The sequence below is a fragment of the Cololabis saira genome, chromosome 20 (assembly GCF_033807715.1).
Source record: "Cololabis saira isolate AMF1-May2022 chromosome 20, fColSai1.1, whole genome shotgun sequence".
Lineage (NCBI taxonomy): Eukaryota > Metazoa > Chordata > Actinopteri > Beloniformes > Belonidae > Cololabis > Cololabis saira.
In genome coordinates, this window is record NC_084606.1 from 6,876,488 (window position 1) to 6,941,487 (window position 65,000).

At 42.1% G+C, this 65,000-nt stretch overlaps 3 protein-coding genes across 3 annotated transcripts in view; all 3 read right to left on the reverse strand.

Annotated features, from left to right (window-relative positions):
• The window catches only part of rbm46 (RNA binding motif protein 46), a 24,416-nt gene extending 3,504 nt beyond the window's left edge, over positions 1-20,912 (reverse strand). Inside the window, exons 1-7 of the mRNA XM_061710826.1 lie at positions 20,828-20,912; positions 17,666-17,846; positions 15,266-15,422; positions 13,814-13,943; positions 12,573-12,670; positions 10,785-11,190; positions 7,281-7,483 (exon numbers count right to left, since the gene is read on the reverse strand). Coding sequence (XP_061566810.1) covers positions 7,281-7,483; positions 10,785-11,190; positions 12,573-12,670; positions 13,814-13,943; positions 15,266-15,422; positions 17,666-17,846; positions 20,828-20,912 — 1,260 coding nt within the window. The remainder of the gene's footprint in view (positions 1-7,280; positions 7,484-10,784; positions 11,191-12,572; positions 12,671-13,813; positions 13,944-15,265; positions 15,423-17,665; positions 17,847-20,827) is intronic.
• A 9,132-nt stretch (positions 20,913-30,044) lies between these two features.
• LOC133420394 (lecithin retinol acyltransferase-like) lies at positions 30,045-38,402 on the reverse strand. Its single transcript, XM_061710083.1, has 5 exons — positions 38,188-38,402; positions 37,988-38,093; positions 36,877-36,951; positions 36,570-36,722; positions 30,045-30,509 (listed from the first exon to the last, which is right to left on the reverse strand). The coding sequence occupies exons 1-5, from the start codon at positions 38,400-38,402 to the stop codon at positions 30,354-30,356; spliced, it is 705 nt and encodes a 234-aa protein (XP_061566067.1). The 3' UTR covers positions 30,045-30,353.
• A 3,101-nt stretch (positions 38,403-41,503) lies between these two features.
• Positions 41,504-46,811, reverse strand: LOC133420393 (lecithin retinol acyltransferase-like). Its single transcript, XM_061710082.1, has 2 exons — positions 46,245-46,811; positions 41,504-42,327 (listed from the first exon to the last, which is right to left on the reverse strand). Exons 1-2 carry the CDS (start codon positions 46,797-46,799, stop codon positions 42,175-42,177), a joined length of 708 nt encoding a protein of 235 aa, XP_061566066.1. The 5' UTR covers positions 46,800-46,811; the 3' UTR covers positions 41,504-42,174.
• Between the last annotated feature and the right edge of the window lie 18,189 nt (positions 46,812-65,000).

The following is a 65,000-nucleotide window of genomic DNA, read 5'->3' on the forward strand; positions in this document are numbered from 1 at the left end:
GAGATGAAAAATGTAATGGCGGTCTGATCATTTTTTTTTTTTTTACACAATAAAGATGTGTAAATAAACATTTCCTTTGTAAAATTTTAAATCAAAAACTGTAATTTTAATGAATAAATAAATGCAGGCTATTCAAAATGCACGTCTGTAACACCCGCCAATGTAATAATGCCCATGAACGTAATAAACCACAAACGTAATAAAAATATGCAGCTTTTAATGTAATAATCCTGCAAATGTAATACATTTCCCACAAACGTAATAGTCGCTGCCTACTACAAACGTAACACGCGATTTCCCACAAATGTAATAACTATTACGTTTGTAGAGATTTATTACGTTTGTGGGGAAGTGAAAATCTTCAACTTTCAATGTTGTAATAACTTCCCACAAATGTAATAATGCAATGAATAATGGTTGTTGTTGTTTGATTGTTGTTGTTTCTAGCCGGTGAATGTGTAAATTATAATAAAACCCATCCGCACTCTCGCAGCCTGCCCTGCATAATTAATGCTGTGGATGTGTCAGACCCCACACTTTTTCGGGGAGTGTAACGTTAGGCCATTCAACTGAACTGTAGGCTATTCTGTAGTAACTGGACTCTATCTACCAAAAGAATTATGTTTGCTTAGTTTGTTTTGGTTTCATCAATTTATGCAAATGGAGGAGGAGGAGAGACCTCATCTCATCATGTGCTTCGGGTTTGCGCGATTCTGGTTTAGGAGCTTCACCTTCCATGAGAGAGACGCAACAACTGTTTGTCTGTTGAGGTGCAAAGAGAAGAATAGATATTTCCTCACAAAGACTGTTACACTGGATATTTGCGAGTACATTACCCAGACCTATAAAGCAGGTGATGTGCCCAAATTCAGAGCGCACTCCACATGCGCTTTGCCACCTCGGTGCCAATGACATGATCTGTAGTTTGCATTATTCGTTTTGCAGAAAATGCAGAAAACGGCCTGATGGTTTTATTATAAAACCATCAGGCCAACCTTAAGCCAAATAGTCGCCTCAGTGGCAAGTTTCTTTCTGCAAGGAGCAGTCAATCACTCGATTCTTTCTCTCTCTCTTCCTCTCTTCTTTTTTTTCTACCTCTCCATAAAGTTACCGTCAATCCAAAACACTTGCGCTCCAGCGCGTGCTCGAGAGGGCGCGCATTGGAGCTGCAGCTCATACTAGTGTGTGTGTCGGGGAGGAGAGGGGGGGGGCGGGTGAAGGAGCAGAGGGGCGCCTATAATGACGTGCTGCTGTTATTAATCATATATTAGACCCTGCAGGAATCCGCGATTCCGCGATCGCGGAAATTTCCGCGGATTTCACGGCTGTCCGTGGATTTACAGACCTTCCGTGGATTTCAATGTCTGGTGCAGAAAAATCACTTTTTTTACATGTAATTTTCATCCCGGCCGCTAGATGTCGCACATACGTAGTAACACTAGCCGGATAAGGAAACAAACAGTCACCAGCATCGGTCCTTGGCTTCCACGGAGACATAAAGTAAAGTTTAAACTATTAACTACATACTGTAGATATGGGGAGACATTACTACATACAGCATAAAGAAAACCTTCAGTTATGGAGCGATTTCTCCGTCCGGTGGCCAGTAAGTCAAATGCCGCGTTCCATTTACCTCGGAAGTCGGAACTGGGAACTGGGAATGGCAGCCATCTTGGAATGGTAACTCGGGGGTGGTGAAGCTTCTCCCACTTTCCCAGTAGGAAATCCCACTTCAAGGGGCGTTCCAGTTGAAAATTCCGACTGGGAACTGGGAAATCCCCACTTCCGAGGACAAATAGTACTGTTCCCTGAACACTGGTTTTCCCAGTGTTCAGGGAACAGTACTATACTGCATTTCACAGACCAAGTGTCAGCATTTTATATTTTTATTTACTGCAAATGGCCTTCTCTTTTCGTTGCAAATAAATATGCCAAAGTGGGACAAAGAAAATGTTGATGTTCATTATTTTATAACCAGTAATAGTATGTTACACACTGTTTTACAGTTTTAGAGTGTTTTGGTAAAAATGTACCTAATTTTTACATTAAAAATATATATTTTTTAATGCCCGCGGAATATTAACTTTCAAGCCGCGGAATCAAGAATTCCTCTCCGCGGAATTTAAACTTTTTCTTTGCAGATTCCTGGAGGGTCTAATATATATTACACACAAACGCTGTTAAATACAGAAAATGCACATTTCAAATCTTTTTCAAACATGAACAACGAGAGGCTCCTCAGTCTCTGTGAGCGTCGTCGCTCTGACGGCTCTGGTCCTGTTGACGACTAAAAAAAGGCTCCACGGAGCAACTTGTAACAGGCAATGCTATCAGAATACGATGCAAACAGTTAATCTTGGATAAAACATCTTTGTCGCAGGAGTCTAAGACTTCAATAATGGACGGGAACTCATGTCCGCCATCCACCCTCCGCTTGATGAGTTGTCTGAAGGCTGATTTATGGTTCCGCGTTACACCAACGCAGAGCCTACAGCGTAGGGTACGCGGCGATGCGCACCCTACGTTGTGCGTCGCTCCGTACCCTACGCTGTAGGCTACGCCGTCGATATAACGCGGAACCATAACTTAGGTTTAACAGCTGTGCCAGCTGTCTCTGTGGGTGGCACTGGCACACCCTGGCACACCTGGCGGGCGTTACACACGTCATCTTAAAGTGAAGCGTAGAAGAAGAAGTTATATTCTTCTACCACTGCATTTGCACCTAGCTTGTGGCCTCTACTTTATTCATTCTCGCATTCGCAAATATGCTCAATTGGCTGAAATCAGGGAAAATATCAGGTGGGACATCTAAAATCAAAGTTAGTGATGAAGGAGAAGAGGAACCAAGACAGAGTGAGGAATCGGAGAAAACAGAGGAGATAATCGCAACGGAGCCGGGAGAAGAAAAAGCGCTAGAATCAGAAAATGATGAGCCGGAGGAAACCGCGAAGGAGGGAAGGAGATGGCAACAAGGCAAAAGAGGTGAAAAGGATGAACACCAGATGGGGAAAAAAAGAAGGAAATATGATGAAAATTATCTGGGTCTGGGCTTCACTTGGATTGGTGATACAGACTGCCCAAAGCCGCAGTGTGTGGTGTGCAGTGAGGTTCTCGCAAACAGCTGCCTGAAGCCTTCTTATCTACGTCGCCATCTTCACACAAAGCATTCTCACTTCATTCAAAAGCCCCTTACATTTTTTAAATCAAAATTGGAGGATTTGCAAAACAGCCAAAAACAACTGCAGTTTCATTCATGTGTCCGTTCTACAAAAGAAGCATTACGGGCATCATATCTTGTCAGCTACAGAATAGCGAGAAAGGGGCTGCCTCACACAATTGCCGAAGACGTGTGCTTGCCAGCTGCCAAAGAGATGGTAGGATGCATGATTGGCGAAAAAGAAGCAAAAAAGTTAGACATGATTCCGGTATCAAATAACACTGTGTCGCGCCGCATCGATACAATGTCTGAAGACATCCTGGCGACATTAGTCGGCCGTATGATAAAAAGCGAGTTTTACTCTCTTCAAGTAGACGAGTCTACAGATGTGGCAAATCTGGCCAATCTTTTGGTGTATGTCCGTTACCTTTTTGAAGGCACGGTACAAGAAGAGTTTTTGTTCTGTCGGCCCCTTGCTACCCGAACAACAGGAGAGGAAATCTTCAATTTAATTGATACGTTTATGAGGACCAACGGGATCGACTGGACACGCTGCGTGGGCATTTGCACTGACGGGGCAAAATCCATGACGGGGAAGCACACAGGGCTTATAGCTCATATCAGGGAAGTGTGTCCATCCATTCACTGGTTACACTGCAGTGTTCACAGGGAGGCATTGGCAGCCAAAAACATGCCAGCTGATCTCCTTGCAGTCCTGAATGATGCTGTGAAACTGGTGAACTTCATTAAAGCTCGCCCGCTAAATGCAAGACTGTTCACGCTGTTATGCAATGAGATGGGCAGCGAACACAAAGCATTGCTGCTGCACACTGAAGTGCGTTGGTTGTCCCGCGGCAAAGTGTTAACGCAGCTTTTTGAACTGCGACACGAGCTTCAGCAATTTTTTGAGGACAATCCATTTTATTTGGCTTCCAGTCTGCATGAGGAAGATTTCCTGAAGAGTCTCGCCTATCTGGCTGACATCTTTTCGGCTCTGAATGAACTGAATCTAAGTCTGCAGGGAGTCAGTGTTACCGTGTTCAACACACAAGACAAGATTGAAGCCATGATAAAGAAGCTACGGTTCTGGGCGATCTGTGTGAGTGGGAACACACTCCTGTGTTTCCCTACGCTGCACGAGTTCTTGGGGGAAAATGACGTGCACCTGGGTGAGCATGTTAAAAGTCTCATAATTGAACACCTCAACCAACTCGCCGAGCAGCTACGGAAATACTTCCCACCCATAGACACATCTCAAGCGTGGATTCGCAACCCATTTGAAGTTTCCCTCCCGGTCCCACAGCTGTCATTTCAGGAGCAGGAACAGCTGATCGAGCTGTCATCTGATGGGGCACTGCAGTTGCAGTTCAAACGGAAGCCACTTGTGGATTTTTGGACTGAGTCAATGTCATCATACACAGTCCTGGCAAAGCAGGCTTTGAGAGTTTTGATGCCCTTCGCAACAACGTATCTATGCGAGGCTGGTTTCTCTGCTCTGACCGCAGTTAAAACAAAACATCGTCAAAGACTGGATGCTGTTGAGAAAGATTTGAGGCTTAAACTGTCTTCAATTGCGCCAAACATCGGAGAACTTTGTGCCAAGATGCAGGCCCACCCGTCGCATTAATATGGGTAAATATTTGGCCAAATGGTATTGATATTATTGCTACAAATATACTGGAAATACTCACACACACCCCCTCTCTGTTTCTCCCTCCCTCTCTCTTTCTTTCTCTCTCCCTGTAGGCTGAGCCACCTACTGTAGATGCGCTGCACTTTTTAATCTGTTCCTGAGCCATGCTCTTTGTTATTAATGTTGTGTGTAACTTTATTGGAATAGAATTAAAATTACTAGCGTTCAAATTTTATTTCCATAACCTGTGTTATGATGACGGGTTGTGTTAGTTTCCACGGTCATTTAAACTTGCTGCAATTTTTGTTCAATGTTCAAAATATTCTAACATTTTCCTCAACTTATCTGCTTTCTGCCACTGAGTCTGAGCATGTCATCCATCCTCTTTGCTCTTAAAAGTGGAAGCCTGCGCATAACTTTGTTTCATTATATTGGAACTGTGTTACAGTGTTTCAGTTTATTTTAAATGCGAGAGCGCATTGTTGTGATTGTGATTATTATGTTACATGTGTGTTCTGGTCATTTTAGCATGAATAAACATGGCGACTCTAATATGACTATAATAAAGCTTGTTCCGTTTTTTTTAAGGGGTGGGGGATCGGGGGTGCGTCAACCGGGTTGAGACATAGAAGGGGGTGCGCGGCTAAAAAAGTTTGGGAACTGCTGCTGTACAGTAAGGTTGGATGGTCCTCCCTCTCTTAGAGGCCAGATTTTCACTTTCATTTATTCATGTATAAGGCTATTATTGGCTTGCTGCCGACTTATGTTTCCTCCCTCTTGCTTGGCCTGCTAGTTCACAACACACTAGATCCACTGACTGGCTTATACAAGTCCCCCGAGTCTTTACTGAGCTTGGTAGATCTGCTTTTAGCTTTTCTGCACCATCCACCTTGAACTCATTACAAAGCACTCTTAAAATCAATTCACTAGTATCTTTTGGTCATTTTAAATCCCTGATCTTAAATCTTTTAAGCACTGTTTGTATCTGTTTTAACTGACTTTATTGTTACATTATTTATTAATTGTAACTTCATAATTGTTTAATTGACTGTTCTTTTGTTGTTTTGTTTTTGTTTTTTGTTTTTTACTTTTGTATTTGCTCGACGTCAGAGACTGCGTTTACATGCATCAATAACCCTTTTAAAACCTGAATATTGGCAATAACCCGAATCTGCACGGCCATGTAAACACCAATAACCCCTTTGAATAACCTGAATTTGCTCATATTGGGGTTTTTAAAAACCCCAATATGAGCCCTGGGTTACTCCTTTTAAAACCTGAATATTGGGTCATGTAAACGCCAAACTGAATATCCCCATCAAACGGAACATGAATTTGTTTTCTGCACATGTTCTGTTCACAAGGAATCCTGGTCTTTTGAGTCCAGGAAGTTCTTATAAACACGGAGAAACCAAGACCAGGAGGAGACTAATCACTTCATAAATGTAATGAAGGATATGAACATTTCTGCATTTGTAGACGGTAGAAAGTACCGGGATAGCGAGATTTACAAGAAGGAGAGAGAAAAGTTGCGCGAAGCAGCATTTGTTTTGAATATGGATACAGGAAGAAGAAGCAGAAATGACGGTAATTGCGTCATCACGTTCTCCGTGCGTCGCTGGTTTGATCCAGATATCCCGAATGACTAATTACTGTGTTTACAGGGATAACCCTGTTTGCTCACGCATGGAAACGGAATATTCCGAATGTTTCAGTAACCGGAATATTAGCAATAACCCGAATTTTGACTGCATGTAAACGTAGTCAGTGTAAATGAGGGCTTCCAATGAAGGAAGGAAGGAAGGAAGGAAGGAAGGAAGGAAGGAAGGAAGGAAGGAAGGAAGGAAGGAAGGAAGGAAGGAAGGAAGGAAGGAAGGAAGGAAGGAAGGAAGGAAGGAAGGAATGAAAGAAGGGAGGAAAAAAGGAAGGAAGGGAAGGAGGATAGAAGGAAGAAAGGGAGAAAATAAGGAAGGAATGGAGGAAAGAAGGAAGGAATGGAGGAAAGAAGGAAGGAAGGGAGGAAAGAAGGAAAGAAGGAAGGAAGGGAGGAAAGAAGGAAGGAAGGAAAGAAGGAAAGAAGGAAAGAAGGAAGGAAGGGAGGAAAGAAGGAAGGAAGGGAGAAAAGAAAGAAGGAAGGAAAGAAGGAAAGAAGGAAGGAAGGAAGGAGGTTTCAGTAACCGGAATATTAGCAATAACCCGAATTTTGACTGCATGTAAACGTAGTCAGTGTAAATGAGGGCTCGCCCTCAATGATTTTCGAGTTTAAATAAAGATATATAAAAAGATGGTGGTCAGAGTTATTTCTGAAGGTAAAGTGGCTGCAGCTGCAGCAAGAGGGGAGGTATGAGGTGGAGATCATGTCAGAGGTCAAAGGTTGGTGAGGTGTGAGCACCAGAACCTGCAGGTGAGCGGGGGGGGTGTAGTTATGGGGGGTGGGTGTAGTTATGGGTGGTGTAGTTATGGGTGGTGTAGTTATGGGTGGTGCAGCACCTTGTACAGCAGCAGCAGGCCTCCGTCCCGTCCCCCGGTGGAGTACAGCTGGTACTCGGGGGGGGACCAGCAGTTCTTGCAGCAGTGGTACTCCAGCAGCGCCACGGCCGAGCCGATCTGGCTCTGCTTCAGGGCCAGCAGGCTGGTGGGGGCCAGGGGGGAGCAGGGGGGCAGCGGCAGCACGCAGGGGTCCGGATCCTCCGCTGCAACACACACGGAACATGAGAGGGACACGCACACTCTGCTGCACTACAACACTGGAAACACTGGGGGGACGGGCAAAAACTGTACTCAAGTAAAAGTACTGATACTTCAGAATAATAGGACTCAAGTAGAAGTAAAAAGTATTCATCCAAATAATTACTTGAGTAAAAGTAAAAAAGTACTTGTGAAAAAACTACTCAAGTACTGAGTAACTGTTGAGTAACGTCTGATTTATTTTTTTAACACAACCATTCAAACAGACAAAAGTACAAAATAATCATCTTCAGGCAAATTAAATCAATAAAATAAATTAGAATTAATAAAAAATAGCTTAAATTAAAATAATCTTAAAGTAAATTCAATTACTTTAATAAATAATAAAATAAATAAAATAATAACAGAATAAAAAAATAAATTAAGCACAAGTAGCACAAAATTTCCAGCCTTTGTACTTTTCTTTTTTAACCAGGCAGAACTAGAACAAACATGAACTCATAGAAACTCTGTGTGTGTTTGAGTCTGTGTAAATGTGACAAAACATGCAAAAACAAACATTTTTCCCAAAGAATCACCCAGTGATGTCATGAGATTGACGCGTACGTGGATAAAAGGGATAAAAGAAAAGTAACAGCTCAACGTAGCCTAATGTAGCGGAGTAAGAGGAACAGTTTCTTCTTCACAAATCTACTCAAGTAAAAGTACAAAGTATAGTGATTCAAAACTACTCCTAAAAGTACAACATTTCCCAAAACTTACTCAAGTAAATGTAACGGAGTAAATGTAACTCGTTACTACCCACCCCTGTGTACGAGGTTCTGCACCGGGAGAACTGGATCACTGAACTGAACTGTTAGAACTAGGGCTGTCAAAGTTAACGCGTTAATAACGCATTAATAATGCGTTTATAACACGTTAACAACGCGTTAACGCACGATTAACCTGCAGGATAAAAAAAAAATGCGCTTTATATAATTTCTGGCGGTCGACGGCACCGTAGCTTGAGGAAAAGTATGGTGAACTACTGCGTGAACTTTGTTGAAAAGCGAGGAAAGATGGAGAATAAAAAGGCACTTTTGAACGGCAAGTTCACTTCCAAAAAGATGCGGATGGTTCGCTGGATAAGACTAAAGTTATTTGCATGTGGATTTAAATGAATTACCATCGAAGCACGTGGAGTCTCAAATACTTGCAGCCAAACACACGACGATACAGAGAGCCCTCCCTCGTCAAAAGCAGACAGCGCTGGATAGCAGCTTGCAAAACAGGCGCCTGGACAATTTATTTTTGGATCTCCCTGTTTTGATCCCATTTAGGAGAATCTTTTTTTTTATTTTCCTCCATATGAGGTGAGACATAATTACATGGAGAATTTAACTGACCAATGCACTTCTTATACGATGTTTGTGATGCATATGGTTCATTGTTTTACATTGAGCGGCTTAAAAAAACTAGGAATCTTAAGTGTAAAGTTGGGGATTACTGTACATTGTGTTTGTATTTATGAAGGAATGTTACATTCAGGCCAAAACCTTTTTTTTTTTTTGTGGAAAGTTTAATAAACATTGGCATAAAGGAAGCATATTTGCCCTTTCTCATGTTGTTAACAGTATTAAAAACATCAAACAAACAACAAAAAAATACCTTAAGGTAATTTAGAAAAGCAAAAATGTGTAAATAAATGGCGATTAAAAAAAACAAGCCCTAATTAAAGCTGAAAGCAGCGATGAACGGGCCCTCACGCGTGCAATTTTCACCAATAAAAGTCAAGGACTCAAAACTAAGTAAAGACACCACCCATGACTCTTTATGTCAAACCATTCAAAAATTATGACAGAAGGTAGGAACTATCAAATATGGACCAATCAGATGAAGGGGGACGCGCTTTTTGGCGTCTAGCATCGCCACGGTAACGCTTTTGAAAGAGAAAAGTAATGCCCATCGTCGCAGAATCTAGACGATTCTGGTGCACGTTACGGTTCGGGCCGTATTAATTGCCGAAGAAATGGCATAAATTGCGCCAAAATGACACGATTAATTCAAAATGGCCGACTTCCTATTCGGTTTCGGCCATGGCGCCAAGAGACTTTTCTTTAAGCTGTGACATGATACAGGTGTGTACCGATTTTCGTGCATGTACGTCAAACCGTATTGTGGGGCTTGAGGCACAAAGTTTTGCCATTAGGCCACGCCCATTAATGCAAACCATTAAATATCAAATTTTTTGCCAGGCCTGGCTTGCATGTACAATTTGGTGACTTTTGGGGCACGTTAAGGGGGACAAAAAGCCCTCATTTCGTCGGAAAAATAAAAATAAAAACGACGAGAACAAGAACAATTCCTACAGATACAATAGGACCTTCACCAGTACTCGAGTTGTAAAAAAAAATCAGGGGGGATGGTGGATTTGATCATATGGGGACAGATAATTTGTGCTGATTACAAATAATATAATATATTACAAATAATAGCAGTGACCAAAACACCTGCAGAAATACTGCAGGAATGACATAGCAGCAGTTAAATGCAGCCTTCTGTAAGCTTTAAATATCCACTGGGCTTACATCAAATACATCAAAACACAACAATAAAAAACACTTTTCTGAACTTATCAATATGACTCTGTCCTTCACAGGATAAGTAACATGGATCACTGCAAAAACTCACAATCTTAACAAGAATATTTGTCTTATTTCTAGTTAAAATGTCTCATTTTAGTAAAAAAAATCTCATTACACGTAAAACAAGACTCATCACTGGAAAAAACAACAATTTTCACCTGTTTCAAGTAGATTTTCACTAAAAATAAGTAGAAAAATCTGCCAGTGGAACAAGACTTTTTTGCTTGTAATAAGAAGATAAATGGCAGATTTTTCTTCTTATTTCAAGTGAAAATTTACTTGAAACAAGTGAAAATTGTCAAATAAGTTATTTTTCTGGTGTTATTTTTCTGGTGATGACTCTAAATGTTGAAATAGCAGTAAAACCACATTCATTGATGAAATGACATAAGGGATGGAAAGGAGGGATGGCAGTTTTACAGGGGGGATGATTTGGACCGTTTTTATTTCAGGGGGGGATGATTTGGACCGTTTTTATTTCAGGGGGGGATGATTTGGACCGTTTTTATTTCAGGGGGGGATGCCATCCCCCTCATCCCCCCTCAACTCCAGTACTGGCCTTCGCACTGTAAGTACCTAATTAGAACTGGACTGAACCGGTGGAACTGGACATACTGATGCAAACACACACACACACACACACACACACACACACACACACACACACTGCTCTCACCTCGGCCAGCGCGTCCTGAGCTGTAGGGGTTTCCCAGGCCCGTGGGCAGGGGCAGGGCCCTGAGCAGCGAGTCTGCTCCCATCATGCCTCTGGGCCGCGGCAGCAGGAACAAGCCGTCGCCCCCTCCTCCCCCCGACTGGATATTTCCCAGGTATCCCCGGCCGTTGAGCCTCCGCCCGGCGCCGCCCCCGTCCCTGACGGAGGCCGGTTTGGCCAGCACCACCTCCACGGTGGCCCCGTCGATCTGGGCGCCGCTCATGAGGCTCAGCGCGGTGACGGCGTCGCTGCGGCTGTAGTAGTGGACGAAGGCGTAGTCCGTGAGCTTCTTCACCCGCTCCACGGAGCCGGGCTTGAAGCGGGAGAACTCCTGGTGGACGGTTTCCTCCGTGGTGTCCAGCATCAGGTTCCTCACCTGCAGGAGGAAACACCACCGTCAGCTGTCGGCGGCGCCGAGGAGGGTGAAGCCACGCCGACCCGGGGGGAACTTAGGCCCAGTCCCAATCCCCCCCTAGTCCTACTTTTCAGCACTACCCCTAAATTCTGCGCGTTCCCGTGAGGGTAGTGGTGTCCCAATTCCTCTTTGCATGTAGGGCTAGTGGACATAACGAGGGCTGGTGTGTATGAATCTAGACCGGGGGTCGGCAACTCAAAATGTTAAAGAGCCTAATTGGACCAAAAACACAAAAAACTAATATATCTGGAGCCGCAAAAAAGTCTTGTATAAGCCTTAGAATGAAGACAACACATGCTGCATGTTTCTATATTAGTTTCATCATGCACTTCAAGAAAAAAGTCGAAATGTTGAGAAAAAAGTCAAAATTTCGAGAAAAAAGTCAAAATTTCAAGAAAAAATTTGAAATGTCGAGAAAAAAGTCAAAATTTCGTGAAAAAAGTTGAAATGTCGAGAAAAAAGTCAAAATTTCGAGAAAAAAGTCAAAATATCGTAAAAAAATTCGAAATGTCGAGAAAAAAGTCAAAATTTCGTGAAAAAAGTTGAAATGTCGAGAAAAAAGTCAAAATTTCGAGAAAAAAGTCAAAATTTCGAGATTAATGTTTAAGTACAATCTCGAGAAAAAAGTTGAAAAGTGGAGAAAAAAGTTGAAATGTAGAGATTAAAAAGGAAAGGAAAAAGGAATAAAAAAAGAGAAAAAGGAAAAAAAGGAAAAAAAGAAGAAAAAAGGAAAAAAAGAAAAAAACAAGAAAAAAGGAAAAAAAAGGTCAAACATTTTTTTAAAAGCTCCAGGAGCCACTAGGGCGGCGCTAAAGAGCCGCGGGTTGCCGACCCCTGGTCTAGACCTTCACAGCGAGGGATTTCAGTGCTGACTTCGCGACCGAGGGCTAGAGAAAATTTCCCAGAATGCTTTACGTCATCATTTTCAGACTGAATCAAACAAAAAAACATAAGACATTTTTCATTTTTAGTGAATAAAATCAATATTTTGAGTTAGTTTCTGCATAAAAATGCGTTTTGATTACATTTCCAGCGAGAAATATATATTTTACTTTCATAATATTCACTCAGTGGCTTACGTACCCAAAGGTAAACCACGCAGTGACGTCCCAATCCCTAGGGAAGATTACAAGGGCCCTACGCCTGTGGCTTCATTTTTAGGGCTAGTGGTAGAAAGTAGGGGGGGATTGGGATTGGTCCTTTGTCTGACCCACAGAATCTTTTCTCCCAATTTTAATCTTCATTTTAGTTTCATAAATATGAATAGTTTGGGGTTGTGTTCATGTACCGGTGTATATAAAAATGTGGTTTAAAGTTCCTGCAGGTTGTTGGGTGATACGTACGTAGAGGACTCGGACGCGCTGCATCACCTCCTCGTCCACGTCCTTCTCCGGCTCGGCCCAGTCCACCTGGATGGAGTGACCCCACAGCTGCAGGGAGCCTGGGGAGGAAACTCAGCTTTACGGGCCGCACCTGAACGCACCGCAGACTAGGGATGGGCGGTATGGACTAAAAAATGTATCGCGATAATTTCTGGCATTTATCCCGATAACGATAAAAATGACGATAAAAAAAATACCAATTAAACTCCACCTTTTTAACTATAAATCTATCACCACATTCAGTCTTTGGAGCCAAAACACTGATCTAAAAGATACTAAATGCTACTAAACTACACCAATTAAAATTGAATTAATTAAAAACCAATTAAATTAGTACACCTGTACTGCAAAACTGTAATGACTCAGATTAAAAACAAGTTTGAAATGTATGAACAAATTCAACATTTATTCAAACTGTATGGCTTAAACATTGGGATAACAGTGCAAACAGTAAAAGTACCATCGTCCTTCAAGTTTTCTTAGCTTATAAAATCACAAAGTAGAAAAAAATACAACCTGATAAATAAAGAAAGAGGACAAATAAATAAAAGTTCACTGAAAATAAAATCCAATCAGTGATGACCTCTTCTAATATAAATAAAATGTGCAAATTAACCTGTGGTTGGAACATGCCACAAATTAGATACTATTGTAATTTTTTTTTCGTAATAGTCAAACGTTATATCAAAATGTAACAACCATTTCCTTGTTTTTGCAGACTCCGTCTTCCGCCATGTTTGTTACACAAAAATGTCATCAAAAGGAATTTATCGTTTTTACCGCGAGATGACAAATTCTTACCGTGGGGAATTTTTTTGACGGTACATCGTGAACGGTAAAATATCACCCATTCCTAGTGTGGACACATGCTGACAGGGGGGTGGAACAGAAACAACCTGGTTTCAGCTCTACTAGTCCTGGTTTCAGCTCTACTAGTCCTGGTTTCAGTTCTACTAGTCCTGGTTTCAGCTCTACTAGTCCTGGTTTCAGTTCTACTAGTCCTGGTTTCAGCTCTACTAGTCCTGGTTTCAGTTCTACTAGTCCTGGTTTCAGCTCTACTAGTCCTGGTTTCAGCTCTACTAGTCCTGGTTTCAGTTCTACTAGTCCTGGTTTCAGCTCTACTAGTCCTGGTTTCAGTTCTACTAGTCCTGGTTTCAGCTCTACTAGTCCTGGTTTCAGCTCTACTAGTCCTGGTTTCCTACCAGGGATGAGCTTCCTCCGGGCCATCGCCGCCGCCTTGTGGGACTCGTACTCCACGAAGGCGAAGCCGCGGTTCCTGCTCTTGTCGGTGGAGCTGGGATACACGATGACGTCCATCACTCCGTCCGTCAGCTGACACACACACACACACACACACACACACACACACACACACACACACACACACACACACACACACACACAGGTGTTAAAGAGAGCAGGCATCCTCTCTCCTCCACCTGCAGCCGTCCTCTCTCACCTGTTAAAGGTGTTTTTATTTATTTATTTGAATTCTTTATTTAGGTATGGCAGTACGTATCACAAAGTAAAAGCAGTAATATTCTTATCCGCCATCCAGTTTTTTCATTTTAAGCAAACATATTAAGAGATAAGAAAAGGAAAAAAGAAAGAAAGAACAAAATCTACAAAGAACTCTATACAATCTGGGAGAGACGGACTATAAACATAAACCTCCATGCAGAAGAAAAATAACATGATTCTCAGTTGGGTGGAGAATGAGATAAATCCCAACTCAAAACTCATCTGTTCAACACTGCCTATCTCATTTAATGTTCATTTCTTCTAATGTTCTTACCTCTGCTGTTTTTAAATGTTTTTAGATGTTTGTTTTTTTTAATGTATTCTGCTGGTTCTATTTTTTAACATGTTGTGTACGGCGACCTTGAGTGCCAAGAAAGGCGCCTTTAAAAATAAAATGTATTATTGCATTATTATTTATTTTTAATTTTAAAAATAATTATTTATTATTTATCTGCACAATATCAAAATGTATAAAACAAATTAAATAAAAATAAACTGCCTGCATATATAGAATAAAAATGCTTCTTGAATAAAAAACAAATATCCCTTTCCTGCATAACAATTAAATTAAAATACACTGTGCAATTAATATGTAGACAGTAACAGGCAGACTTTTCCACTGAGGTTGACAGTTGTGCAAATAACAAAATATTTGTGCAAATCTCAAATAAAAAATTCAAGTCAATTTGTCACAAAATAAGCTATATCAAAATCATTAAAAAAAAAATATATATATATTTTTTTTTTTATTAAATCGATATAAACGATATTGTCTCGTACCATATCCCGTTTGAAAATATATCGATATATATTAAAATCTTGATATATCGCCCAGCCCTAACCTTAGGTTTCGTACTGCCGTGCTACTAAAAGAATTGTGGACACGCTTTGAAAATGTGAAACCCGTTTGCTGCAAAAAAAAAAAAAAAAAAAAAAAGTCTGTAAGTTAATGCCCGCTGCTAAAAGCAAATGCGTGACAATGCTACTTGAATATTAACGGTATAGTCATTCTGTACATCGTACAGAGTAGAAGCCAGGATACATCGAGTATACTGGATATATCGCCCAGCCCTAGATCTGAGCTGTTAGATCAGGGACCGGGGCCGGCGGGTCTGCGTGGCGGCGGCTCCTACCTTCTTCATCTCCTCCAGGATCTCCTCCTTCCTCTTGTCCTTGGGGATGGAGCCGATGAAGAGGCGGCAGTTGTCCAGACTCACGCAGACGCCGATGAACTTCCCCGGACGGACCTCGCAGTTGTCCAGCGTCTGGATGGCCTTCTGAGCTGCTTCTCTGGAGCAGAACCAACAACCTTCATCCTGACCTGCCCTGAACACGAGCCCGGCCTGTTCCCTGTTCTGAGGTGAATCTACCGTTCTTAAACCTTCAGACTGTCAACCCCAGCAGGAGGCGGGTGAGCAGGAGATACCGTATTTTCCGCACTATAAGGCGCAGCTAAAAGCCTTCAATTTTTTCAAAAGCTGACCATGCGCCTTATAATCCGTCTTATATATGAATCAATATTGAGCCGCAACTTCTTGAAGGGATTTTTCGTCAGATCAGCCTTTTTTTCTCTCTTCTCCCTCCGGATATTTTTCAGCAAAGGCTCTGTGTGTATTGTTGAAAGGTTTTGCGACATTTGAGCGTTTATTGTTAGACAGTTTTTCTCCACAAATTAGGCGTACTGGTAGGCCACTCTCACCAGAGCTAAATGCAAATGAATCTGCCCAGGCATCATTGAATGTTCCATTTTCTTCAGATATTTTCTCTTTTCTTACATTTCTCCATAGTTGGCCTTGCTGGGGTTGAAAGTCGCGACGAATGGATGGCGTTTTGGCGGGAATACCGGCTTTCGCGAGTATGACCTTTATTTTGAGCGACGAAAAACAATAAAATATATACCGTATTTTCTGGACTATAAGCCGCACCTGCATACAAGCCGCATCCGCTCTATTTAAAAAAAAAGATCTGCAAGCCGCAGATATTTATGTTGTTAGATAAGATATTTTCTACATGTACAGAAGGATTTTGAACTGTAAATGATGTACATGTTTGTACCTAAATAGATCCTTTCCTAACAGTGTCTTTTAACACGGCAGCAACTTTGCTGATTAAAACGGGACAGAACCAAGAGAAAATAACCGCTATTTATTTATCTATTTATCTGTTTGAAATCTGCTTCTACTTCTATCTGCTAAAGAAGAAGTAGCGTATTCCTCTTTGCATTTATTTTGTCTTAGTTTTGATTCTAATTCCGGTTAGAGCGCCCCGAGCGGTGGAAGAAAAATCCACAGAATAGCCGCCTTTGTATAAGCTGCATGGTTGAAAACCTATGAAAAAAGTAGCGGCTTATAGTCCAGAAAATACGGTATTTATTCTCATATGTCAGGATCACAATAATCTTCCAATTTAGAACTAAAATATTAAATAACTAACACAAATAAAATACACTTCGATTAAATACTTAGTTTTTTGTTTTTTTTGTGATTTATTTTCCCAAGCCACTCGGAGCCGTAGTATAAGGATGAAAGAGTAAACCGCGGATTGCCGACCCTTGGTCTAATGCAGCGGTCGGCAACCCAAAATGTTTTAGAGCCATATTGGACCAAAAACACAAAAAACAAATATGTCTGAAGTCTTGTATCAGCCTTAGAATGAAGGCAACACATGCTGCATGTATCTATATTAGTTATAACTGGGGGAAGATTTTTTTTTCATTATACATATAAAAGTCGAAATGTCGAGATTAATGTTGAAGTACAATCTTGTGAAAAAAGTCGAAATGTCGAGAAAAAAGTCGAAATGTTGAGAAAAAAATCGAAATGTTGAGAAAAAAGTCGAAATGTCGAGAAAAAAGTCTAAATGTCAAGATTAATGTTGAAGTACAATCTTGAGAAAAAAGTCGAAATGTCGAGAAAAAAGTCGAAATGTTGAGAAAAAAATCGAAATGTCGAGAAAAAAGTTGAAATGTTGAGAAAAAAGTCGAAATGTTGAGAAAAAAGTCAAAATGTTGAGAAAAAAGTCGAAATGTCGAGAAAAAAGTAGAAATTTCGAGAAAAAAGTCGAAATGTCAAGATTAATGTTGAAGTACAATCTTGAGAAAAAAGTCGAAATGTTGAGGAAAAAGTCGAAATGTTGAGAAAAAAATCGAAATGTTGAGAAAAAAGTCGAAATGTCGAGAAAAAGGAAAGGAAAAAGGAATAAAAAAGAAAAAAAAGAGGGAAAAAAGAAGAAAAAAGAAAAAAAAGAAGAGAAAAGAAGAGAAAAAAAATTTAAAAAAGAAGAAAAAATGAAAAAAAGGTCAAACATTTGTGAAAAAGCTACAGGGAGTCACTAGGACGGCGCTAAAGAGCTCTAGAGCCGCGGGTTGCCGACCCCTGGTCTAAGGGATGCAGAACGTAACCCCAGCCTCTACTTAAGCGCCTTATAATGCGGTGCGCCTTATATATGGAAAAAGTTTTAAAATACGTCATTCATTGAAGGTGTGCCTTACAGTGAGGAGAATACGGTACTTGTGAGGCGTGTGTGCGGGTCACCTGCTGGTGTACATGACGAAGGCGTAGCCGCGGTTCTCCCCGCTGAACTCCATCATCAGCCTGAACTCGTAGATCCGGCCGGCCCGCTCGAACAGAGGCACCAGCTCGTCCTCGTACATGTCTCTGGGAATCTTCCCCACGAACACCTCGCAGCCCCGCGGGGGGGCCGGGCCCTCCCAGCCTGAACACACAGCAGAGCCGGGGTCAGCCGGAGCTTCACGGTCTGGGACTGGACCGGAGACCGGGGACGATCGGCCCCTCAACGGTCCGTCCATATATCTATCTACACTGCAAAAACTCAAAATCTTACCAGGAATATTTGTCTTATTTCTAGTTAAAATGTCTAATTTTTAGTCAAAAAATTTCATTACACTTAAAACAAGAGTCATCACCAGAAAAATAACTTATTTGACAATTTTCACCTGTTTCAAGTAGATTTTCCCTTGAAATAAGTAGAAAAATCTGCCAGTGGGACGAGATTTATCTTCTCATTACAAGCAAAAAATCTTGTTCCACTGGCAGATTTTTCTGCTTATTTTAAGTGAAAATCTACACACACAAATTGTTACATACACACAAATGGTTTTGAGACTTTTTTCCTCCAAGAATCCTCACAGATTTGTTCGTGGTGCATTTAAGGACTGGTGGAAAGCTGGGTCATCTGAACTTTCATCTGAGTCAAGCGTTATTTCCCTGATACTTAGTTTCCTCTGAACTTGTAACCAACTGTGAACAATTGTGGGCCTGTGTAGGAGAGAATATCTCAGCACCCCGTGGTTATAACACATTTACTTTGTAATAGTCTATAATTCCTTATATGGACAGATCTGCATTTATTAGCCGTACAAATGTAATTACATGTTTTAAAGCAACGACCGCTCGGTGGACACACTGACGATCAAATCAGGAGCAAGAAGACGGTGGTCTGAAGTGAGTTTACCTTCTTAGAGTCGGTTACTAAGTATCAGAGAAATAACACTGGACTCTGATGAAACTCAGATGACCAGGCTTTCCACCAGTCCTTAAATGCACCATGTACGGACAGATCTGTGAGGATTCTTGGAGGAAAAGAGTCTCAAAACCATTTGTGTGTATTTAACGATTTGTGTGTGTAGGAGGCTTTTTGAATTCTTAATTATCATTTAGTCCGTAAAACTTCGAGCAAGTTACGCACAAATCAGATAAAACACACACGCAAAAGTGTGTGTATTAAAAGTTTTGAGTTGATTTTCTCGCCATATGACACTGTACAGTGGCCGAGACCCGCCATTGCTGAAAATAAAAGAAACGCTGCCAATAAATAAAAAGAAACGCTGCTGCAAATAAAAGAAACGCTGCAAATAAAAGAAACGGGCAAATATAAAGAAACGCTGCTGCAAATTAAAAAAAAACGACGCAAATAAAAAAGCCACAACGGAAGTGAATTACCGGGGACTATTTTTGCTGATGCACCGGTGTTTTTTACATGAGAGGAGAAGAAGAAGACAAAGAGAACGTAAGTGAAAAGGAAGAAATAAGAAGAGCGAGGAATAAGAAGAACAACGAACGAGAGAATAAGTGAAAAGGTTAGTGTTCAACGTCGCTACGTGTAATTTTTAATGTGCAACACCGGTGCATCGGCAAAAATAGTCCCCGGTAATTCACTTCCGTTGTGGCTTTTTTATTTGCGTTGTTTTTTTATTTTATTTTCAGCGGGGTTTCTTTATATATTTGTTTCTTTTTTTTTTGCGTTTATTTTATTTGCTGCAGCGTTTGTTTCTGTTTGCAGCGTTACTTTTATTTTCATCAATGGCAGGTCTCGGCCACCGTAATACTGACACCAGAGTGGGGTTTGATTTATCACAGGTCCCATTCACACCTTCCTTTCTGCACAGTTTATCACTGATGTACCTGTAAGGATTCACTATGTACACTTGTGTTTCTGTGTCCAGACTCACGTCTTTACAGCGTCTCTACAGCAGTACCGCTTCTGACCACACAAGGTCAGTCTATCACCAGAGTCACGTGGTCAGAAACGGTACTCCGTTCCCCTGCTCCCTCTAACCCGGCGGTCCCCAACCTTTTCTGAACCAGGACCGGTTTAATGTCTGACAATATTTTCACGGCCCAATCTAAGGGTGTAGCTGATAAAAACTAAATAAAATGACAAGATCGGCATTAAAAACTGGTATTTTCTCTATAGTATTAATAATAATAATAATAACAATAATAATAATAATAATAATAATAATAAAACATAATTTTCGAAAAAATAAAATAAAATAATGGAAATGTGTAATGTAAATTACCTTTAATATGAGTATTTCTATAAATGTGTTTTTATGTTTGTTTTCTCATTAACGCAGGGGTGTCCAAAGTCAGTCCTCGAGGGCCGGTGTCCTGCATGTTTTAGATGTGTCCGTTTTTTTATCAAACCGTGATAAAAGGAGCTTGGTCATCAACAGAACTATCCAGACTTTGATGACAAGGTGGTGACGACCATTAATTAGAATCAGGTGTGTTGATGCAGGGAAACAACCAAAACATGCAGGACTGACTTTGGAAACCCCTGCATTAACGTTATTTAAAGCCAGGCTTTTATTTTATTTGTTATATATTAAGGAGACCGATATTAAGTGCTTTTATTTTGAAGGCGTCTCACCGAGACATCGTAAACATCCGGCGCTTCGGACTTTAACGGTAAAAGTTTAACGGCAGTAGAAAGTGTGTCTGAAAGACTAAACTAGTGTCTTGAATGCTAAAGTGGAGCCTAACTGACACAAAAAGCACCTGCTGATAAGGATTTGTTTTCTTTGCAAATTTTATGCCGTATTTATGTCCAGCTTGAGTTTGGTTGCCATGGTTACTCATGTATTGTGGTTAACGGTAACTGTTATTACCCACCAAGCAAGCAGCTGCGTCGGTCTGTATTTAAGTTAAATGAAACTTATATGAATGTAGAAAGACTAACTTTATTTTATTTTATTCCTTTATAGCTCTTACGGTGTGTTTGCAGTGTATTTACATCCAAGGAATAAAAACATTGTGAACCATCAGTTTGAGAGTCAACCATCATCAGTCGGGGATGAAACAGAAATTATTTTTTCTGTCTGTGCGGCCCGGTACCAGATGACCCACGGCCCGGTACCGGTCCGGGGGTTGGAGACCAGTGCTGCAGCGTACCTGGGGGGGGTCCGCCGAACTTCCTCTGGCCGTTCTCCTGCACCATGGCGTAGCCCGTCTTCTCCATCAGAGCCAGCAGAGCCATCTCCTTCACGCACGACGCCTTTAGTTCGTCTCTGAACATCTGCAGACGGACGTCCCCGCAGTCCTCGTCCCCGTCTCCGTTGGACGCCGTGTCCCCATCTGTCCAACAGACACACAGTTACCAGTCCGTAAATGAGTGGAGGGGGGGGGGGGGGATTTCACCATCATGCTTTCAGTCATGTCCAACTTAGTCAGTAAACGCCTTTCATTATGCAGCATAATACCAGCAGGACTGGGGCCTCATTCATCAACCGTGCGCAAGTGTGTGCAAGTAAAAAAAAATCCGTAATTATCAAACGTGCGGATGCCGGTCGTACGCACACTAGTAAGTAGTCAGTGATGATAAATCCCACCTGTTCTTATAGGTATTGTGACATGAAAAACACATTTTTCTTGATTTTTTGTGTTTTGTTGGGTGTCTTGACATCAATTACACCCAAAAAACAACAAACTTTTAACATTCAGTGTATTGTGTGCTTTCTGGGATTTTCCGCATAACTATGCAAAAACGGCGCATCTGGTTTGGTGGCGGGCCGTGACGTCAGGGCCCGCTAAATCACCGCCCCCTCCACCCACCTCCCTGCCTCCGCTCCTCTCCAGCGCATCATAAAGGATGATTTATGGTTCCGCGTTACACCGACGCAGAGCCTACGGCGTAGGCTCTGCGTCGATTTAACGCGGAACCATAAATCAGGCTTAACACGGAGCTGTTTAGAGCCTCTTCTGTTCTCATCACCGGAGGAAAACTGCTAAGAAGACCCGCGGCCACTGACTGGACTTAAGATAAGGGGACACTGCTGCTTGCATGCCTTTATTTTTGATTGTTTGCTGTGGTTCGCCCTCCTGCTTTTCCGTGCATGCTTCGCCTGTCGCTCCCGGCTTAACTCTCCGACGCCGCTGTGAGCGTATGGCTGGGTTGGAGGAGGAGGTTTGGAGGAGGAGCGGAGCAATGATTGACAGGAAAGGGGGAAAAGGAAGCGTTTTTCACGGCGCAAAAAAACACTGTCATAAAAAGCCAGGAATGGAGTACTAGAGTGAAGTTTTTCTTGTTACACTCTTTTAGACACATTTGAGGGATGTTGGCCAAGACTTTTAATAGTGTTGCTGCAAATAAAAAGAAACGCAGCTGCAAATAAAATAAACGATTCCTCAAACTTTGAGGAAGGCGGGAGAACTGCCGAAACTGTCAGATTGAAGGTAAGGAGTGGGAATTTGTCTGAAAAAAAGAATCTTTGGGAGATTAGTATTTTTTTTAGTATGAGGTCGCTTTAATTATGTGGCGAATGATAATAAACACCAGAAAGATGGCACTAGAGCCCTGATATAGCAGGACTGTTTTCTTCATCCTGCTCCCGCAAAACTCTGAGAATTCATGCACAATAATAGAGATGCATTGATTTAGTGTCTTCTCCCGTCCCGCAGGAGAAATGTCCAGACAAATTTATCTGATTTAATGTTAACATGATCATTGTGAGCTTGATGGATAATTGACATAGGTCACATCCAGGTCAAATCCATCATTGTCATCACACAAGCTTTTTCTCCTTTCGCACCGCATCAATTATGTGATTGAGGTTATAGCAATGAGAGTAGGCTGTGAGTGGCTCAAATAATACTAATAAATAACATGAAATAAACAAAGTTAACGAAGGAAACAAATTAATTTAACAAATGAAAATAGGCTTAATATCTTACCAAGGCGAGTCCGTTTCGTTCAACACTCCAACGTGCTTTTTCTTCAAATGCATTACAGACGTGCTCCGGTGAAAAGCAACCTCTGCTTTGCAAACCTTGCGAGTTATCTTTTTATTCTCCGTATCGAGGCTAAAATGCTCCCAAACTTTTGAAGTTTTATTACCCGCAGCTGCTGAGACGCTATCGTGCTGCGCGACTCTGCGCAGAGATTGGATTGAAGTGAGATGCCTCACTCCGTTGGAAAAACACGTCTGGAGACAATGGAATTCATTGTCAACAATTTTGATTATCGATTTTTGTCGACGTCGACGAATCGTTGCAGCCCTACCTGTATGAGGTGTTATTCTCACCTGTATGAGGTGTTATTCTCACCTGTATGAGGTGTTATTCTCACCTGTATGAGGTGTTATTCTCACCTGTATGAGGTGTTATTCTCACCTGTATGAGGTGTTATTCTCACCTGTATGAGGTGTTATTCTCACCTGTATGAGGTGTTATTCTCACCTGTATGAGGTGTTATTCTCACCTGTATGAGGTGTTATCCTCACCTGTATGAGGTGTTATCCTCACCTGTATGAGGTGTTATTCTCACCTGTATGAGGTGTTGTTCTCACCTGTATGAGGTGTTATTCTCACCTGTATGAGGTGTCATTCTCACCTGTATGAGGTGTCATTTTCACCTGTATGAGGTGTCATTCTCACCTGTATGAGGTGTTATTCTCACCTGTATGAGGTGTCATCCTCACCTGTATGAGGTGTTATCCTCACCTGTATGAGGTGTCATCCTCACCTGTATGAGGTGTTATTCTCACCTGTATGAGGTGTCATCCTCCCCTGTATGAGGTGTCATCCTCACCTGTATGAGGTGTCATCCTCACCTGTATGAGGTGTTATTCTCACCTGTATGAGGTGTCATCCTCACCTGTATGAGGTGTCATCCTCACCTGTATGAGGTGTTATTCTCACCTGTATGAGGTGTTATCCTCACCTGTATGAGGTGCCATCCTCACCTGTATGAGGTGTTATTCTCACCTGTATGAGGTGTTATTCTCACCTGTATGAGGTGTCATTCTCACCTGTATGAGGTGTCATTCTCACCTGTGTGAGGTGTCATCCTCACCTGTATGAGGTGTTGTTCTCACCTGTATGAGGTGTCATTCTCACCTGTATGAGGTGTCATTCTCACCTGTATGAGGTGTTATTCTCACCTGTATGAGGTGTTATCCTCACCTGTATGAGGTGTTATTCTCACCTGTATGAGGTGTCATTCTCACCTGTATGAGGTGTCATTCTCACCTGTATGAGGTGTTATTCTCACCTGTATGAGGTGTCATTCTCACCTGTATGAGGTGTTATTCTCACCTGTATGAGGTGTTATCCTCACCTGTATGAGGTGTTATTTTCACCTGTATGAGGTGTTATCCTCACCTGTATGAGGTGTTATTTTCACCTGTATGAGGTGTTATCCTCACCTGTATGAGGTGTTATTTTCACCTGTATGAGGTGTTATCCTCACCTGTATGAGGTGTTATTTTCACCTGTATGAGGTGTTATCCTCACCTGTATGAGGTGTTATTTTCACCTGTATGAGGTGTTATTTTCACCTGTATGAGGTGTTATTCTCACCTGTATGAGGTGTTATTCTCACCTGTATGAGGTGTCATCCTCACCTGTATGAGGTGTTATTCTCACCTGTATGAGGTGTTATTCTCACCTGTATGAGGTGTTGTTCTCACCTGTATGAGGTGTTATTCTCACCTGTATGAGGTGTCATTCTCACCTGTATGAGGTGTTATTCTCACCTGTATGAGGTGTTATTCTCACCTGTATGAGGTGTCATCCTCACCTGTATGAGCATTGTATGAGAATACAAGACGTTTTATTTTTATTTTATTATTAATTTTGTATATAACACATTTGCCTGTTCTTACAAAATGAAAAATAATGGACAGAGGTTTATTTATTCATGGATTTATGTCTATACTGACTGAGCACTGTGCCTGTCCTTGGTTTTAGATAGGACATTTTATTTACTTATTGGATGAACAGCACTAAAGTAGAACAAAATATCTATTTTTCACTGAAGTACCCATCTTTCTTGTGTTTATTATCATTTGGCACATAATTAAAGCAACCTCATACTAAATTTAAGAAAAAATTACTAATTATCCGATTAGTGGACTAATCTTTTCAGTAGTCGGTGACTAGTCGACTACTAAAATAGTCGTTAGTTGCAGCCCTACTTTCCGGTCACATTTCATTCATATATATATATATATATATATATATATATATATATATATATATATATTCCTGGTTTTTACCAACATGGTATTAACCATTAATATATATGCAGACAAGTTAGAAAGTAAAAAAACTAAGTATTTCTGAGCCTGTTTACTACAACAGTATAATAAAGTCCTGTAATGATGGCTTTTAGTTTTGGTCACATAGATTCTATCGTCAGTTATGAGTTTCATCCCAAATCATTTGGGCAAAATGCACATCAGTAGGCGTTTCATTAAGTATTTCTGAGCCTAATAATAACATTTTTTTTAAATAATTTAAATAAAAAATAATAAAAAATAAAAAAAATAGATATATACAAAGCCTATACATATTAATAAAATAAATATATATGATATATTAAATATATATGATATGTATTATATATTAAAAATGCATATACATACATACATATATATATATATATATATATATATATATATATATATATATATATATATATATGCCTTAGGTTTTTACCAACATGGTATTAACCATTAATATATGCAAACGAGTAAGCCTGTTTACTCCAACAGTATAATAAAATCCTGTAATGATGGCTTTTAGTTTTGGTTCCACCCCAAGAGTTGAAGTGGCCCCATCTGGCCAACACACGAGTTTTAACACCATTATTATCACTAAGAAGTAATGTGAGCTGATAGAACAGAGTATAAACCCCACATTTATACATTTATCCAACCGCCGGTGTTCTGCCAATTTCTGCTGCTTTTCCAAAAAATGCTCCCTAATGGTTTTCTACCTTTGTAGAGCTACAATTTTACTGTGTTTTACTCCCTAAACCACTTCCCTTTCCCCCAAACGGTCTTGCCAGGCCGTCATTGTAAATAAGAATGTGTTCTTAATGACCTGCCAGGTTAAATAAAGGCCAATGAATTAATTAATTAATGAATATCAAATAAAGCGATATAATTGTTGTTTTTTTTTCTCTTTATCGTATAATGTTCACTAAGTGTAATGCAATTCATGTCATGGGTAAGTGTATTTTGAAGGATCAAATACTCAACAACCCATATTATCAGAGGTGGGTAGTAACGAGTTACATTTACTCCGTTACATTTACTTGAGTAAGTTTTGGGAAAATTTGTACTTTTGGGAGTAGTTTTGAATCACTATACTTTTTACTTTTACTTGAGTAGATTTGTGAAGAAGAAACTGTTACTCTTACTCCGCTACATTAGGCTACGTTGAGCTGTTACTTTTCTTTTATCCCTTTTATCCACGTACGCGTCAATCTCATGACATCACTGAGTGATTCTTTGGGAAAAATGTTTGTTTTTGCATGTTTTGTCACATTTACACAGACTCAAACACACACAGAGTTTCTATGAGTTCATGTTTGTTCTAGTTCTGCCTGGTTAAAAAAGAAAAGTACAAAGGCTTGACATTTTGTGCTACTTGTGCTTAATTTATTTTTTTATTCTGTTATTTTATTTATTTTATTATTTATTAAAGTACTTGAATGTACTTTAAGATTATTTTAATCTAAGCTATTTTTTATTTTTTATTAATTCTAATTTTTTTTATTGATGTAATTTGAAAAAGTTGAAATGTTGAGAAAAAAGTCGAAATGTTGAGAAAAAAGTCGAAATGTTTGGAAAAAAGTTGAAATGTTGAGATTAAAAAGGAAAGGAAAAAAGGAAGAAAAAAAGAAAAAAAGAAAAAAAAGAAGAAAAAATAATTGATTGATTGATTTATTGATTTAATTTGCCTGAAGATGATTATTTTGTACTTTTGTCTGTTTGAATGGTTGTGTTAAAAAAATAAATCAGACGTTACTCAACAGTTACTCAGTACTGGAGTAGTTTTTTCCCCAAGTACTTTTTTACTTTTACTAAAGTAATTATTTGGATGACTACTTTTTACTTCTACTTGAGTCATATTATTCTGAAGTAACAGTACTTTTACTTGAGTACAATTTTTGGCTACTCTACCCACCTGTGCATATTATCAAATTTACATCGTGCAAGAAATGATGCAAACTTTGAAAATCGACTGTGCGCATGCGCAGAACCACCAAGTAGCATTTCTCGGCACGGAGCAGAAATTGGCAGAACACCGGCTAGGCGGCTAACGCTCGCTGCTCTTTATAAAGGTGTTACGGGGAGTTTTGTTTCCCTAAAAAAAGAACTGCTCCCCGCCGCTTATCGGAATATAAAGTGTAAGTGTTTCTCGTGAGTTCTCACCTCCCATGTGCTGCTGCATTTCTCCTCAAAGTGAGATATTTGCCGTTTTTTTAACGGAATCCGAAGCTCGTTCCGCCGCTAAAACTTCCCCGGGAAAAAAGTGTCGCCTGGGCAACGCCGGACGTCAGTGACGTCACACCTTGCCGCACCGGCTCCACCAATCAGCGGCGTCCTTAAGACGTGGGGGGCGGGGCTACAGCAAACCGGTAAGCTGATTCGTTTATATAAAGCATTAAATATAAAGCATTAAATATAAATCATTAAATATAAACCATTGAATATAAATAATATAAAGCATTAAATATAAATCATTAAATATAAACCATTGAATATAAACCATTGAATATAAATCATATAAAGCATTAAATATAAATTATTAAATATAAACCATTAAATATATATCATTAAATATAAATCATTAAATATAAGGCATTAAATATAAATCATTAAATATAAACCATTAAATATAAACCATTAAATATAAATCATTAAATATAAACCATTAAATATAAATCATTAAATATAAGGCATTAAATATAAACCATTGAATATAAGGCATTAAATATAAAGAATTAAATATAAACCCTATAAAGCATTAAATATAAATCATTAAATATAAACCATTAAATATAAAACATTAAATATAAGGCGTTAAATATAAACCATTGAATATAAAGCATTAAATATAAATCATTAAATATAAACCATTAAATATAAACTATTGAATATAAGGCATTAAATATAAACCATTAAATATAAATCATTAAATATAAACCATTAAATATAAAACATTAAATATAAGGCGTTAAATATAAACCATTGAATATAAAGCATTAAATATAAATCATTAAATATAAACCATTAAATATAAACCATTGAATATAAGGCATTAAATATAAACCATTAAATATAAACCATTAAATATAAAGCATATAAAGTATTAAATGTAAATTATTACAACAAATGACAAGATTAACTACAGTGGTCAAACAAATTGTAAACACAGATCGCACACATGACGCTGGTGACGTTTCTGTCGCATAAATGTCAGTTTCCCTCTGTTTACAAGCAAATGTGAAGACAGAGTTTTTGCAAATCTCCACTTTGGCTGGAATTTTCAGAAATTATGGTTTTTGGTGACTTTGAACTTCGTTTTCATGTAAACGAATGGCCAAAAGGCATGAAAACGCCACCTCCCAACCCGCTCAGCGGATCCACCAGCCGCGGAGACAACGTTTGTGAATGAAAATGGACAAAATCCAGAAGCAGAGCAGTAGGGGGCTCAGTGGTGAGCCCTGGTGTTCCCCACGGGGAGAAAGTTTCTGGTTCTCATCTCGGTGGGGTTCTCGGTGGAAGCTTAGGAACAACTTCCAGCGTTCAAACGTTAATCCATCTCAGAACCTCCTGAAGAGCCACCTTGCAGGTAAGGTGGACCCCCCAGGGGTCGGCAACCAAAATGTTTTAGAGCCATATTGGACCAAAAACACAAAAAGCAAATATGTCTGGAGCCGCAAAAAATGAAAAGTCTTGTATCAGCCTTAGAATGAAGACAACACATGCTGCATGTTTCTATATTAGTTATAACTGAGGAGAGTTTTTTTTTCATTATGCACTTCGAGAAAAAAGTTGAAATGGCGAGAGAAAGTCGAAATGTTGAGAAAAAAGTCGAATTGTTGAGAAAAAAGTCGAAATTTTGAGAAAAAAGTCGAAATGTCGAGGAAATTTCCAAAATTTCATGAAAAAAGTCGAAATGTTGAGAAAAAAGTTGAAATTTCAAGAAAAAAGTTGAAATGTCGAGATTAAAAAGGAAAGGAAAAAGGAAGAAAAAAGGGAATGTTGAAGTACAATGTCGAGAAAAAAGTCGAAATGTCGGAAAAAAAGTCGAAATGTTGAGAAAAAAGTCGAAATGTTGAGAAAAAAGTCGAAATTTTGAGAAAAAAGTCGAAATTTTGGGAAAAAAGTCAAAATGTTGAAAAAAAAGTTGAAATGTCGAGATTAAAAAGGAAAGGAAAATGGAAGAAAAAAGAGAAAAAAAGGAAATAAAGAAAAAAAAGAATTTTTTTTTTAAAAAAAGTTAATTTTTGAACATTTTTGAAAAGTTCCAGGAGCCACTAGGGCGGCCGCGGGTTGCGCGCTATCCTACCATACAGGTTGTGATCAACTCTTAGGACCCTAGTCTTTTTTTAAATGATCCATCATCATCTACCTCTTTTTTCTTCTTCTTCTTTGTGTTACTACTAGAATTGAAGGGGGCTCTTAATTTGAGTAACTCCAACAAAGCAAGATTTCTTATTAAAATAAAAGGAATTACACTTGTAAAGAGTAAAAGAAGGTCATGTGACCTTCTGTAGTTTAGGTAGATAAAGGTCTCGGCCACATTTGAGTAAAATATTAATCTATTTCTATAAATGTCAGAGGATCTTTTAAAAATATATACATTTTATTATCACGGACCCCTTGCAATTACACCACGGACCACTAGGGGTCCGCGGACCCCGGTTGAGAATCACTGTTTTCTAGAGATGACAGCAGATTACCAGAAAACTCAAACAGGACGTGACCTTAAAGGTGGAAACTTCAGTCTCATTTATTATGTTATTGTCCATGAAGATAATGATCAGACTAATATTGATTATTCACACTTACAGTATTGTTTCAAAAAGAAACGTACAGGACTGTCTCAGAAAATTAGAATGTTGTGATAAAGTTCTTTATTTTCTGTAATGCAATTAAAACAACAAAAATGTCATACATTCTGGATTCAATACAAATCAACTAAAATATTGCAAGCCTTTTATTATTTTAATATTGCTGATTATGGCTTACAGTTTAAGATTAAGATTCCCAGAAAATTCAAATTTTTTGAGATAGGATATTTGAGTTTTCTTAAGCTGTAAGCCATGATCAGCAATATTAAAATAATAAAAGGCTTGCAATATTTCAGTTGATTTGTAATGAATCCAGAATGTATGACATTTTTGCATTACAGAAAATCACAATATTCTATAAAGTATAAAGTATAAAGAAAAGTATAAAGAAAAATATAAAGTTATTACGACTGAAAGGAAAGAATTTATTCAACATCAAGCAGGAAAGAAACATCAAAGACTGAAAACGATGTGATCGGAGACGGAAACATGAAGCAGGAAATCAATAAGTGGCCCCGCCCCCGTGTTGAGAAGCCCCGCCCCTCGGGGTGATGTGGGCGGGGCTTCCTCTCAACCAAACATGACTGGTCCGAGCACGTGTCCTGGCGTTCACGAGGCCATCCAGATGAGGAAGGGCAGCAGCAGCGCCAGCGAGACGGACCAGGCGCTCGTCGCCCTCACGTAGACCAGCAGGCACGTCGCCAGGGCGCCCGTCGTCTTGGCAACGCGCCGACTCAGCAGCAGATTCCTCACCGTCTTGCAGAACTGAGGAGACCAGAGAAACGCCCGCGTGAAGGTCGACGGAGGAGTGAGGCATGCTGGGATACGGCTACTTCCTGGCAGTGTTGTGCTAGTTACTGAAAAATACTGTAGTAACTAGTTACCGTTATTAGTTACTTCATTAAAAAGTAACTCAGTTTGTAACTCGGTTACTTAGACCAAAAAGTAATGCGTTACTATGAAAAGTAACTTTTTAGTTAAAACACAAAAAACAAATATGTCTGGAGCCGCAAAAAATGAAAAGTCTTGTATAAGCCTTAGAATGAAGGAAACACATGCTGCATGTTTCTATATTAGATATAACTGGGGGAAGATTTCTTTTTTCATTATGCACTTCGAGAAAAAAGTCGAAATGTTGAGAAAAAAGTCGAAATTTTGAGAAAAAAGTCGAAAAGACGAGGAAATATTCAAAATGTTGTGAAAAAAGTCGAAATGTTGAGAAAAAGTCGAAATTTCAAGAAAAAAGTTGAACTACAATTTCGAGAAAAAAGTCGAAATTTTGAGAAAAAAGTTGAAAAGTTGAGAAAAAAGTCGAAATTTTGAGAAAAAAATCTAAAAGTCGGGGAAATATTCCAAATTTTGTGAAAAAAGTCAAAATGTTGAGATTAAAAAGGAAAGGAAAAAGGAAGAAAAACAGAGAAAAAAAGGAAAAAAGAAGAAAAAAAGAAAAAAAAGAAGAAAAAACTGGCAGTGTTGTGCTAGTTACTGAAAAATAGTAACTAGTTACCGTTATTAGTTACGTCATTAAAAAGTAACTCAGTTTGTAACTAAGTTACTTAGACCAAAAGGTAATGCGTTACAATGAAAAGTAACTCTTTAGTTACTTTAAATAAAAACATTATTTTAAATGCTCCCATTAATGCCCCTCTAGCCTTCATTTCAGCAGGTACTGTGTGGATTTGCATTGTGCATCGTGTTCTGCATTCTAAACAGTCTCCCCGCTTCTTCACTTCCTGTATCAATAACGTTGGTCGCTTAGCAACAATGCTGAGAACGGCCAATGAGCTTCAGCAGCAGCTCAAGAACGGGACCTTTGATGAATCGTTCATTACAGTCTCAGATATAACCGATGGTGTCGGTTTATAAGAATCTTTTTGCCCAGAAGAACATGAACCCTGAAGCACCACTAGATGGAGACTCTACACCAGCGGTCTGCAACTCAAAATGTTTTAGAGCCATATTAGACCAAAAAAACAAAAAACAGATAGGTCTGGAGCCGCAAAAAATGAAAAAGTCTGGTATCAGCCTTAGAATGAAGACAACACATGCTGCATGTTTCTATATTAGTTATATTAGCCTACTATCAAAATGACTAAGTTGGCTACAAATACATAAGAGTTCACATACCTGCATAAAAGCGCAGTTTGCTCAATATCGATCACATCACACGACTAAACACAATAATTGAGTAGCTGCCGCTGAATTTATGTCCTTGATTGGCTGATGGTGATGTTGCCTGTCATTTTAATGGCCCTTTCCTTCACTGTCTTAGCAGAGAGAGTCTGTATTGTCTCAGTTTTGTTTTTGAAGTCAGCAAATAAGTCTGCAAACGGTTTTCCACACTTTATTATCTCCCCGGCTGCAACAAAATTTGCAGCAGTAGTGGAGTTTGGAGACGCATTCCACTTCTTTGATCTATTTTTGCGCTTCTCTAATTTCTCCAGAATTAATGCAATCGCACTTTTTCTCTCACTCCCAACTGGGTTCTCGGCTGCAAATGTAGCACGCCTTCCCTGGAAATGTCTTTCCACATTACTTTTTGTTATTGGACAACTTCTCGCTACAGAGCAAACATTCAGGCAATGAATGAATCGGTCCAAAAAACGCTGAATCCTGTTTTCTCCTCAGTTATTCTTATCTTTTTTTTCCTTTGGGATCCATGGCCCATCACACATCCGCCGGTTTGTTTAAAACAGCCGGGCACCCCACCATGCTGGTAGAAACGTGTGGTCCAGGATCTGACGCAAATCTTCGTTAACAGAAATGTTGAAATTTTGTATTTATTCTACACATTTTTACAGCATTGGAAAATGTTAAGAATGTTTGTGTCATGTTTGTCCTCCAACAGAAACCATATTAAAACAAAAAATATAATATAATAATATATAATATATTTCCCTTCCATTTTCAAACATTTTTTTAAAAAGCTCCAGGAGCCACTAGGGCGGCGATAAAGAGCCGCATGCGGCTCTAGAGCCACGGGTTGCCGACCCCTGGTCTAGACTTTAGAAGAAATTGGAGGTGAGGTTGGGGGTTAGGGCTGAATGTGGTTGGAGGTGGTTGGGTTAGTTTGTTTCTAGATTGAAGGTTGAAGGTTGGAAGTGGAGGTGGCATCGACTAAGAATGGGCGATATTTTACCGTTCACGATAAACCGTCAAAAAAATTCCCCACGGTAAGAATTTGTATCTCACGGTAAAAATGATAAATTCCCTTTGACGTTTTTGTGTAAAGCTGATTTATAGTTCTGCGTTAAATCGACGCACAACGTACGTGAAGGAAGGAAGGAAGGAAGGAAGGAAGGAAGGAAGGAAGGAAGGAAGGAAGGAAGGAAGGAAGGAAGGAAGGAAGGAAGGAAATGAGCAAGAAAGAAAGAAAGAAAGAAAGAAAGAAAGAAAGAAAGAAAGAAAGAAATGAGCCAGAAAGAAAGAAAGAAAGAAAGAAAGAAAGAAAGAAAGAAAGAAAGAAAGAAAGAAAGAAAGAAAGAAAGAAAGAAAGAAAGAAATGAGCCAGAAAGAAAGAAAGAAAGAAAGGAAAAAAGAAAGAAAAAAAGAAAAAAGAAATGAGCCTGAAAGAAAGAAAAAAAGAAAAAAGAAATGAGCCTGAAAGAAAGAAAGAAAGAAAGAAAGAAAGAAAGAAAGAAAGAAAGAAAGAAAAGAAAAAATAAATGAGCCAGAAAGAAAGAAAGAAAGAAAGAAAGAAAGAAAGAAAGAAAGAAAGAAAGAAAGAAAGAAAGAAAGAAAGAAAGAAAGAAAGAAAGAGAATAAATTTGCGTTGATTACGTGTTTGTGTAACAAACATGTCGGATCTGGTTGGGTTAGTTTGTTTCTAGATTGAAGGTTGAAGGTTGGAAGTGGAGGTGGCGTCGACTAAGAATGGGTGATATTTTACCGTTCACGATAAACCGTCAAAACAATTCCCCATGGGAAGAATTTGTCATCTTGGGGTAAAAACTATAAATTCCCTTTGACGTTTTTGTGTAAAGCTGATTTATGGTTCTGCGTTAAATCAATGCACAACGTACGTGAAGGAAGGAAGGAAGAAAGAAAGAAAGAAAGAAAGAAAGAAAGAAAGAAAGAAAGAAAGAAAGAAAGAAAGAAAGAAAGAAAGAAAGAAAGAAAGAAAGAAAGAAAGAAAGAAAGAAAGAAAGAAATGAGCCAGAAAGAAAGAAAGAAAAAAAGAAATGAGCCAGAAAGAAAGAAAGAAATGAGCCAGAAAGAAAGAAAGAAAGAAAGAAAGAAAGAAAGAAAGAAAGAAAGAAAGAAAGAAAGAAAGAAAGAAAGAAAGAAAGAATAAATTCTCGTTGATACGTGTTTGTGTAACAAACATGTCAGATCTGAGAACGAGGAGCTTGAGTCATTCCAGTTTTGCAGTACAGGTATAACTCATTTAATTGGTTTTTATTAATTCAATTTAATTGGTGTAGTTTAGTAGCATTTAGTATTCTTTTAGAGCAGTGATTTGGGGGCTGAATGTGGTGATAGATTTATAGTTACAAAGGTGGAGTTGAATTGGTATTTTTTTTTATCGTAATTTTTATCGTTATCGGGATAAATGCCAGAATTTATCGTGATACATTTTTTAGTCCATACCGCCCATCCCTAGCGTCGACCTGGACCTGGACCTGGACCTGCAGGAGGACTGAGGTCTGTGGGGGGGTTTGCTTGTCCCCCCGTTACTGTATGTGAGCGTGAGTTTCCTTCTCCTCTCTCACAACCACCTCCAACCACCTCCCGACCCCCGACCTCCTCCTGCAGGAACAAAGGAGCTCTGTGATGTCACGCTGCCGCGGCGGCGAGGATTACTCACGAGTCCCAGAGGTGACCGGCACTAATCTGCAGCAGGGATTCTTGTGTAATTCAGCTTTTCCTGAAGCTCTGAGACCAGTTCTGCTCTGAGCCTGAACCGGATAAAAGGGACGAAGTACCAGACGGGACGGAGACGTTTGGTTCCACTAGGTTACTTCCTGTGGTGGTGACGACTTCCTGTCTGTATTCGTAAAGTTAAAGGCCTCGTATGAAACGATGTCACACAGGGTCAGACGGGGTCAGTTGGAAGAGATGCTTTCTTAGGGTGCTTTCACACCTATCCCGTTTGGAGCAGTTGTTCCGAGACAGGGAGCGTTTTCCCCTAGAGATTGGATCGTTTGGTACATGTGAACACAGCAATCGCGCCCGAATGCGGGACAAAACAAGCGAGCCGAGATCTCCTAGGAGAGGTTGGTGTTAGGTTCTCGGCTCGCTTCCATTCCAGACCTTGAGCGGTGCGTTTGCAGTGAGAACATAGTCGACACAGCAACCGACACAACTCCATTCATGTGTATGTGCTACCGCGGTGCAAGGAGAAGAGTCGGCGCTGAGCCTCCACCTTCTCTCCTATTGGACACAACTTTCTCTCTTCTCCCTTCTCTCCTATTGGACGTGCCGAGATGTCGTCACAGCGCGGCATGGTGAAATTAAAAATTTTTCAATTCGGGCACAGCACATCCAGGTGATCGCCGCGGCTTCGTGGCGCTCGAAACCCGGAGACTGTGCTGGGGGGGCTGATAAGAGGGAGGGCCGAGTAAGGCGTTGAGAAAGAGGGAGGTGTGGTTATCAGCAAATGTGTGTGTAAGTGGTGACTCCATGAACTTCGCTCAGAGCTGCTCCTCAGCCAATGTCCTTGATGTTATCAGACGGCTCGGTCAGTTCTGAAAACAGGTCCACAGATGTTCCTGGGAGAGGGGAGGGTTAGTGGGGGCAGAGTCACCTTGTTTACATTCCATCAGGGAGATTGTGACTACAGCAATCAGCCAAACCGCTCTGTCAAGGCCAGATTATAGAATCAACAATGTATTGAAAGAAAACAGACAGACTCAGTAATTTTCCGTCTGCCTTTAGTCTCTGGTTCATCAATGGCGACTCCAAACAGACGAATTTGTGATCAGTTCCCGCCAAGCCGAGCTTCCAACTTCTCCAAGGTCTTCTCCATCTTGGCAATGAGCTCAAAGACCGCCGCCAGCCTTGAATTCTGTTCAAGAATCGCATCCAGCTTGCGGCTTTTTTCCCCCAGCGTTAAAGTCTGAGTGTTGGTCGCGGAGCTGATCGTTTCAGCCACGTCCGGCAGCTCGGAGAGGGCCAAAGCAGCTGTCAACGACTTACGCGTTTGTCGGTAGACCAGGAATCCCCCCTCCAATTAGGAGAAATCCTGCTATCATAAATCCAATTATGTAGGCATCTTCAATGTCCTCGACAGACAGAATCGCCAAGCACAACGGTTTCCAATGTTTCCAGGAATCCATTGTGTATCCAGCAAAAAATGTCTTGTCGCAAGAGGGCTCCCTTACCCCCTGACTTCTCGTCGCAAAAATTTGGTCAATTGTGCTGAGAGACCAGTTAATCAATTCCATGATTGTGTTTCGGAGGAGTGAAAAGGAGAGACTCTGAAGACGAGACAGGACAAAAGCAGTAGCAGGGCAGATAGATAAGGGAGAGGAGCAGAAAAAGCGTCCGCCTTTGCCGAGAGCCGGAAGAGAAAAGCACCCTAATTTTATTTTTGACCCAGTCAGAGTGGAAAAAAGGAGGAGTGGTTGGAGGTGTGGTTGAGAGTGAGGTGGGGGTGTGGTTGGGAGGTGTGGTTGTAGGTGTGGTTGGAGGTGGGGGTGTGGTTGGAGGTGTGGTTGGAGGTGTGGTTGGAGGTGGGGGTGTGGTTGGAGGTGTGGTTGGATGTGTGGTTGGGGGTGTGGTTTGAGGTGTGGTTGGATGTGTGGTTGGAGGTGTGGTTGGATGTGTGGTTGGGGGTGTGGTTTGAGGTGTGGTTTGAGGTGTGGTTGGGGGTGGGGTTCCTACCTGGAAGGTCTGGAAGCTGGTGACGGTGCCGTAGCGGCAGTACATGACGTAGTGCTCACAGTTGTACCACAGCAGGCTGTAGGGGACGTCTCCCAGCAGCTTCTCCGCCCGCTGCGCCACCTCCTCTCCACCCAGCGCCTTCCGGCTGCACATCTGGGGAGGAGAACCGGTGAGCGGGACCTGCACTGGTTCCCAGCCAGACCGCCCAGACCCCCCCAGAACCCTCAGTCCCCCCCGGACTAAAACACGTCACAACCATTTCCGTCTCAGAGCTCCGACCTTATCGGTTCCTGCGGTTATTGATCACCTGGTCCATGGGGTTGATCAGTATCTCCGCTCCGTAAGCAAAGTCCTCCAGCGAGTCCACTCTCACACTGCCGCACTGGACACACGAGACAGTGACATCACACCAACATCCCATAATAACCACTTTACAGCAGCGTGGCGGCTATAGCAGAGGCTAGCTGTCGCTGTATTTACGTAGCACTAGCGCTGGATTCATTACAGAGACGAGTGTCTGGTTGAGCCGTTAACGTAACCGGTTCTGGGTCGGTGCCGAGGGATCGGTTGTTGGGGTGTCGGGTAACATTAGTTAGCATTGCAGGTTAGCGTGACAGGTTAGGATCACAGGTTTGCATCACAGGTTAGCATCGCAGATTAGCATCAACGTTTTGCATCGCAGGTTAGCATCACAGGTTAGCATCACGGGTTTGCATTGCAGGTTAGCATCACAGGTTAGCATCGCAGATTAGCATCAACGGTTTGCATCGGAGGTTAGCATCACAGGTTAGCATCACGGGTTTGCATTGCATGTTAGCATCGCAGGTTAGCATCACAGGCTAGCATCGCAGGTTAGCATTGCAGGTTAGGATCACAGGTTTGCATCGCAGATTAGCATCGCAGGTTAGTATCACAGGTTAGCATCGTAGATTAGCATTGCAGGTTAGCATCACAAGTTAGCATCACAGATTGGCATCGCAGGTTAGCATTGCAGGTTAGAATCACAGGTTAGCATCACAGGTTTGCATCGCAGTTTAGCATCACAGGTTAGCATCACGGGTTTGCATCGCAGGTTAGCATCGCAGGTTAGCATTACGGGTTTGCATCGCAAATTAGCATTGCAGGTTAGCATCGCAGGTTAGCATCACAGGTTAGCATCGCAGGTTAGCATTGCAGGTTAGGATCACAGGTTAGCATTGCAGGTTAGCATCGCAGGTTAGCATCACAGGTTAGCATTACGGGTTTGCATCGCAAATTAGCATTGCAGGTTAGCCTAAGCTAAGCTAAAGCAACGAGGACCAACAACAGCCCCCCCCACGTCCTGCCCTCCCCCAGATGTTAGCAGCTGGACCAGCTGGACCAGCTGGACCAGGTGGTCCAGCTGGTCCACCTGGTCCACCCGGTCCAGGGTCCGGTACCTTGGCCAGGACTCCCAGGATCAGTCTGGTGTTGGTCACCATCTGCCGGATCCGGAGCCGGTCCTCCGAGACCACCGGCATGATGTCGGGGATGAAGTGCGCCACTCTGCATGATGGGAAAAGGACAGCGTGACATCATCAGCTGTGGACCAATGGGATGGCAGCGCCGCCAGCCCCCCAGGTCTCCTCCCTGGACTCACCTGCCCCCCCCCAGGTAGATCCCGAAGTGTGTGAACAGAGTCCGGGGGACTTCCAGCAGGTCCCCCCTCCTGAAGACCAGGTCATGTCTGCTCTCCGCCCCCCCGGCCCCCTGCCCCTCCTTCTTCTTCTCCTCCTCCTTTTTCTTCTCCTCCTTCGGGGCTGGAGGAGCGGCGGCGGAGATGAAGAGCAGAGCGAGGAGCTCCAGAGGAAACATGGTGGGAGTCTCGGGGCGAGGCGTCTCCCCGCCGGGCTTTTATTGATCCGGGGGAGGGCGGGGGCATGGGAGGGGCCGGAGGGGGGGATTAGTTCCTGCAGCAGGAACAGGACGGAGGTTTCAAACAGCCAGCAAGTCCCACATTCACCGACCGGTTCCTCCACCTTTTCATCTACGTCAGCTTTTCTCCACGTTTGTCGTCTGAGAGCCACAAAGTTGAGAGAAAGATGCAGAAAAAAACCCAAAGCTGCAACTTTCTCTGAACTTCAGCGCCCCCTGGTGGTGGATCTGGACCCTGGTGGTGGATCTGGACCCGCTGATCTGGATCTGGACCCCCTGCTCTGGACCCAGATGAACCCGTATTCCTCATCCTCTTTAGATCGATTAAATAATTAAACAATGAACATGAGTTTTATCTTCTAATGTCTCAGGAAGTTGATAATGTTGACATGAAGAAATGTAATATCGATCAAAAAGTATTTGTCTTTTTCTTTCTTTTTTTTTACCTTGTCTGCACACGTATTAATGCTTGATACCATGCCGGTATAAACCTAAGGCATATATATGTGCATTATTACTATATTTAGTATATATACTGATATATACGCATACATACGCATACACATACATACCGGTATATATACACGTACATCCACTGCCAATCCAGGAAGCAGGAACACACGGAGTCACACGTCAAGCACTGGAAATCTGCAACAAATAACACAAAACCGACACGGAGCTGACCAAAACACAAGCAGCGATCGACCCAAATCTCGAGATCCGAACACGGTATGAGCTAAACTACCACTAACTAACCCCAAAAACTACAGAGCAAGCATGCAGATGAAAAAGCCAGTGTATCTGTCTATGTGTGTGTATGTGTCTGTGTGGCTATGTGTGTGTGTGTGTGTGTATGTGTGTGTATTTGTGTGTGTGTGTGTGTGTATGTGTCTGTGTGGCTATGTGTGTGTGTGTGTGTGTGTGTATTTGTGTGTGTGTGTGTGTGTGTGTGTGTGTGTGTGTGTGTGTGTGTGTGTGTGTGTGTGTGTATATACGTGCGTGTGTATGTATATGTTTGTGTGGCTGTGTATGTGTGTGTGTGGCTATGTGTGTGTATGTGTGTGTGTATATTTATATGATTAAGTGGCTGTATGTGTGTGTGTGTGTGTGTGTGTGTGTGTGTGTGTGTGTGTGTGTGTGTGTGTGTGTGTGTGTGTGTGTGTATGTGTGTATGCATATGTGTAGCTATGTGTGTATGTGTACATATATGAATATATAAATATATATATATATATATATATATATATATATATATATATATATATATATATATATATATATATATATATATATATATATATATATGTGTGTGAGTGAGTGAGTGAGTGAGTGAGTGAGTGAGTGAGTGAGTGAGTGAGTGAGTGAGTGTGTGTGTGATCCAAACAGGCTCCACCTGAAGTGTATCTATAGTGGGGGAGGGGGGGGAACAACCCCGCCACCCGCGAGACCAGAGGCCAACAAGGAAGAACCCGGAACTCAGGCCACCAGCAACCCCACAGAGGGGAGAAGAGGGCGGGAGGAAACCCACCACCCGCGGGCGGGGCCCCCACGACACGGGAAGGAGCAGCCAGGGATCCCGCGGCGGCGGACCAGGAGCCAGGCGAACCCCGACCACCCGGCCCGGGCCGGACATGTGGCCAGGAGGCCCTCACCCTCCAGGCCAACGACCCCCACCCGGCGAGGGGCCAGCCTGCCCGGAGAGACAGAGCCGCCCCAGCTGCTGACGCGGGCAGGTGCACCCGCCCCCACAAAAGTGGCCCTCCAAGACCAGAGGGGCACCCCGCCGCGGAGGCAGCGGGGGGGACCGGAGACGGGCCCGGAGAGAGGGAACCCCCCAACACCCCCCGACAACGGAGGGCCCCAGACCCAGGCATCCCATTCATTCATCCATTCATCTATCCGATATCTATAATAATAATAATAATAATATACTAAACACAATAATGATGATAACAATAATAATGATAATAATAATATTAATAACCATCTTTGTATAGTAATAATATCAATAAATTATTACATTTTGTTGTCCTGCCAATGGAGCCCCAAATTCTCCATGGCAGGACCCTTTCATACCGCATTCTCCCCGACAAGGACGCACATTCACGCACCGTTTCCCCCTCCCCAGGGGGGTCCAGCACCGCCAGGTAGCACCCCAGGCCCGGGCATCGCGACCCACCTATCCCAGGCCGGCAAGGGAACGCGGATGATGTGGGCCCCATTCCCGACCCTGGTGTTCAGTGCATGTAATTAATGCAGGGGGAGGACAGGGTATCAATTTGACACCGACCCCCCGTCACGAACTAAGTGTCCTTGTTAAATGTATTTATTAAATGTTGAATGTGCAGTGTCTACAGTGTTGTTAAAACCGTGAGGCGGGGACTGCCAGGCCACGCGGGACAATGCCCCCCACGCTCCAGACCCCCCACCCCTTCGCCTATGTGCGTATGAGTCGTGTAAGGGGGGGTAAGGAGGGGGAGGGGAGGCCAAAGCCAGGAGGCAGGACCAGCAGAGCCAGTCCTGGAAGGACGCCCACGCTCCCCCACCGGCCATCCAGTTGACGGGGGCCGGCCCTCCGAGCCCGGCCAGGGCCCCACCGTACCTCCCGGCGCAAAAAGTATTTGTCAATAATTTACAATAATCTATTTTGTCTTTGTAATGGTGATAAAAACAAACATAAATATTTTATTTAATTAATTTGTGAAGATAAGAAATAAGAAACTGCTCTGGAAATGAGACGGCCCGCAGACTCACCGGGAAACGCAGTTCCCAGGAATGACCGCTAGAGGGAGACAGAGACCCACACACACACACGCACACGCGCACACACACACACACACACACACACACACACACACACACACACACACACACACACACACACACACACACACGCACAGAAACAGACGCACACACACAGAAACAGACGCACACACAGACACACACAGATACACACACTTATGACTTGATCTTTTAACTTATAACTTGATCATCATGTGACTTCAGACAGGTTTAAAGGTTTTAAAGGATCAAATAATAAAATAATAACAACAACATTTCTGGTTCACTTTAATTTATTTATATAAAACAGCTGAGTGAGTTACAGAACAGTAAAAAATAGTTTCTGGTCGGGTTATCTACAGGTATTTACACAGCGCCCGCCGGGTCGCCAGGTCGCCGGGTCGCGAGGACGTCCCTCCCATCTGTCTAGAGTCCAGCGTCTTCGCAGAGACGTCCGCTGACCAGAGGAAGTCACGGTATAAGTTTAATTTCAGCGTCGTTCTTCAGGGGCGGAGCCTAAAGTTTGATTTAAACACGCACTCATCTCATATGTTGAGAGTTTTATTCTCTCTGTTTTTATCATTCAGGGCGACGAACCAAAACCTTCTCTTCCTCTCTTCGTTGACTCCCTTTAAGGCCCCGCCCCCCCTGCAGCCTGCAGCCTTCTGATTGGCCCTCTGCTGGACGCCCCTCCCCCTTTAGGTGATGACATCATCGTTCAGGTTTCAGGTTTCACCTCGTTCACGCAGAATCTCTGTTTGACTACCGGTTGCCATGGTAACGGGCAAGTTCATTGCTCTTCCTCTGCTCTTCCTCTGCTTGCAGACGTCTGTGGAGAGAAGCTGAAGGTGGATGCCCCGGCGGGCGGAGGCCCCGGCGGGCGGAGGCCCCGGCGGGCGGAGGCCCCGGCGGGCGGAGGCCCCGGCGGCTCCTAGCTGGCCATCCAAAGCGTGAAGGGGACGAGGACGGCGGGCAGGGCCGTCGCCGGGGAAACGCCCACACACAGCACGGACAGCAGGCCCAGCGTCGCCGCGGCAACGAGGCTCCGCTGGTCCCGGATCAGCGACTTCAGCCACTCGCAGAACTGCGGACAGGAAGGAGGGACAAGGTTAGACCGAGGTCATCGCCGCGGCGACGAGCCGTACCAGCAGCCAGGTCCGGCGCTTCACTGGACGCGTTTGATCCCACAGCTCCTCCACCGTATAAAGAACCTGTAAAAACCGGACCCGGCTTAGCTGAGCAGTGATGTTTGGACCTGAAGCTAGCTGCTCTGCTAGCAACGCTATGAGGCTTAAGGTTAGGCTTATTTTATGCTAACTAACTAACCAACCAACTAATTTACCAACCAACTAACTAACTAACTAACTAGGGGTGTAACAATATATCGTGCCACGAAATTTCGCGATACAAAAATGTCACGAAACGTGTCGTGGAGGTGACAAACTGTATCGTGATATTGGATTATTAATATTAATCTATTGTGTTGACTAGTAACGACCGCGCCTCGACCTACGGACCAAAATCTTACTCCACACAGAAGAAACTAGTCCCGTTTTGGTCCCGATCACGGGACTCTTGGGGGGTTTTGAGCTCTGAACTTTTACTTATGTAAGGCTGGTGTAGAGTTAAGCCTTACCTTATTAAATTAAACCTTTTTCGGGTCGTGAGTAGGATAAACACAGGGACAACTTCTGCTGAGTTCCAGTGTACTTTAATGTCCCTCAACAGTGTAGGATTTTAGAACATCAACACAGCACCTAGTGCCGTACTGTGGCGTATCACTCCGCCCAATCTAAAACAGACTAATCACTACAGATAAACTGACTAGTGTCATTATAGTCCCTGATTTACATCAGAATATAAAGAATATATTTATAAAATAATGAACCCTGAATTACCAAAATAACATTCTTAACAAAAATAAATCTCCTCTTACACTTATAAGGTGAGCATGAATCAATCTTTTTATGATGTAAAATTGTATGTATTTATTTACTTTTATTTATTTATTTAATTTTAGTTAAAGTCAAATCATACATGAGAGAAACTATTCAGTTTGTGGCCAAATATTTTTATTGTATGAAACTGAAGATGCATAATGCAAACCTGACATTTACTTTTAGTTCAGTTTGTGGAAAATGGTTGGCCTGGCATTCTCTTTAAAACCTAAAGCATTACACACTGTAACAATAGGGCAAATTTACAGCATTGTTTTGTATTTTGTGTCTTTCAAATAAAAGACCATTTTTTCCAGTCATATGTTCCTCATTCAAGGTTGTTAAAAAAATACTGCTATAATATCATACCGTATCGTGAGATTAGTGTATCGTTACACCCCTACAACTAACTAACCAACTAACCAACCAACCAACTAACTAACTAACCAACTAACTAACCAACTAACTTACCAACCAACCAACCAACCAACCAACCAACTAACTAACTAACTAAAGTGTTTTTAAATACAAACAGGATTTCAGAAGGGGGCACAAACTTTTGCACCAGACTGTTTCTGTCTCTTAAACACAGAGCTGGAGGAGAACTCTTCATAATCATCATCATCTTCAACACCATCACTATCATCATCTTCATCACCATCATCTTCCTCTTCTTCATCATCATCATCATTGTGCTGGCCCCCCCTTTTCTCCTCTTTTTTCTCTTTTGTTCATGGTGCAGCATCCTCTGCCGGTGGCGAAGAGCATCTCTGAATGCACAACACCGGATCCTGCAGCGTGGGAGTGGGAGTGAGGGGCAGGGTAACGGCCCGGTCAGGCGGGGGAGAGGTTTGTCCGTCAAGACTCCTCTCCCTGGCCCTGCCCCTTCTCAACCTTTCCCCGACCCTGCACCCCAACCTGGGACTTGCTGATTGGGCTGGGGCTTCGGGAGCTGCATGCTGGCCTGCGGTCCCCACATCCCGTTGCTGCTTCCACCTGCCTGCGCCCCCCCCCCCCCCCGGTCATCCTGCTGCTACTTCCACCTGCCTGCGGTCCCCACCCCCGGTCAACCCGCTGCTGCTTTCACCTGCCTGCTGTGCTGTTGACGTCCCCGAGCCTCCAGTCTGGCCCTCGGCAGGAGTTCCCCCCTTATGATCCAGGTCCTGGTCCAGGTTTCTTCCCTCCTAAAGGGGAGTTTTTCTTGCCACTGTTTGGCTTAAGGTTTTTCTCCCACTAGGGGAGTTTTTACCTGCCATTGCTTATGTAATAATTGCTCGGGGTTTATGTTTATGTTTATGTTCATGTTCTGGGTCTCTGGAAAGCGTCTAGAGACAACTTTTGTTCTATTAGACGCTATACAAATAAAATTGAATTGAATTGAAAATTGAACCATCTTCATCATCACAATCATCATCTTCATCAGTTCTGAATGCGGCTCTTGTTCTCGGGACTTTTTTCCGACTCAGTTTTTTTTCTTTACTTTCCAGTTGAATGGGAGCCTGGAAGACTCGTGCACGCACGCGCACCTGAACATCTGTTTCCACTCCAGCAGCAGACCGCGGTCCCGCCGCCGCGGCCCCGCCACCGCGGTCCCGCCGCGGGCCCCACGCGTGGGTCTGGGCCCCCTGCGCGCGCAGCCGCTCACTAAAGCAACAACAGTAGTACTATTATCAGTAGGCGTTCCTTTAAGTATTTCTGAGCCTGTCAACCACAACAGAACAGTATAATAAAATCCTGTAATGACGGCCTTTAGTTTTGGTTCCACCCCAAGAATTTGAGTGGCCTCATCTGCCCCCCCTAGGAAAACTTTTTCAGGGTTCCTACACATTTTTCAAGGTCAAATTCAAGCATTTTTCAAGCACTTTGAAGGGTAATTTTCAAAATCTTCAAGCACCTTATCCCGGGGGTAAAATCTACAGGAATATATATATTCATAATTATTTTTTCTGCTTTTCACAATTCACAATTATGTACATTATATCATGCTGTAAACATCTAGTTATGTTTCATCTAACTGATTTTATTTCTCCTTGTAATAACTAAACTATACAGTCTGATCCCAATTTTGTAAGAGTTGTAATTTCAAGCACTTTCAAGCACTTAAAACTAAAATTCAAGCACTTTCAAGCACTTGTGGCCCTGAAAACACAACATTGAAATAAATTAAAGCACTTTCAAGGAGGTGCCCCTGGTACCATCTTGCCCCCTAGGAAACAGTTTTGGAGGCCCCTGGTACCATGTGGCCCCCGCTAGGAAACAGACACCCCTGGTACCATCGGGCCCCCAGGAAACAGTTTTGGAGACGCCCCTGGACTCGGACCCCGGGCCCCCCAAGGAAACAGTTCTGGAGACGCCCCTGGACTCGGACCCCAGGCCCCCCAAGGAAACAGTTTTGGAGGCGCCCCTGGACTCGGACCCCGGGCCCCCCTAGGAAACAGTTCTGGAGACGCCCCTGGACTCGGGTCCCGGGCCCCCCGAGGAAACAGTTCTGGAGGCGCCCCTGGTACCATGTGGCCCCCCCTAGAAAACAGACGCCCCTGGACTCGGACCCTGGGCCCCCCCTAGGAAACAGACGCCCCTGGACTCGGACCCCGGGCCCCCCTAGGAAACAGACGCCCCTGGACTCGGACCCCGGGCCCCCCTAGGAAACAGTTCTGGAGACGCCCCTGGACTCGGACCCCGGGCCCCCCCTAGGAAACAGTTTTGGAGGCCCCTGGTACCATGTGGCCCCCCCTAGGAAACAGACGTCCCTGGACTCGGACCGCAGGCCCCCCTATGAAAACAGACGCCCCTGGACTCGGACCCTGGCCCCCCCTAAGAAACAGTTTTGGAGATGCCCCTGATACCATGTGGCCCCCCCTAGGAAACAGACGCCCCTGCTCGGACCCCGGGCCCCCCTAGGAAACAGTTTTGGAGACGCCCCTGGACTTGGACCCCGGGCCCCCCTAGGAAACAGACGTCCCTGGACTCGGACTCCCCTAGGAAACAGTTTTGGAGACCCCTGGTACCATGTGGCCCCCGCTAGGAAACAGACGCCCCTGGACTCGGACCCCCGCCCCCTCACCTGGTCCGTCTGCAGGCTCTGCGCGTTCCCGTAGCGGCAGTGCGTGACGAAGTGCTCGCAGTTGTTCCACAGCAGGCTGTAGTGCGCGCACCCGCCGAGCATGCGCTCCGCGCGCCGCGCCACCTCCTCGTTGGGCAGCGCCGTGCGCGCCCCCGCGCCCCGGTTCTGCAAGACCGCGGCTCCGTACGCGAAGTCCTCCACGGAGTCCACGCGCACGCTGGCGCGCTTGCACAGCACGCCCAGCAGCAGGCGCGTGTTCGTGACGGGGCCGTCTGCGGCCGCGGGAGCGCGCAGCGCCGGCAGCGCGTCCGGGATCAGGTGCGCGACCCGCCCGCCCCCCAGGTAGATGCCGAAGTGCGTAAAGAGAGTCCGGGGGACCTCCAGCAGGTCCCCGCGCTGCAGCGGCTGCAGGGGGGGCTCGTCCCCGTGGGGGGGATCCCCCAGGGGGGGGTCCCCGGGTGGGGGGTCCCCGGGCCCGCGCCCCCGGTCCCGGGCCCGCGGCCGCAGCAGCGACGGCCGCAGGTTGGCCAGCAGGAACAGCAGCGTCTCCAGCATGACAGCACGGAGGACTGAGAGGGACTGGGGCGCGCTCCCGACGCGAGGGGGTTTATCCGGCACGGGGGCGAGCGTGAGGGGGGGCGGGACGTCCGACAAGGAGGTTCCCCCGAACCAGAACCAGGACCAGGACCGGTGTTGTGCCAAAAAGTTATTGCCTGCCAGAATCTGATTTCTTCTGAATTCTGGCCGCTGGAGCGCGCACAGCAGCCCGTTGAACGATAGCACTAAAACGTCAGATTTTCAGATTATGAAGCTCAAGAATGAGACCAAGTCATATTTATGTAGAAACAACTTTTCATTAACTGTATTTGGCCTTCAATCAATTTTTGGCAGGTGAAAAGACCCATTTTCAGGGGAGAAATCAGATTCTGGCAGGAAATCACTTTTTGGCACAACACCGGAACCAGGACCAGGACCAGAACATCAAACACCAACATAAAAAAGTCAGAGGAACCAACGCTGACGATTTACATTATTGTTATTGTTATTAATATTGTTGTTATTATTATTATCATTATTTTTTATTTTTTTCTTGTCATTATTATTATTATTATTATTATTATTATTATTATTATTATTATTATTATTATTATTATTATTATCATCATTATTTTTTTCTTGTCATTTTTATTATTATTATTATTATTATTGGCATTTTTTATTATTATTATAATTATTTTGTTATTATTTCCCTATTTTATTGTTTTAATTGGGGGTTCTGAGGACGTGACATCAAACAACAACAAGGAGGTTCCCCCGAACCAGAACCAGAACCAGAACCAGAACCAGGACCAGAACCAGAACTCGCCAGTCCATCAAACACCAACATAAAAAGTCCACGGAACCAACGTGGGCAATTTTCATTATTGTTATTGTTATTATTGTTGTCGTTATTATTATTATCATTATTTATTTATTTTTTCTTGTTATTTTTGTTATTGTTATCACTGTTATTATTGGTATTATTATTATTTCTGTTATTATTGTTACCTTCTTTATTCCTTTCCTTCTTTTCTCCCCTCGTACATTCTTTCCTTCTTTTCTCCTTTCCTTTTCTCCCATCCTCCATTCCTTATTTCCTCCCTTCCTTCCTTCTTTTTTCCCTTCCTTCTTTCTTTCCTCCATTCCTTCCTTCATCCCTTCTTTCCTTCCTTCCTTCTTTCCTCCCTTCCTTCCTTCTTTTCTCCCTTCCTTTTCTCCCATCTTCCCTTCCTTTAATTTATTTTATTTTTTTCTTGTCATTTTTTATTATTATTATAATTATTTTGTTATTATTTCCCTATTTTATTGTTTTAATTGGGGGTTCTGAGGGGCGTGACGTCAAACAGCAACAAGGAAGTTCCGACTGAGACCAGGGAGGTTCCCCCGAACCAGAACCAGAACCAGAACCAGGACCAGACCAAACCAGAACCAGAACCAGAACCAGAACCAGAACCAGAACTAGACCAGAACCAGAACCAGAACCAGAACCAGAACAAAACCAGAACCAGGACCAGAACCAAACTTGAACCAGAACCAGAACCAGACCAAACCAGAACCAGAACCAGGACCAGAACCAGAACCAGAACCAGAACCAGAACCAGACCTGAACCAGAACCAGAACCAGACCTGAACCAGAACCAGAACCAGAACCAGAACCAGAACCAGAACCAGAACCAGAACCAGAACCAGACCTGAACCAGAACCAGAACCAGAAGCAGACCAAACCAGAACCAGAACCAGAACCAGACCTGAACCAGAACCAGAACCAGAACCAGAACCAGAACCAGACCTGAACCAGAACCAGAACCAGAACCAGAACCAGAACCAGAACCAGAACCAGAACCAGAACCAGAACCAGACCTGAACCAGAACCAGAACCAGAACCAGAACCAGACCTGAACCAGAACCAGAACCAGAACCAGACCAAACCTGAACCAGAACCAGAACAAAACCAGAACCAGGACCAGAACCAAACTTGAACCAGAACCAGAAGCAGACCAAACCTGAACCAGAACCAGAACCAAACCAGAACCAGAACCAGAACCAGAACCAGACCTGAACCAGAACCAGAACCAAACCAGAACCAGAACCAGAACCAGAACCAGACCTGAACCAGAACCAGAACCAGAACCAGACCTGAACCAGAACCAGAACCAGAACCAGAACCAGACCTGAACCAGAACCAGAACCAGAACCAGACCTGAACCAGAACCAGAACCAGAACCAGAACCAGAACCAGAACCAGAACCAGAACCAGAACCAGACCTGAACCAGAACCAGAACCAGAACCAGAACCAGACCAGAACCAGAACCAGAACCAAACCTGAACCAGAACCAGAACCAGACCTGAACCAGAACCAGAACCAGAACCAGAACCAGAACCAGAACCAGAACCAGAACCAGACCTGAACCAGAACCAGAACCAGAACCAGAACCAGACCTGAACCAGAACCAGAACCAAACCAGAACCAGAACCAGAACCAGAACCAGAACCAGACCTGAACCAGAACCAGAACCAGACCAGAACCAGAACCAGAACCAGACCAGAACCAGAACCAAACCTGAACCAGAACCAGAACCAGAACCAGAACCAGAACCAGACCTGAACCAGAACCAGAACCAGAACCAGACCTGAACCAGAACCAGAACCAGAACCAGACCTGAACCAGAACCAGAACCAGAACCAGACCTGAACCAGAACCAGAACCAGAACCAGAACCAGAACCAGACCTGAACCAGAACCAGAACCAGAACCAGACCTGAACCAGAACCAGAACCAGAACCAGACCTGAACCAGAACCAGAACCAGAACCAGAACCAAACCAGAACCAGAACCAGACCAGAACCAGAACCAAACCAGAACCAGAACCAGAAACAGAACCAGAACCAGAACCAGAACCAGACCAGAACCAGAACCAGAACCAGAACCAAACCAGAACCAGAACCAGACCAGAACCAGAACCAGAACCAGACCAGAACCAGAACCAGAACCAGAACCAGAACCAGAACCAAACCTGAACCAGAACCAGAACCAAACCAGAACCAGAACCAGAACCAGAACCAGACCTGAACCAGAACCAGAACCAAACCAGAACCAGAACCAGAACCAGACCTGAACCAGAACCAGAACCAGAACCAGAACCAGAACCAGAACCAGAACCAGACCTGAACCAGAACCAGAACCAGAACCAGAACCAGACCTGAACCAGAACCAGAACCAGAACCAAACCTGAACCAGAACCAGAACCAGACCTGAACCAGAACCAGACCAGAACCAGAACCAGAACCAGACCTGAACCAGAACCAGAACCAGACTAGAACCAGAACCAGAACCAGAACCAGACCTGAACCAGACCTGAACCAGAACCAGAACCAAACCTGAACCAGAACCAGAACCAGAACCAAACCAGAACCAGAACCAGAACCAGAACCAAACCTGAACCAGAACCAGAACCAGACCTGAACCAGAACCAGAACCAGAACCAAACCAGAACCAGAACCAGAACCAGAACCAGAACCAGAACCAAACCAGAACCAGAACCAGAACCAGACCAGAACCAGAACCAAACCAGAACCAGAACCAGAACCAGACCTGAACCAGAACCAGAACCAAACCTGAACCAGAACCAGAACCAGAACCAGAACCAGACCTGAACCAGAACCAGAACCAGAACCAGAACCAGAACCAGAACCAGAACCAGAACCAGACCTGAACCAGAACCAGAACCAAACCTGAACCAGAACCAGAACCAGAACCAAACCTGAACCAGAACCAGAACCAGAACCAGAACCAGAACCAGAACCAGACCTGAACCAGAACCAGAACCAGAACCAGACCTGAACCAGAACCAGAACCAGAACCAGAACCAGAACCAGAACCAGAACCAGAACCAGAACCAGACCTGAACCAGAACCAGAACCAAACCAGAACCAGACCTGAACCAGAACCAGAACCAAACCTGAACCAGAACCAGAACCAGAACCAGACCTGAACCAGAACCAGAACCAGAACCAAACCTGAACCAGAACCAGAACCAGAACCAGAACCAGAACCAGAACCAGACCTGAACCAGAACCAGAACCAAACCTGAACCAGAACCAGAACCAGAACCAAACCTGAACCAGAACCAGAACCAGAACCAGAACCAGAACCAGAACCAGAACCAGACCTGAACCAGAACCAGAACCAGAACCAAACCTGAACCAAACCAGAACCAGAACCAGAACCAGAACCAAACCAGAACCAGAACCAGAACCAGAACCAGACCTGAACCAGAACCAGAACCAAACCAGAACCAGAACCAGAACCAGAACCAGAACCAGAACCAGAACCAAACCTGAACCAGAACCAGAACCAGAACCAGAACCAGAACCAGAACCAGAACCAGAACCAGAAACAGAACCAGAACCAGACCTGAACCAGACCTGAACCAGAACCAAACCAGAACCAGAACCAGACCTGAACCAGACCTGAACCAGAACCAGACCTGAACCAGAACCAGAACCAGACCTGAACCAGAACCAGAACCAGAACCAGACCTGAACCAGAACCAGAACCAGAACCAGAAACAGAACCAGAACCAGAACCAGACCTGAACCAGACCTGAACCAGAACCAGACCTGAACCAGAACCAGAACCAGACCTGAACCAGAACCAGAACCAGAACCAGACCTGAACCAGAACCAGAACCAGAACCAGACCTGAACCAGAACCAGAACCAGAAACAGAACCAGAACCAGACCTGAACCAGAACCAGAACCAGAACCAGAACCAAACCAGAACCAGACCTGAACCAGAACCAGAACCAGAACCAGAACCAGAACCAGACCTGAACCAGAACCAGAACCAGACCTGAACCAGAACCAGAACCAGACCTGAACCAGAACCAGAACCAGAACCAGAACCAGAACCAGAACCAGAACCAGAACCAGACCTGAACCAGAACCAGAACCAGAACCAAACCTGAACCAGAACCAGAACCAAACCTGAACCAGAACCAGAACCAGAACCAGAACCAGAACCAGAACCAGAACCAAACCAGAACCAGAACCAAACCTGAACCAGAACCAGAACCAGAACCAGAACCAGAACCAGAACCAAACCAGAACCAGAACCAGAACCTGAACCAGAACCAGAACCAGAACCAGACCTGAACCAGAACCTGAACCAGAACCAGAACCAGAACCAGAACCAAACCAGAACCAGAACCAGAACCTGAACCAGAACCAGAACCAGAACCAGACCTGAACCAGAACCTGAACCAGAACCAGAACCAGAACCAGAACCAAACCAGAACCAGAACCAGAACCTGAACCAGAACCAGAACCAGAACCAGACCTGAACCAGAACCTGAACCAGAACCTGAACCAGAACCAGAACCAAACCTGAACCAGAACCAGACCAAACCAGAACCAGAACCAGACCTGAACCAGAACCAGAACCAAACCAGAACCAGAACCAGACCAGAACCAGAACCAGAACCAGACCAGAACCAGAACCAGAACCAGAACCAAACCAGAACCAGAACCAGAACCAAACCTGAACCAGAACCAGAACCAAACCAGAACCAGAACCAGAACCAGAACCAGACCTGAACCAGAACCAGAACCAGAACCAGACCTGAACCAGAACCAGAACCAGAACCAGACCTGAACCAGAACCAGAACCAGAACCAGAACCAGACCTGAACCAGAACCAGAACCAGAACCAGACCTGAACCAGAACCAGAACCAGAACCAAACCTGAACCAGAACCAGAACCAGACCTGAACCAGAACCAGACCAGAACCAGAACCAGACCAGAACCAGAACCAGAACCAGACCTGAACCAGAACCAGAACCAGAACCAGACCTGAACCAGAACCAGAACCAAACCTGAACCAGAACCAGAACCAGAACCAGAACCAGAACCAGAACCAAACCTGAACCAGAACCAGACCAAACCTGAACCAGAACCAGAACCAGAACCAAACCTGAACCAGAACCAGAACCAGAACCAGAACCAGAACCAGAACCAGACCTGAACCAGAACCAGAACCAGAACCAGACCTGAACCAGAACCAGACCTGAACCAGAACCAGAACCAGAACCAGAACCAGAACCAGAACCAGAACCAGAACCAGAACCAAACCTGAACCAGAACCAGAACCAGAACCAGACCTGAACCAGAACCAGAACCAGAACCAGACCTGAACCAGAACCAGACCTGAACCAGAACCAGAACCAGAACCAGAACCAGAACCAGAACCAGAACCAAACCTGAACCAGAACCAGACCAGAACCAGAACCAAACCTGAACCAGAACCAAACCAGAACCAGAACCAGAACCAAACCTGAACCAGAACCAGACCGAACCAGAACTCGCCAGTCCATCAAACACCAACATAAAAAGTCAACGGAACCAACGTGGGCAATTTTCATTATTGTTATTATTGTTATTATTGTTTTTTTTTTTTTTTAATTGTTTCTTTATCATTATTGTTATTGTTATTATTGTTGTCGTTATTATTTTTTTTCTTGTTATTTTGTATTATTATTATAATTATTTTGTTATTATTTTTGTATTATTATTATCATCATTGTTGTTATTGTTATTATTATTTTTATTTCTGTTCTTATTATTATTGTTATCACTGTTATTATTATGGGCATGCCAAGTAATGGCATGACCATATTGCAATCGTCCAGAATGGCCCAAAGGGCAATGTTGCTAGCATTTTGCTAACAAGCTAAAGTCGCAATAGTCCCACGTCACACCAGCGGGTGTAGAGCATGACCCCGCTCTGATGTGGAAAAAAAAAATCCCCAAAAAATAAAACACGGCCGGAAAAACGAGAAAAAACATGAAAACGAAGGCGATATAATGGTATACAGGACGGCTTCCCTTTTCTTATTCCGCACACTTTTTTCGTCCGTTAATACGGCCCGAACCGCAATGTGCACCCATGCATGGCATACATCGTTGGATGCGTCTCCATCTTGCCTCGATGGGCATTACTTTTCTCAGTCAAAAGCGTTACCACGGGGACGTTAGACGCCAAAAAGCGCACCCCATTAATAACTATAGGGAGCACAGGAATTAATGCAATACAACCGTAAACGCCTCAATCTGACATAGAACCGCCCCAAACACAACCACTACAGCCCCAAACCAAAGCAGCAAGAGGGGACGAATGGGCGGTAGGGCATGCCCATATCAAAATTTCCAGAAATTTTCTAGTTATTGTTGTTATTGGTATTGTTATTTCTGTTATTATTGTTGTTATTATTTCCCTTCTTTATTGTTTTAAATACATAATGATGTGATGTAAAGTCTTTGTTAATATTGACAAAGAATTACTTGACCTTTTAGAGATCTGTGATGCTCCACCTGGACAAAAAACACACACACACACACACACACACACAGACACACACACACACACACACACACACACACACACACACACACACACACAGACACACACACGCATGCATGCACACACACACGTACACACTCCCTTTCAACATGGCTCCAACCAAACGCTACACTCATCATTTCCAGCTGAGCAAATGTTGCTCATTCTTCATCACCATCATGGGAACTGTGTTGAGGTCTGAGCACGTCAGCGCCAACAAATGGCTTCACACACTCACACACACACACACACACACTTACACAGACACACACACTCACACACAAGTGCAGCGTCAGCTCCTTGTTCAGACTTGGAGGAGCCTGTTTCCAGCTGCAGCCTTTAAAAGGTGGAGGAATGTGGGGGAGGATTGTTTTGGGACCGTTCAGACCCGGTGCCAACATGAGCCCGGACCCGGAGCTGGATCCTGGAAAGACACGGCCGAGCTAGAACCAGTACCGGCTCTGCAACTCCAGGGGCCTGTACTACGAAGCAAGTTCAACATACCCAGGATATCTTTTCCTTATCCAGATTCACTAAGCGGGACAATTGCAATCACGCTAAGCGGTCACACGACGGTGGTTATCAACTCGGTATATCAACCCAGGTTTCTCCAATCTGGATATGAGCGCGTGCACATAAAAGGGGCGGTGTTTTCAGCGCATGACCAATCGCAAGCATGGAGAAGTCCGCTGTCAGAGCCGCTTATTTCAGTAGCGAAGAGCAAACAATAATTTTACGGAAATATGATGAGTATAGGCATATAATACAGGCAAAAAGCAACACAGTTGCAGCTGCAAAATGCAGGAAAGACAGCTGGCAAAAGATCGCTGACTGTATAAATACGTAAATTCATAGGGATATAAACATATATTTGAATATTCTGGGAATCTTAATCCTAAACTGTAAACCATGATCAGCAATATTAAAATAATAAAAGGCTTGCAATATTTCAGTTGATTTGTAATGAATCCAGAATGTATGACATTTTTTTGTTTTTGTGTTTGCATTACAGAAAATCACAATATTCTAATTTTCTGAGACAGTCTGTATATATTGGTTCTATAACTATTGTTGTTGACCGATAACTTGTGCTGATGCTGTACCAAAGAATTGGGTTTATTTATTTATTTTATTTAATTTTTTATTTTTTCAGGAGGGGGGTATTTAGTATTTTAAAGTGACTTCTCAGAATGTTCGAGGGACGAAATTGAAAATCCCTTTTTTGCTATCCCCTTACAAATGCATCTTCTTTTTGATTTCTTCTTGATTTATTTATTTAATTGGTATTAGTTTTGGATTGACTGTACATCGGATTTTGGGTGATGATTGGTTTTATTTATTCATTGATTGATTTATTTTTTATTTTCTCCTCCACCTCTTTTTTCTTTTTTTCCTTTTTTTTTTGATTTTTTTGGATCGTTCATACAGGGAAAGCAAAGGGGTTTTGGTGGCCCTGAATACGCCTTCTCTTTGGAGGGATCCTTTCACGATCCGCGCACCAAGCTCCACTGGATTCTCTTCGAAAGGGCATGTCATTTTCCAAGAGAGCTGATTGGTCAGTGGGCGGTGCTTTTACACCCGGCGATCTGTATCTCGAACATAACCTGCTCCGGAGCAGGTTAGCTGTTCAGCATAAGTTACCATGGCGATGTATCCCGGTAAGAAGTGAACCACCGTCGTAGTCCTGAAAACCCAGGGTTAAACCTGAAGTTACCTCGCTAAACCCAAATCCCGCTTCGTAGTACAGGCCCCAGGTCTGACCCGGTACCAGCAGGTAACACCGGGTCAGAGGGGGAGGAAAGCCTCAAAAACGCTGGTGTTTTCATGCGTTTTGGACGTTCGTTTACACGAAAACGAAGCTCAAAGTCACCAAAAACCATCATTTCTGAAAACTCTGGCTAAAGTGGAGATTTGCAAAAACTCCGTCTTCACGTTTGCTTGTAAACGGAGAGAAACTGACATTTAGTCTTCAGAAATGTCACATTATACGACAGAAACGTCACCAGCGTCATGTGTGCTACCTGTGTTTACAATTTGTTTGGCCACCGTCAATATTTTCTTGTATTTTCCCTGTTTTACGTTCTAACGTCACACTTAAAAGTCTGTCACTCCAAACGAAAGACTCTTGTTCATCTTGGAAGTAACTGGAAGTTACTCGCAGGGCCGGTTCTAGAAAATGATGACTAGGGCTGCATCTCAGATCATTATTCAACACTAAATTATGCATTTTCCCAAAATTTCAAGCGGAATGATACTAGCAAAACAAGAATATTTAAAGTGTATTTCAAATGCTTTATTGCAGCAATATTGCTGCAGAACAAAGAAAATGCTACATTTAGTCTGGGCTACCTCACCCATCAGACAATCTAGCAACAGATGTTTCTTACCCTGAAAATAAAACATAGAAATTCAAACTAATTTGATCTATACAGCTCAAAACCATCATTAAACATGAGTTTTGTTTGAGTTTTGTCCCTATCTCTTTTCATTCACTGTGACCGGAAAAAACCTTAAGCTAAACAAAGTATCAACTAGCGCTCTGGGGGGTATTGCACCGCGGGGAAATGGAGTGACGGAAAAGTCAGAGGGTTCACGACGGCATTGCGGGGACGGCGTGGGCTCTGCGTTGGTTTAACGCAGAACTTTAATTCAGGCTTAACTCCCCTCTGAGCTGGTATTACTGTAAGAGGCGTCACAGGTTCTTTAAAGGAGACCTATTATGGCATTTAATGTCTATTTTAACCAGACCTTGAATGTCTTAAAAACAAGCTTTTGATTGTTTTTCCTAAATAAATCAGAAATTCAGCCTCTAAACCATGTCTTTATCTTTACCGTTTCTAACCTCATTATCTATGCAGAATTCTGAGTGGGCGGGGCTATGATAATGAGGCTCTGTGCTGATTGGCTGCCTGAATGACGCGATACACCTCTACGAAAAAATGGCAGAAGCTCCGGCCTGAATTATGGTTCTGCGTTAAATCGACGCAGACCCTACGCCGTAGGCGTTACATAACGAAAATGCACAGAATCTTATTGGCTCGTAGATCCACATCACACTGGACGGCTCATCCGGGCGGCTGTACAGACACTGCAGACATTTCGACTTTTTTTCTCGACATTTTGACTTTTTTTTCGACATTTTGACTTTTTTTCTCGACATTTTGACTTTTTTTCTCGACATTTCGACGTTTTTTCTCGACATTTCCACTTTTTTCCTCGACATTTCCACTTTTTTTCTCGACATTTCAACTTTTTTCCTCGACATTTCCACTTTTTTTCTCGACATTTCCACTTTTTTTTCGACATTGACTTTTTTTCTCGACATTTCGACTTTTTTTTCGACATTTTGACTTTTTTTCTCGACATTTTGACTTTTTTTCTCGACATTTCGACGTTTTTTCTCGACATTTCCACTTTTTTTCTCGACATTTCAACTTTTTTCCTCGACATTTCCACTTTTTTTCTCGACATTTCCACTTTTTTTTCGACATTGACTTTTTTTCTCGACATTTCGACTTTTTTTTTCCACATTTCGACTTTTTTTCTCGACATTTCGACTTTTTTTCTCGACATTTCAACTTTTTTTCTCGACATTTCAACTTTTTTTTCTCGACATTTCGACTTTTTTTCTCGACATTTCGACTTTTTTTCTCGACATTTCGACTTTTTTCCTCAACATTTCAACTTTTTTTCTCGACATTTCCACTTTTTTCCTCAACATTTCAACTTTTTTTCTCGACATTTCCACTTTTTTTCTCGACATTTCCACTTTTTTTCTCGACATTTCCACTTTTTTCCTCAACATTTCGACTTTTTTTCTCGACATTTCGACTTTTTTCCTCAACATTTCAACTTTTTTTCTCGACATTTCCACTTTTTTTCTCGACATTTCCACTTTTTTTTCGACATTGACTTTTTTTCTCGACATTTCCACTTTTTTTCTCGACATTTCCACTTTTTTTCTCGACATTTCCACTTTTTTTCTCGACATTTCCACTTTTTTTCTCGACATTTCCACTTTTTTTCTCGACATTTCCACTTTTTTTTCGACATTTCCACTTTTTTTCCTCGACATTTCCACTTTTTTTCTCGACATTTCAACTTTTTTCCTCGACATTTCCACTTTTTTCCTCGACATTTCAACTTTTTTTCTCGACATTTCCACTTTTTTTCTCGACATTTCAACTTTTTTTCTCGACATTTCCACTTTTTTTTCGACATTTCGACTTTTTTTCTCGACATTTCCACTTTTTTCCTCGACATTTCCACTTTTTTTTCGACATTTCCACTTTTTTTTCGACATTTCCACTTTTTTTCCTCGACATTTCCACTTTTTTTCTCGACATTTCCACTTTTTTCCTCGACATTTCAACTTTTTTTCTCGACATTTCAACTTTTTTTCTCGACATTTCCACTTTTTTTCTCGACATTTCAACTTTTTTTCTCGACATTTCCACTTTTTTTTCGACATTTCGACTTTTTTTCTCGACATTTCAACCTTTTTTCCTCGACATTTCCACTTTTTTTCTCGACATTTCGACTTTTTTCCTCAACATTTCAACTTTTTTTCTCGACATTTCAACTTTTTTTTTTTGACATTTCGACTTTTTTCTCGACATTTCGACTTTTTTCTCGAAATTTCGACTTTTTTCTCAACATTTTGACTTTTTTCTTGAAATTTGAACATTAATTTCTACATTTCGACTTTTTTCTCGAGATTTCGACTGGTGGAGTTGTTGTTGTTGTTACGGCCAGAGTTAGTTGTGGTTTCACGCATCGCTCCGTTGTTACGTAACGACAGGAGCAGAATCTTATTGGCTCGTAGATCCACATCACACTGGACGGCTCATCCGGGCGGCTGTACAGACACTGCAGACATTTCGACTTTTTTTCTCGACATTTTGACTTTTTTTTCGACATTTTGACTTTTTTTCTCGACATTTTGACTTTTTTTCTCGACATTTCGACGTTTTTTCTCGACATTTCCACTTTTTTCCTCGACATTTCCACTTTTTTTCTCGACATTTCAACTTTTTTCCTCGACATTTCCACTTTTTTTCTCGACATTTCCACTTTTTTTTCGACATTGACTTTTTTTCTCGACATTTCGACTTTTTTTTCGACATTTTGACTTTTTTTCTCGACATTTTGACTTTTTTTCTCGACATTTCGACGTTTTTTCTCGACATTTCCACTTTTTTCCTCGACATTTCCACTTTTTTTCTCGACATTTCCACTTTTTTTTCGACATTGACTTTTTTTCTCGACATTTCGACGTTTTTTCTCGACATTTCCACTTTTTTTCTCGACATTTCAACTTTTTTCCTCGACATTTCCACTTTTTTTCTCGACATTTCCACTTTTTTTTCGACATTGACTTTTTTTCTCGACATTTCGACTTTTTTTTTCCACATTTCGACTTTTTTTCTCGACATTTCGACTTTTTTTCTCGACATTTCAACTTTTTTTCTCGACATTTCAACTTTTTTTTCTCGACATTTCGACTTTTTTTCTCGACATTTCGACTTTTTTTCTCGACATTTCGACTTTTTTCCTCAACATTTCAACTTTTTTTCTCGACATTTCCACTTTTTTCCTCAACATTTCAACTTTTTTTCTCGACATTTCCACTTTTTTCCTCGACATTTCCACTTTTTTTCTCGACATTTCAACTTTTTTCCTCGACATTTCCACTTTTTTTCTCGACATTTCCACTTTTTTTTCGACATTGACTTTTTTTCTCGACATTTCGACTTTTTTTTCGACATTTTGACTTTTTTTCTCGACATTTCGACGTTTTTTCTCGACATTTCCACTTTTTTTCTCGACATTTCAACTTTTTTCCTCGACATTTCCACTTTTTTTCTCGACATTTCCACTTTTTTTTCGACATTGACTTTTTTTCTCGACATTTCGACTTTTTTTTTCCACATTTCGACTTTTTTTCTCGACATTTCGACTTTTTTTCTCGACATTTCAACTTTTTTTCTCGACATTTCAACTTTTTTTTCTCGACATTTCGACTTTTTTTCTCGACATTTCGACTTTTTTTCTCGACATTTCGACTTTTTTCCTCAACATTTCAACTTTTTTTCTCGACATTTCCACTTTTTTCCTCAACATTTCAACTTTTTTTCTCGACATTTCCACTTTTTTTCTCGACATTTCCACTTTTTTTCTCGACATTTCCACTTTTTTCCTCAACATTTCGACTTTTTTTCTCGACATTTCGACTTTTTTCCTCAACATTTCAACTTTTTTTCTCGACATTTCCACTTTTTTTCTCGACATTTCCACTTTTTTTCTCGACATTGACTTTTTTTCTCGACATTTCCACTTTTTTTCTCGACATTTCCACTTTTTTTCTCGACATTTCAACTTTTTTTCTCGACATTTCCACTTTTTTTCTCGACATTTCCACTTTTTTTCTCGACATTTCCACTTTTTTTTCGACATTTCCACTTTTTTTCCTCGACATTTCCACTTTTTTTCTCGACATTTCAACTTTTTTCCTCGACATTTCCACTTTTTTCCTCGACATTTCAACTTTTTTTCTCGACATTTCCACTTTTTTTCTCGACATTTCAACTTTTTTTCTCGACATTTCCACTTTTTTTTCGACATTTCGACTTTTTTTCTCGACATTTCCACTTTTTTCCTCGACATTTCCACTTTTTTTTCGACATTTCCACTTTTTTTTCGACATTTCCACTTTTTTTCCTCGACATTTCCACTTTTTTTCTCGACATTTCCACTTTTTTCCTCGACATTTCAACTTTTTTTCTCGACATTTCAACTTTTTTTCTCGACATTTCCACTTTTTTTCTCGACATTTCAACTTTTTTTCTCGACATTTCCACTTTTTTTTCGACATTTCGACTTTTTTTCTCGACATTTCAACCTTTTTTCCTCGACATTTCCACTTTTTTTCTCGACATTTCGACTTTTTTCCTCAACATTTCAACTTTTTTTCTCGACATTTCAACTTTTTTTTTTTGACATTTCGACTTTTTTCTCGACATTTCGACTTTTTTCTCGAAATTTCGACTTTTTTCTCAACATTTTGACTTTTTTCTTGAAATTTGAACATTAATTTCTACATTTCGACTTTTTTCTCGAGATTTCGACTGGTGGAGTTGTTGTTGTTGTTACGGCCAGAGTTAGTTGTGGTTTCACGCATCGCTCCGTTGTTCCGTAACGACAGGAGCAGAATCTTATTGGCTCGTAGATCCACATCACACTGGACGGCTCATCCGGGCGGCTGTACAGACACTGCAGAATTTGGTTGCTTTCCTCCTTCTCTGAGTTGGCAGGCTGAGGGGAGACCACTTTATATATGTTAAAGCAAGAGAAAACACTTTATATATGTTAAAGCAAGAAAAAACCTGGTTTTCATAATAGGTCCCTTTTAATCTCCACATTTCAACTTTTTTTCTCGACATTTCGACTTTTTTTCTTGATATTTCGACTTTTTTCTCAACATTTCAACTTTTTTTCTCGACATTTCGACTTTTTTCCTCAACATTAAAAAATGTTTTTCTCGACATTTCAACTTTTCTTCTCGTCTTCGACTTTTTTTTCTTGACATTTCGACTTTTTTTCTTGACATTTCAACTTTTTTCTCAACATTTCGACTTTTTCTCTCGACATTTCAACTTTTTTCCTCAACATAAATTTTTTTTTCTCGACATTTCAACTTTTTTCTCGATATTTTGACTTTTTTCCTCAACTTTTCAACTTTTTTTCTCTACATTTCGACTTTTTTCTCGATATTTTGACTTTTTTCCTCAACTTTTCAACTTTTTTTCTCTACATTTCGACTTTTTTTCTTGACATTTCAACTTTTTTCTCAACATTTCGACTTTTTTTCTCGACATTTTGACTTTTTTTCTCGACATTTCACATTTTTTTCTCAACATTAACTTTTTTCTCAACATTTCGACTTTTTTTCTTGACATTTCGTCTTTTTTCTCGACTTTTTCACTTTTTTCTCAACATTTCGACTTTTTTCTCGACTTTTTCACTTTTTTTCTCAACATTTTGACTTTTTTTCTCAACATTTCGTCCTTTTTTTCTCAACATTTCGACTTTTTTTCTTGACATTTCGTCTTTTTTCTCGACATTTCAACATTAATTTCGACATTTCGAGTTGTTGTTCCGGCCAGAGTTAGTTGTGGTTCCACGCATCGCTCCGTCGTTCTGTAATGATGGGATCAGAATCTTATTGTTTATTATCTTAATCTTATTATAAGGTCCCCTTTAAGATGATGCCGACGTCTAACTTCACAACTTCAGCTGTTAAGTTCTGTTGTCTGCTCAGAACTCTCAGGTCTGACGGTGCGTGTTCACCAGAAGAAGCTCTGAAGAACGTCTGAAGTTTAAAGAACTTTAAAGAACTTTGATGTGAATCGTCTTCGTTCCCTCCACGCTGAAACGGCCGTGTGAGAAAGTGTTGGTCCATCCAACAAAATTCTGGCCGGATTAGCATTCTGGTTTTCTGCTGGCGGGAACGCACCACGCTGAGCGTGATGGGAACACGCTGATGAATGTCTTTAGAGCGGGACTGCTTGTCATTCACTCCTCATTTCTGTCACTGATTCAACTTTGGCTTTTCTTCCGTTTTTCTGCGAGAGAAGAAGGGGATTTTGAAGGATTAGGGGCAGATTATGGAAACACTCTTCATTCACACACGGCGAGGCTCCGCCCCCCCGCTGCTGCCGCTGAAAGGCTGGAAAAGACGGGCCGCGCCGCTGAAAGAGGGTGTTGATGTGACACCGGCCGCGCCGCTGGGAAGAGGTGAATGAATGAGTGACGGAGGAGGAGGAGGAGGAGGAGGAAACCCCCACCCAAGAGTGTGTGTGTGTGTGTGTGAGGGAACTCGTCTTCATGTCCAGCCGGGGACACGGCAGCTCATCTACAGGTTAACCTTTTCATGCTGAGTGGTCACGACAGTGGACATTTATTATTTTTTTTTGTGATCAAATGTTTTTATTTATTTTTCCTGATTTTCTTATCAACGGTGGCATCCATAATGATGTTAAACAAGCATTAACACATATTCTCAGCCCCTTCCAAACCCACCCCTTGGACCTAAGCATTCGATGAAAAAAAAATAAAAAATTGATAATGCAGAAAAAAACAGATACTACAAAAGATAATAGAACAAAGGATAAAATAAAACAAAGGCAAAACATAATAACAAAAACTGGACAAGGATAGCTGCACTAGGGCTGTTCGATTTTGCCCAAAAATAAAATCGAGATTTTTTTATCTCAAAATCCGATTTTCGATTATGATTACTTTGTGAATTGACAAAAGGCAAAGAAATGATTTCAAATTTGCTGTTTTTTTATTGAACATTTGCCCCATTGGGCTTTAAGTGCAAACTTTGCTCTTATTAAACCAAAAATGAATGAATAAAGTGCAAAACTCTGTAAAATAAGTTGGAAAAAAAGTTTTAAAAAATATAATAAAATATAAAGTTTTATCTCTGGAAAAAAAAAATCAGCAAATCAGCACTTGCAAACATACATTACGTTATATTTCCAATTAAATAAAACAAGACATTTTCTAATTAAACTAAACTGGGTCTTTGCATGCTAAATAATAATGCAACCCATGAAGGAGGTAGAGGTGTGTAATGTCAGTCATTACATTTGCTGTTCACATTTTAAAGTTTTTTGCAAGGAACACGAGCCGGTCTACCCGGTGGCATGTTAGTATATCACCATGGTTCCAACGCCCCCTCCTACACTAAAGAGCCTCTCCCATGGGGCACTTGTCGCAGGTATTGAGAGGTATTTCCATCAATCATTAATATGGTATCAATCATTAATATGTGTGCAGACAAGGTAAAAAAAATAAAAATTAAAATAAAAAAAAAGTGAAAAATCGATTTTACGATTTTAACGTTTTAACATCGTTCTAATTACATAATCGCGATTACAATTTAAAATCGATTAATCGAACAGCCCTAAGCTGCACCAAGGTAATCTATGTCAATTTGAAATACATATTTCAAGTTTGGCCTTAATTTTATCTGCTGCCATAAACCAAAATAAAATATTTGTTGTTTTGCATTATGGATTCAGGCTGTAGATATTTCCAGGTAAATAATTTCAACGGAAGGTCAGATACCAATGGGAGATGTTAAGCATGTGTGGTGGTTTCCATCTTACTGCTGTTATTTTTTTTTTGCTGCTGTTAGGCCAGCAAGCAAAATTCATTTTTGATATAGTGAAGTATTGATTGTTGATAAATTATTTAAAATAAGTGTTTGAGGGTTTACTGGAATATTCTGTACTGTTATCGAGGATAATGCAGTTGCAACCTGTTGCCAGAAGTTTGCAACATGTTGTCATTCCCAGACCATATGCATGAAGGTTCCTGGTTTATTCTGAAAGCATAATGTACGGTACATAAAGAGCTAGCCAGGAACTTCATATGGTAAAGCTTGCGAGGTGTTAAATAAGTTCTATGTACAAATTGAAAATTAATTAGCTGATGATTTGGGTTTCTGGAAGATTATATTATATTGGTCCATACTTCATTCCAGTCCTGCAGCGGTCGCAGGTTTGATTCCCGACTTTCTTCTCGACTCTTTTTCTTAAAATGTCGACTCTTTTCTCAAAACTTCGACTTTTTTCTCAAAATTTCGACTTTCTTCTAAAAATTTCGACTTTTTTCTTCTCAACTTTTTTTCTCAAAATTTCGACTTTTTTCTCAAAATTTCTTCTCGACATTTCGACTTTTTTCTCAAACTTTCGACTTTCTCAAAATTTCGACTTTTTTCTCAAAATATTGACTCTTTTCTCAAAAT

What these genes read in the sequence shown, in the direction of transcription:
- LOC133420394 (XM_061710083.1), bottom strand. Translation starts at nt 38,402, where the DNA reads ATGTTTCCTCTGGAGCTCCTCGCTCTGCTCTTCATCTCCGCCGCCGCT. An exon ending in ATCTACCTGGGGGGGGGCAG is followed by an intron (nt 38,094 to 38,187) that starts GTGAGTCCAGGG and finishes CCCATCATGCAG; the next exon opens with AGTGGCGCACTTCATCCCCG. An exon ending in TCCTGGGAGTCCTGGCCAAG is followed by an intron (nt 36,952 to 37,987) that starts GTACCGGACCCT and finishes TCGTGTGTCCAG; the next exon opens with TGCGGCAGTGTGAGAGTGGA.
- LOC133420393 (XM_061710082.1), bottom strand. Translation starts at nt 46,799, where the DNA reads ATGCTGGAGACGCTGCTGTTCCTGCTGGCCAACCTGCGGCCGTCGCTG. An exon ending in AGAGCCTGCAGACGGACCAG is followed by an intron (nt 42,328 to 46,244) that starts GTGAGGGGGCGG and finishes TCCTGTCCGCAG; the next exon opens with TTCTGCGAGTGGCTGAAGTC.